Genomic DNA, 72,089 nt, shown 5'->3' with positions numbered 1-72,089 from the left:
CAAATTGAAAAGGATGAGGAAGAAAATCAAGATAAATTATTCATATTTTTTTCTTTCTCTTTCCCATTCCACCCCCGAAAAGCATCAGTTCTTCCAGAGTATGTAACAGGCATTGTGATTGCTGTTTTGATTCTTGTTTCCATTCAGAGTTGCTTACAAAGTGCATACATCTCTACATCTGGAAAGGTGTCAGCATTTCAGTGTGTTATGATCGGCTTAGTTCAGCACACTGGCGTTGTGGATAACGCTGTTGCCCCACAACAAGAAAGTCGTTGTTGTGTGTTGGCCCTGTAATGGACTGGCGACCTGTCCAGGGTGACCCCGCCCTCACCCAGTGTGAGCTGGGATTGGCTCCAGCACCCCCCACCGGCCTGGAAACTGATAAGCCGTAGAGGATGAATGAATGATCAGCTCATTCGTTACTCCTCAGCATTACTTTTTTTCTTGCAGATGGAAGAGCTGGAAAATGTGGCTCTGTTTGTTTGTTTGAAACACTGGCATGGTCGATCTGTTATCTGTCATGTTTACTGGAATAATCAGAACTTAAGTGCTGAAGATGGAAAACACAACACCAATATCACTGCACTGTCAAAATACAGCCAGTGGGAGACAAAGCATCAAATAAAAAATAATGAATTGAATCTCAACAGAGAAAAAATCAATATCCTAGTGCTCAATCTCACCTGTAATTTCACGTCCATTCTTTTCTTCAGTGAAATCCTGGACCGTCAAAACTGTAACATGCCGTCAAAGTGATACATCTTGCATTTGGATAATCTCTCCATCTTGTGAATGTGCTGGTAAACTAATGAAATGTATTATTACATACTGTGAGAAGTACCAATATTCACATGTGTGATGACAGACCGACAGGAGCTGCCACATCAACTGTTCTCTTGCACACAATTTATGTCAAAATCTATGTCGTTTTTGAAGATGCATACAATTCACATCACATCAAAAATGCAGCCTATTTTTCAAGCTGAATTTCTTGATGTTATGTAGATCTAACACAATCAAAGTGTATTTAAAATATCCCATTAAAGAAACCCAACTGCGCTAACCATTGCACTACAGTACCATGCCACCACTGTGCTACTGCATATATTTGGTGTATAGAGCTTTTCTGACAGAAACTGAGGCTACATGCTGTGCTACCAAATCCCTCTGTATTCCCCATTTTTATCTATATGTTAATGATCACCATCCCACCACGCTCCCCATTCAGCTAAATCAAGAAATAACTGAAATAATAATAAACAGCAATTTTTAACTGACAAGCAATCTTCTAGGGATCAAAAATTAACCTCTCCATTGCCTTGAAAGACTGGTTGTGAATGTTTGTAGCTTGCAACACGACTGAATCTTCTGGAATATCTAATCACCCAGTACCCAAAGGCCGACGCTGACTCCAGTGCAAGAAGTTCAATCCAATACATTAACCTTGCGAAGCAATCGTTAGTTTCTCTCCACACGCAGCCAACCAGTATAATTCTGGCTGGGATTGTCCTTTTTATGGGACAAAAATATGCTGAAACAGACAATGAGATGTGAACTGCTGATCACTGATCACTGATAGTTGAAATCAAATATGCTTACACACTCTAAAGGACCGCTACACTATCCCTAAGTGTTGAGACTGAAATAGACAATAACTGTAGCTCCTCGAACTCTACACCTAACATTTTCCACTCTCAGCTCTCAGCTGCCCCCTGATTGGACAATAAAATAACAATAAAAATTCTGACTTCTGGAGTGACACAAAATTGTTTTCTGATTGCTGCTCCTATTGCTGCTCTCATGCCTTGTTTTGCATTTTTTTTTTACTTATTTGAGTTATTTCTCTTCTCCTGAAAATTGGAAAGGAGGTGGCGGTTCAGTAATGCAGATGAATTCTACTTAGCCTTGAAAGAAAGCTTATAAGACATAAAAAAAAGCTCTTTGCATTGCCAGAAGCTCCTACTATTCAGCGTTGATAGAAGAAAACAAGAACAATCCGCTGACAGAAAGCCATAGCTGAGTGGAACCATTGATTTCTTTAGCTCTTAGCAGCGATGATTTTACAGGCTTTTTTTACTAATATAATCATAACAATCAGAGCCAAAATTCAACAGCTTTTACCTACAACTGGCAGTAGTCCACTACTGTATCAAATGCAGAAGCTTCTCAATCAACTCTAACACCTACTTTGCATTAGGAGTCTTTTTTACATTTAAATCTCTCCGATCTCGTTTCTCTAGTCTCGTCATTTAAACCATCGACCTATCAGGCTATTTAAAGATGGTTTCGACTAATTAGCACATATATTCTCAATGTGATCAATGGGAGTTTATCTCTTGGCAGAATGTAAGATTGCTGTTATTAAACCTCTCCTCAAAAGACCCAATCTTGATCCAGATGTTTTAGCTAATTATAGACCCATCTAACCTCCCTTTCATTTCCAAGATTCTTGAAGAAGCAGTTGCAAGCCAATTATGTGAACATCTGCATAGAATGGCTTGTTTGAAGACTTTCAGTCAGGTTCAGTTCATCATGGCACAGAAACAGCGCTGATAAAAGTTACCAACAACATTCTAATAGCTTCAGACAACAGATTGGCCTCCATACATGTCCTGATAGATCTTAGTGCTTATTTTGACACCTCTGACCATAATATTCTGTTTCAAAGGCTGAAACATGAAATTGGGGTCAAAGACTGCTGGGGGTTTCACTCAGCACCTCTCTCTCTCCCCATGCAGTTACATTACAACATTACTAGTCTCTAACTTGGTTTCTTCTTCGTAGTCTGTGTTTTGTCCCTCCTGTCCCCGTCCTAAAGGTGCTGAATCATCTCTGATCCACGTTCCCGCTCAGTACGCTGCGAGAGTTACCTTTAGTTATCATTACACACTACTACCTACTTCCCATTGCAACCTCGTCCTCTGTCCTTCTGCTTATATTTACAAGTGCACACATAGAACAATCCCCCCACATCTCTTCCTCTCTCAACTTAAATGTATTTTTTCCTTGCCACTGTCACAGTGGTTGCTCTTGGAGGGATATGTTGGGTCACTTGCACAACAGACTTTGGTCTAGAATTACTCTATGTGCAAAGTGCTTTGATGTAACTTTGTTGTGATTTGGCACTGAATAAATAAATTGGATTGGATTTGATTTGGGTGTTTTAACAGGGAAGTCAGTGATTTTTTTTTTTCCCTTATCCACATTCCCAAAAAATAACAAACTGAAAATAATCACATTTGTTCATGTGGGCACCGCGCTTGTGGCGTTTTTGTTGCCATCATTCTAAAATCCTTTCTAATGCAAAGATTATGGATCTGTTCTCCCACACAACCACTTCTTATTTAGTACAGTTGTTTTTGTTCTCCTCGATTCCTCCAAAATGAAATCAATCACAAGCACAGAATACCGCTCTCATTGAAATATATTTCTAGCTGAGTAACAGGATTTTATAATTATAGAATTGCCTCTGTGTTCAATACTTGGCATCCAGTGCTGCATCAGGGGCAAACAGAAATGTGTGTGTGTGTGTGTGTGTGTGTGTGTGTGTGTGTGTGTGTGTGTGTGTGTGTGAGATGTCTATATTTGTAGATGATCCCATCCAAGCCAATTGATTCAGCAAACTTAAACTCACTAACATAAGGAGGGAAAACATTTTTTATCCTGATGTGGCATAGAATTACACACGTGCACTGTGTTCGTTCTAACAGGGCACTTTAGTGAAGGTATTCACCAGCAGCCATTAAACAGAATGAGCGTGTTCTGCCTTTTCACTAACTAATGCTTCTTTTCACACATATGCTGTTAATGGAAGAGGAGCTATTTCGGACATCTTGAGCCATATAATTTAGTGCTAATGTGGCCAATGTGCCGTTTCTTGGCTCTGACAGACAGTCCAGTCACTTTGATTCAACTTCTTCCACCGCCTGTCTTTCCTATCCTCACAGGCAGATTAACATGTAATTATACAACATTTGTGCACAGCTAGGGCACGCTGTGGCATCCACCTGGCATACACAGCCCATGGTGTGGCTTTCTCAGCGCCTCTCTTCCTCCACACATGCCACTCACAGGAAGTGGAGGTCATAATAAATGATGACCTCATCCTCCCAGTACTCCATGGCCTTTTATACTGTATACTGTACACGAATGACGATAACATCACTGACGTCTGTTTCCCAAAGCAGGGCCAGAGAGGGTTTGGCTGGCTTTATGCAATTTTCCATCTGTGCTATTTTTTGGCCCACTTTTTTTTTTTTTTTTTTTTTTTAAATTTGGCCAGAAGCTTTCACTGAATGCCATCAGCGTCTGTGATAAAATGGGCCTATAAGAATATTGCTGGGGCATGCCATCATCTGGACGTGTGTGCCCGCCATGATTACTGTCCTAAATTTCCCTTTACGCCTCTTATCATTGCCCATGATCACCAAACATTCCATAATGTTCTGGATCTGTATTGTAGTAATTCTAACCCGTTATTTCTCTCACATATATACACACACACACACACACACACACACACACACACGTGCACAAACACACACGTGTACACAGCAGAGCTGTAAAAAGTCAATTTGACACCAATTTGAAGTATTATTGTATTTTGAGCCTCTCTTTCTTTGCTGTTGATGAGCCTGACATTTCGTTATGATGACTGTCAACTAATCAAAATATACTTCTGCTTTTGTGATTCAAACCAAGCTCAAACTCAAGCTCACCAAATTGTGAAAGGTCTTGTACCATTCCCTGTGTTGCATTGCAAATTAGGTGAAACTAAAATAGCTACCCTAGCGGTCATTAATGCGTTCTTATTATTTATAGTAATCTTAAACATTATTAGTGTTGCTTGGTACATAGCAACTCTGTAAGTGATAGAGTAGAAAACGAATTCCAATCCAATGCACTAAAAATTAAAACTGAGCTGAAAGCAGGCAAGTAGTTCTGCATTTATAAATATAGGATAACATATGGACTATTAAATTTGTAAGCACCCTTTATTTACATTCAGCAACACATTCACATCGTAACATAATTCTTTCACTCACCTTATAAATGTAACATTAAAATAGTACAAAAACAATTATTAAAGGAGCTTATAGTTTAAGAAATTCTCACTAAAAACTCATCTTCATCGTGTGCACACACACAAACATGCCTCACAGACACAGACTTCAGCTGTCTGATGGCTGGCAAATACCAGAGTACATGTGGGTGCACTCATGCTGAAGGTGTGTGTTTGTGTGGGTGAATTCAGCAGATGGTGAGGTGATGTGAGAAACAATCTGGACAGCCTTTTCTACTCCCCATGTGTGCCTGTGCTTGTTGTGTTCTAAACATTCCCTAATATGTGTCTTTAAAGTTAATGTAAAGTTGATTAAGTTTTTCGATATTCACTCAAAATTGACCTTTTGGTGTAATTACTGTATAAACTTTCTTGGAAACCACACATAATTTATTCTGTGCAGTACATTATATTATTATTTTTTGTATTACTATTATTATGAGACACATTATCTATTACTTTATTACAGATTGCCCTCATTTTGAAAATGATTTCTAACCTTATAAAGAATTTAACATATCTGCTCATTGGTGTGTGACCCCTATGCCTGTGTGAATATAGCTAGAAGAAGCTCTTTTCCCTATATGCACTTTTATATTGCTCATTTTTCTTCAGAAAGGTCCTATTTGCATCATCTTTCACGAATGGCAGGACATATATAAAACTAGAAAAATAAAAAGTCTAATTCAGAATCCTGGTGTTTTCATTCAGAGTCCCAAAATTTAAACAGTTTTTCCAGTCCACCAAGCTGTTTCAAAACAAACACACACATAAACTAACACAAAGGGTTGACACATTAGCTCCTTTGTAGAGGCAACTAAGCATGCTGTTACATCTATGCCTGTTCTATAAATGTTTAACATCAAAGAGCATGTGATTAATATGCATGACCAACACAGGAAAGCAGTCTAATTTTTCATGGAAACTGTTGAGAAAGTGAAGTGGAAAGATCATTGTGTGAGTGAGTGAGTGAGCGCACATATATGGTTAGAGGATATACCGAATGGGTACATCTGTCTTGTTGGAAATGGCCTATAAGCAATAGGCTTTTACTGCAGACTGAATCATTAGAACAGAGCAGATTAACCTCGTTGAAATTCATATTGGTATTAAGGTTCATAAGAAGCCCTTTTTTTTTTTTCTCCACCATTTATTGAGGATTCTTCTGCCAGTCTTAAGTGAGAAGCAGCTCTTTTCAATGAGCAGGGGGAGGAGATGAGTGGCATTGCTGTGAGATGAGGATTTCACATGGCTCTGATGGCAACCTGGTGACAGGCAGCACGACTTCAAACCCGTTTCCTGAGTAGAATTAAATAGAGAGAGCCCATTATTGGATAAGATGTGTGTGTGACAGTACAATGTGAGCATGTAGGAATGGGGGTGGATAATGATAAAAGAATAAGCAGTGTGAGATTTCTCAGCTCCTGATGGAAAATGAGGACACGACTTGATGTCTTAGATGCTTCTTTTTGTGAAGGCTCCGCTTTGACGTTTTTACTTAATGTTTTTTTTTTTTTTTTTTATCATCGTCACTCGCTTTGAGGTGCAGTGGAGGATTTTGACAGTAACCATGAAGCAGTGTGATGCAGCCTGTTGAGCTGCCTGTGTACTCAGGTCGAAGGTGCATTGTGCATGTCACCTTCTCATTCAATCAGAAAATTGGACCACAAGATATACAGCTGTGGTTGAAGGTTGCAGTTCAAAACAGACAAATAAAAATGAAATGAAATATGAGTTTGGAGTTTCAATTCAAATGTTGTGCTTTGCGATAAATTGATAAGATAGCTGACTGTGACGGTCATCGCTTCCAGTTTGTGAGACTCACCAACAATCAGCCAACCACTTCAACAATTCAGAGGGCTGTTTAGCTCTGTATGGAAGCATCAGATTTATGTTTCTCCATTAATATCTTCCCCACTCAAACACTCAAACTTGACACACAGTTCAGCAGCAAAAGAAGTTGTTTATTTAGAGGCTAATGATTTGAAGAGCTTCTGTTCTTAGGATAACCATGGACAAATTCTGATGATTGTTCAAGGAAGCTTTTTACTACATCTGCTGATGTCAAATGGCAAATTAGGATATTCATTCATCTTCTACCACTTATCCACTTCTGGGTCACTGGGGTGTTTGAGCCAATCCCGGCTCACACTGGGTGAGGGCGGGGTAAACCAGCAGAACCCACAACCTTTTGATTGTGGGGGGAACAGTGCTAACCACTATGGTGCCGTGCTGCCCACGCAGGTCATTATCTTATTTATTTTAGTCAGTTATGTTTGTGTCTCTTCATATTTCTCACAGCAGCTTTATAAATTTAATTGATGTGAAACTTTCTTTTGAGCAGACACATCAAACTACAAACTACAACTACAAACTACATATAAAAGAGACACCAATCCATATACCTTAAATAATATGAATAACTTAAACATTAAGGAAATTTTAATAAACGTAATTGTATGATAAATTATCCACATCTCAGTTTTTTTAATTCCGAACTTGAATTATGTCAGAACAGGGAGAAACATATTCCCAAGGTGTAGCCATTCATTTTAAGATCAGTGGGAAACCTTCTGTGCCTTCTGCCAATGTTTGTTTGGCTTTTGGCCTGGAAATACTGAACAGTCTTTCAAATGGTCTTTGCTTATCCTACTAACTGGAAAATACATTAAGCAAATGTGTTTTCTCCTTCCAGGTAAACAACCTTAAGGTGTTTTATGTTCGCTCATTGTAATTCTGAACTCTCAAAACAAGGTCATCAACTGTTACTGAAGATCAGCTGTCAGAGCCTCATCGTGTACTTTTCTTCTGATGGCTTATGACGAATGGTTTGTCAGCCTTTGTACGGTATTTTTAAATGGTGTTGCCTATGTGGATATGTAAATGTGTGAACGGTATTAATATAAGACCAAGCTCAGTTTCTTTGTTTCTGTAGCCATTTGTTCTGCAGTTCATCAAGCTACATCAAATTTTAGGGAATTATTAACAGGGAAAAACTCAAGTTACACAGACATGTATTCAGAGCTTTTACCGTGACACTTGATAGTGAACTCAGATTCCTCCCGTTTCTTTTGATCGTCCGAGATATTTCTACACTTTGATTGGAGTCCGCCTGTGCTACATTCAGCTGATTGAACAGGATTTGGAAAGGCCCTCGTCTGTCTGGTTCTCAGGCTGGACAATGCATATCCAAGAAAAAAAGACCATGAGGAGGAAGGAACTACCTGCAGAGCTCAGAGACAGGATTATGTTGAGGCGCAGATCTGGGAAAGGCTACAAAGAATTTCTGCCAAGGGCTCTGTACATTGACATATGACAATTTGCAGCTCCAAAGGATGAGTAAATCAGAAAGAAGAGCACCAATTCACTGTTTGACTAAAGAAAATGCGTTTGCTTTAAAACAATCCTGGCAGGTATCAGTGGAGAGGTTTTAATGAATATATGCAAATTGATCAACAATTTTTGTCTTCAACTTTGTGTTACTGCAGTGACAGTGTTAATCAGGTGATGAGCAGTGCCTGGTGAAATACTCTGTGGGAAAAGTTACTCTGAGGGCCAACCTGGTTGTTTAAATATATTTTACTAAAGCTGTCTTCCATAGAGAGCAGCACGCTGGCAGAGTGGTTAGCGCTGTTCCCTCACAATCAGAAGGTCGCAGATTCGGTTCCCGGCCTGGGGCCTTTCTGTCTGTCTGTGTTGGCCCTGTGATGGACTGGTGACCTGTCCAGGCTGTACCCTGCCGTCGCCCAGTGTGAGCTGGGATTGGCTCCAGCACCCCCGCAACCCAGAAATGGATAAGCGGTTGAAAATGAATGAATTAATGGTTGATGAGTGAATGAATGATGAATGAATGGTGCATTGCTGAGATTCCTTTGAGGCTCTGCTAGCATGATGTTGTGTTTTAGTAAACTCCCTGACTGTGGTTGAATTCTTGCCTTTTAACTCTTAAGAGTTCTGCTGGTTCCAGACTTATTCCACCTTACAACTACTGAGGCCACTGTGCTCTTATAAAAACTCTTCATGGCTTGATTTTTTTTTTTATCCTTTCTGTTTTATATGAATACATCTCATTAACTTCATACTATCGGCTTCATTTAGGAAGGAATTGCTCAGTTGGCCCAATACAAATTACAAACAAAAGAAATAGTTTCTGTTTTTCTTACTCATTAAATTCAGTTTTGTATACTTATTCACAAATTTTATGTAAACAAACAATAACTTTAGTTCACAACACAATATATTGCAAATGTTTGATTGCCCTGGTGCCTTTTCTGAGTTTTTATTCACATTCACCTGAGGGTGTTTCTGAAATATTCTGCAGTAATTCCTTAAAAGTTGCGTGAACCTTTTTGGGCAACTTTAAAACACCAATTACCCACCATGACAATTCCAAAGTATCAAAGAAAAACAAAACACCACATAATAGTGATGTTTCACCCACAACATCCGACACGAATCTACTGTTCCTTCTTCATTTGTTAGTGAAGCTCAATACAAAGTAACTTCAATCAAAGTAGAGCTTCCCTGTCAAAAATGTATCTTATCTTTTGCAGTTCATTCTTCAAAGCACACATCAATCATAGCGTGCACACTTCATGAGTGAGTGAGTCATTTGTGAAAGCACATAGTCGCTTCTTTCTCGCTGCACAGGAACACCCTGCACCAGAGGAGAGTTACTCTTTCTTCCAACCTACAGATGCTACATTCCCGCTTCACATTAGCAGTGCACATGGCACAGCATGTGGCCATTGCTGGAGATAAAAGATTGGAGAAAAAAAATCCATTAGAAAATGGAGGAATTGCGATAGAATGAAGAAGCTGGAAGAGAAGGAGGAAAACGGATGATGTTGAATGGAAATAAATAAAAGGCAAAAAATATGGCATGTGTGACGAGAAAGTGGGAGAAAGAAGGCAAGACATTTATTTATTCGCTATTGTACTCTTAATGCTCTGTTGCTATGATGTGAATGCAACATAAAGGAAATACGGAAAATACAAGAACTCTTAGTCCAATTGAGCACTACAGTAGTATGCTCTATAGGTTCAAAGTGACGGCACAATAAGGAGTTACAAACCCACAAAAAAGACGTCTGCACAACCACACAAACTCAAAGACTCATAAACAAACAAAGTCATAGACAGATCTGTGTCCCTCCTTAGTCAGGAGCTGTTTTTTTTTTTTTTTTTGTCTTTGGTTGCAAGCCAAAATCATCCTCTCATTACAGCTTCCTCCATCACAACAAATCCAACTCCACATTCTCTGGCTGAGTAAGATAATAAAGCTGTCTTTTTTTCCGCTTTTATACATTTTTTTTTTTTTTTAGAAAATGACATTTCACCATTGTAGCTAAGAACCAGTTTCATTTTCTATCCAGAGAACAACGAGATACAGTACATTGCATAAGCTGTTCATCTGGTGCTTGTCAGAGGGTCGGTGATTTCTTCGACAAGCGAACCAGCAGCAAGACACATACGTAAGAACACACAATGGCACAGACGTACACACTGGGCCTGGCTGACAGTATCTGTGCTCGAATCTGAATCTTAATTACTCTGGTTGCAGCGTCCCATTAACATATATTCCTCCTAATTAACTAGGGACACACACTTACAGAGGGAGAGAGGCAGAGCCAGAGAAATTATCGAAGTTTTCTTGAAGTTTCTTAAGATGAGGAAATAAATTAACTAAGCAGAGTAACACAGGCAAAGCTTTAATCTGTCAACCCTGCTGACAGAGAAGCAGCTCTTATAACAATTTAACGGTGTCTTTTGGTTTGCCAGCTACAGTCAGCATAAATGAAGTCTTAACAGGAGAGTGCTCTTTGTTTGGACCAGCCTTTCTCCCTTTATGCAAATATGTTTTCAGATGGAAATAAATTGAAATGAATGGGAAATGCAAGATCAGTTGAGTATAATGCAGGGAAGAGATTGATATTTTGTTGCTATTGGAGGTATTCGAGGCACCTGTAGGAAACTATTTGTCTCTAACTAAGACACTGCTGGCAGACTAATCCACTGGATCTGTCACTGATTTTGTGTCTCTGTGTTGGAGTCCTTGGCTGCTGCAGTGGAAGGTACAACACTAATTGATCAGTCATGTTGTGACAGAGTCTTGCGAGGGTTAGTCTTGAAGTGTTGAACACGAGTCACACAAGTTCCTTACAAAAAGTAGAAAACAAACGTATATTTACGGTGTCTCTCTTGCATCGGATGTAATGACTCATAAAGTCATGTTTTGATTTTGTATTCTTCGTAGGTGAGTCACCCTTTTTGATAATGCTGGTGTAACATCTTGGCTGAATATACACAGCTTCCATTTGTCAGTTTAATCTAAGACAGTGGATGAATGGGGGGGGTGATGACCAAAATGAGTGTTGTGGGTGAAGGATGAAGCATTTTGCATTAGACTCTTAATGTCTTTATTGCGTTGCCAGCTCTGCCCACATTCTGTGTCATGACTCACGGGGTCCTATCTGGAGCCACTAGAGCCCTATTTCTACTTCACCGTGGCTCAGTTTCAAATCTGTCTGATGTGAAAATGGCAATGCAAAAATGAAAAGATCCTTGTTGCTATGGGATGCAAATTCTTTTTATTAAGCTGGGTAACACATTGCTTTGCATGCATTTCAAACACACACATTCTAAGCTTGGAGATGACACAATATCTGCCGACAGCCTCCACTGAAACTGAGGACTGTTTAAGGGCCTTGCCCAAGGGCACTGCAGTTTTTCATTTGTGGATTCTCATCCACGCTGGCACTATTTCCTCAGAGGTGGAATTCCATTAGATATTTTGAAAGGTGCAGTAATGTGATGCTGCTTCATATCAGCAGTCCAGAGTAATAACTATCTACCTCATTAACAGCTTCCACTTCTCCCAGGAATGTCAGTAGCAGGAGTTGAACAATGGGCATTTTGGTCATGCCTGTCTAACTTCTTCCACCACCACCAGCACTTGACCCCTCATGGCATCTCGTGGGCCCACAACAATCAGACGTTAAGGTGGAGTAGCTGCATGCATGTGTATCACAACTTGATTGTTTTTCTTTGTCACAATGTATTTTAATGAGGCCTCACTTGTGCTTGAGTTGGTTGTCATTCAGCTACAATATTCCTTCTTAGATTAGCAAGCGTTAAAGTAAGACTGTTGAAGATTCAGCAAGTTAATGAGGTCTTCCAATTAGAGGGGAAAAAATATCTTGATGCCATAGTGTCAGTAGTTTTTTTATTGTTTGTTTTTTGTTTTTTTTTTAGGTCAAAAGCAAAAGTCAAGCTTCAAGTTACTCACAGCTAAAACCACTTGGAGTTCAGGATTGGAGTACATAACTCGAGTGACTTGACCTCACCAACTCTCTTTTGAAGAGTTTTACGCATAAGCTGAAATGCTCAATAATAGAAACAAGGCTATTTTGAGTGGAAACTTTTGTAAATAATTGCTATTCCAAGGTGAGACTTTCCCAAGATTCAGTATCAAGGGCTGACTTGAGTTATTCAAAACCACAACGCCACTTCGACTCATTGGGCCACTCATTATTTAACCTTTAAAAAGTCATGCAGTGCTGTATTATACAGAGAGCAAAAGATGCCATGGGTGACACACTTTGATCATTTTTTTGACTTTTGAAACTTTTAGAATGCTGACACTGTAAATGACAAAACCCACAACCCACAACAGTGTGTCCAAAGTAGATACAATATGATAAGGCTCCACTTTACACAAATCAAATCACTGTAAGGATCAGGAAATGGTGATTACATGGGCGATGGAATCAAATCAAATCAGATTTATTTGTATAGCGCCAAATCATAACAAAGTTACATCAAGGCACTTTACATATAGAGCAGGTCTAGACCAAACTCTTTATAAATTTATTTAAAGAGACCCAACAGATCCCCCGATGAGGCAGAAACCTCGAGCAGAACCAGGCTCAGGGGGGGCGGCCATCTGCCTCGACCGGTTGGGTTGAGAGAGAGAGAGAGAGAGAGAGAGAGAGAGAGAGAGAGAGAGAGAGAGAGAGAGAGAGAGAGAGAGAGAGGAGAGAGAGAGGAGAGAGAGAGAGAGAGAGAGAGAGAGAGGAGAGAGAGAGAGAGAGAGAGAGAGAGAGAGAGAGAGAGAGAGAGAGAGAGAGAGAGAGAGAGAGAGAGAGTGAAATGTGAAACATATATCTTCATGAGTCTGCATATAGCTCCAATTGTCCATAAAAAGTAGTATATTTATGGCTCTTTAAATCAAGTCCAAATAAACACTCGGTTTTAGAACTGTATACAATATTTATTGACAATGTATTCATAGTAAAGACGGACATTGACTTTTACAGGGCTTATCCATAAGAAGGGTACAGCTCAGGGTTTCTGGGAATGTTCTCGTGAGTGGCACAAACAGGAACTTTTCAAGGTGGAGAGTGTTGAGAGGGTAAGAAGGATTGATGCTGCTTGGAAGTGAAGTCCAGCGCAGCAGGAGGCTAAGGCTTCTTCTGTGAGTGTGTGCAAACATACACTGTCACCAAAATGTGTCATTTAGGTTCTTAGGATGTCAGTCTGTCGTTGCTCTCCAGAGAAGACTGTTGTCTGAAAACCTTGCATTTCCAAAAACCTCAACATCCCAGGATTTAAAGAAAAAAAAAGAAAAAAAAGAAGCAATTTTCAAACCATTTACAACCATGTATTGTTAAACTTTTTATAAGGGATTATGAAAGGATTTCCTTAGCATAAATGTCATTCAGTTTTCACAATCCCCAGTGGACAATGTAATCAGTCTGTTTAGTATAAATGTGAAAACCGCCAAAACTGGATTTACAAGGTTTTGCCAAAGAAATGTTTGCTTGCTTTTCTTTTTTTTTTTTTTTTTTTTTTACAGAGGAGTATAGACGTATAAAAATATATGAAAGAAAAAGCACGGTGAAATCCAATTAATTATTCAAAGTGTAGAACTTCTGAAGCAGACCTTTTTCCAGTTTGCAGTGTGCTTCTGAAAACATGACTGTCCAGTCAACATGCACCCACCACACATTCTCACACTGAACACACCACGTCACACCACATACAGTATTATTCTGAAGATTAGGAAATATATTTATATTGGGTAGTTTGAAATTCATTGAGTACCTTTAATAACTTGTAATGTACTTTTAGTTTAGTTTAATTCTGTCTACACTGAAGTGTGCCATACTGCGTACTGAATATGCTTTTATGTGACTTATATTGTTCAGTAAATGCAAACAAATTACAGAGAAAACAAATAAAAGAAGCTCACAATAAGGTACTTTCACATACGTACAATTCTTGGGTTTAAAGTTGTAGCTTTGTAGTTTTTTTTTTTTTGTTTGTAGTGTGAATTGTGCAGACCTGAGATGACCTGAAAAGCATCATTAGCCTCTTTATGTTGACCCTGTGTGTGTGTGTGTGTGTGTGTGTGTGTGTGTGTGTGTGTGTGTGTGTGTGTGTGTGTAAAAGGTTTTGTACATTAAGCTGTACCTGGCTGATCATTGGTGAGCGAATACATGATGCAAAAGAATATCAACTACATTCATGAATACATGTTTACATTTTGGCAAAACCAAAGAAATGTTCTTTGACCAACAGAAAACAAATAAAAATGGTCCAGTGACATCGTAAAATAGACTATTTACATTGTTTTACATCAGCTTTTGCATTCTCTTTACGTTACAGTATAAATTATATTGAAAATGTCCTTTTGTTTTTCATGTAGAAAGCTTATAAGTATTTATTTACAAGAATAATATGTTCAAATTGAAGATTAATAATATATTATCTGATATATACACACTTATTTATATAGGATTTTTTTTATGTGATCCAAAATTTGAGTTCTACTCAGCTATCGAAAAATGTACAATGCCAATTATTATTTTGTTTTTGCTTGTTATAGAATTTATCCAGATCCTTTTGTGCATGTGTTTTTCATACTAAGTTACAAAATCAGCCTTTTCTTTTCTCTTTTTTTTTTTGATAGCGAGCGAGATAAAGATGTCGAAAACAAGAAAGATGAGAAGACAATTGTAGACATAACCGCTGGACCTATCAAAATACCCAACAGGAAATGGAAGTTTGTACTTTCTGGGTGCAGTTTTCAGTATCTAGCACAACAAAGAGTGAAAATAACAAATTTCAGTGAGTAACATGTAAACACTTGTGAGGTTAAAGCCCAGACTTCAACCTGAACTGGGCTGTGTTATCAGTTCGTTTAAGTTCACATGTCAGTTGTTGGGCAGTGCTTGTGAAAATGAATCAGGGTCATTTTTAAAATATTTGCAACTATTACATAAATGTCTTTTTTTATAAAAGTGTAAATATATTTTCAACAGCATCAATATCAATATTTGCAATTACATTAAACATACTGTAATTACATATGCATGTATGCTTACTTAAGGTGAATCAAACCCAAACGCACAAATGAGATGATTCAAAACAGAATATCAAGGAGTTACTAATGTACAGAGCATGCAGTGAGACGTAATTGTAGGTGGCTACGTTTTAAGTGAAGAATTAGAAAACTAATGGTTCATGTTCACTAATGCCTCCACAATCCACAAAAAAGAAAAGATGGAGTGCAGGATTAATGATGCTATGGTCGCAGGTGTTCTTTTTCTAAGGAGACAGTTGCTCTCAATACTAGTTCTCCTATCTGTGTGATTTGTGTGTTATCCCCTTTTCCTGTCTATGTACATACCATCTTTGTGGCACAGTTTCACACATGAGCCTTTGTTGCTCAGAGCAACTCAAACTTCTTTTTTTAATATCATCTTCTCCAACTTGAATTTGGAGTGCCTCTTCATATTTAACTCATTTAGTCCTCAAACATAAACACCACAGTTCAAACATACAGACAGTGTGGCAGATCAGTGGGGTGAAGGATACGACACTCGTGTGTATTGCAGCCCTAGATGTACTTTTACATTTTAACCTTCTTATAACTGAGACATAAACTGTAGTCATAGTCATATTAATGACGTTTCTATTAAGACAGCCCCCATAAGCACCAGGTATTAGAAGAACTACGGTACAGCCTCTATGGCTTTTAAGAACTTGTGTGCAAAATCTTCAAAAAAAAAAAAAAAAAAAAAGAAATCTAGCTTGTGTACATCCAGTCAAAATCACAGCATTTTCAATAAATAGTCTGTAATTGTAATCTGTAAATTTGTTTTGGGTTACGGGTATATCCTCAACCCATTTAACAAGAGGTTTCAAACTGATGATAATAATTATAATAATCTGACTCAAGTTCAGATATTATATGTTGACATTAAAAACAAACCTGCATTGAAAAATGTGATTGAAATTGAGGTGTGGACAGCAGACCAGCAGAGTCGCTCTGTATTCACCAACTTATTAGAGCTGATAGCTTTCCTTTTCAGCAGTTGCGAACAATTTGTATTGGTGTTATAAATATAAATCCAAAAAAGTGAGAATAGAGGGCTGAAAAAGGAATTTTGTTGGTCATAATTTTGCAGAGAATTAATGCTATACATGTGATTTTCAGCATCTACAGTTGCTTAAAGACTAAACTACCTTATTCAGACGACACGTTTCCCAATGTCATACATTCCATCTACTTGTGCTTTGGGATACAAACCAATAACATTAACAATAATATATAGGAGCTAAAGCCAATTTGACCATAGACAAATATTTGCTATTTCCTTTCTTAAATGTTCTCATCATTTCGTGTTTTTGTCTTCTTTCACTTTGACCCAGAGGCCAGAGAAGAGTAATCCAGATTAGCTGTATTATTTTCTTCCATTTTTGCATTATATTTTTAACCTTCAACAGATTTCTCGAGTGTAATCTGAATGGAAACCTGGAAGTGTTGGAATGATTTTAGCTGATATACATAGCACCACCTTGTTAAGATGGTGTATAATCTGGAAAAAAAAAAAAAAAGATTAGAAGAATATGATAATAGTTCTTTCAATATATTAAAGTAGAAAAAGGTTCATCTGAAATGTATATCACATGACACGGTATTGTAAATTGTGAACTTCAGGCCCTTATAGTATTTGTATAAATTAATTCAATAAAAGATTTTGTTTGCTTGACATGATTCATCATACAAAATCATGTTGATTTAATATCATTTCAGCACTTTTAAGCAGTGTCGGTGAAAGTAAGTGGTCATTTAAAACTAATTTGCCAACTTGTTGATTTGTGTGTAACTGATATGATATTTTGGCAATGAATTATATGTATTGCAAATCTAACACAATAAAAGCAATAAAAAAAATATTCAAACATTAAAAAAAAATGGCAAGATACACAATTCACAAAAAATGGAAAATGTTCAACAATTACTCAGGAACAGGCACCTTATATGTTTATAATCTCCCTTCTACAAGGTTCTCATGTGTTAGCCAGCAAATATGGTTTTGCAAGATAAAATGGATCCAGATCCTGAATATAGGAATGAGTCCAGTGTTGCAAGATCACATAAAAATTAAACATACCAGATACAAACAAGAAATGAGCAACATATTTTGCTGTTTGTTGTTGCACTGATGTTCTTTTTTCGGTTTAATTGACATAGTAAAGCCAGTAAACAATGTTGAAGAAGGAAAAGACAGTTGGGAAGATCATCCTCGACCATTTGTCAATGGAGTTTACGTCAGTCAAGTCTGGGATTGTGATTTTTAGCTGCGAAGCGCGCCTCCGTAGTCGGCTCTTCTTTTGAGTCATGTGGCGTTCCAGTGCGTTTCGGCCAAAGTTGTGTCTGGCCAGCCCGCCTTTGCGGTACTGTAAGGTTGAACTGTCGTATGTCAGCATTGTGTTTCGTGGGTCATTGAGACCCAGAGCCAGCTCTGAAACGCCCATGTCATTCTTGATGTCTAAGGTGCCCAAAAGGATGTTTTCATGTGGGTCCATCTGTTCAAGGAAAAGTCAGTGGGTCTCTGTTTGTCAGGTGTATTAATGTCATATCATCAAGTAAGTTTGTATGATATTAAGTATTACGTACCAAAACAACATCAGATTTCAGAATATATAATCTAAGCAGTTTTATATTCTCCTGTCCAGTACTGCACAGCAGACAGACAAAGTTAGCCACTAACTGAGAGAGATCAAAGTATTTCTCAGGGAAAAATTGTCAATAATTTCTTTTAAGGAAAAGTGAAGCAGTTTACGTTCTAAATGTACAGTAGCCATTTCACCCACCTTATTTTTTTGATCACCCAGTCCAATTGCTGTGTCATCGACAAAGATAGGCTCCCACATTGAGTCTGGGCCATCAAGATCCCTTTGCTTCATTCTTGCGTACAGAGTATCATCTCTGCCGACCACATTCCCCACCAGCCACTGCAGGCAAACAGAGTTGCCATGGTTACCTGAGCAACTGGAAAAACTGCTGAAGGATGCTGTGTTCATGTAATAATGAACATTTTAGGAGATCATACACTCTTTGTGTTCACAAGTGCAAATACAACACAGTTTCTCCTATAAATGGATTCAACAGTGTTGTTTTGCTGCCTTCACTGGATGGATGCTCACAGGGTTAGGTTACTGATGCGGCTTAATTTTTTTTTTTTTTTTTCCAACAGTTCTGATCAGTGTTTTGTTTTCATCTGGTACCAGCATGTCCATTTCTGGCCATTTTGCAAAAAGTGCCATTAGCTTTTGGTTTGTTTCAGCTTGTGGCACTACTAAGAAGGTGCATGCAAAATGGTTGCTACCAAAGTAAAAAGCCAAGGGCCCTTCCCGTGTTTCATCTGGCAAAACGTCGTATTTGGATTTCAAACAGGGATTGTACAAGCTTATTAAGATGGCTTTTCCTGCCACTGTGAAGGCAGAAAACATTAGGCTACCTCCTAATTTAAAGTGGTCACATCTCTTCTCTTTGCAAGTAATTATTCTTCACTGCTTCAACAGCTATGAATAATTTAATTAAGAATTCACTGGAAACTAAAGAAAATATGTGATTCTGTGAATCTAGAACAAACATGGACTTCATGTCAGCTTGGTGAACCCATGTAGAGTTGGGACTTTCCTCTTGTTATGCAGATTTTATACATGGAGAAATTTCTCAGGGGAAAAAAAAAGATATTCAGTAAAAAAATATATACAGTATATATTTAAAAAAGCAAAACTCCTCTTACCTTGTTTGGATCCATCCTCATCTTCTCATTGTTGGCTGTAGCTGTCTTCTCAGCTGCTTTTTTCTGACGCTGAGGGCCCCGTCCAAAGAAGATGTAGTTCACCAGTGCATACTCCAGCAGAGCCATGAAGACAAAGACGAAACAGCCCATGAGGTACATGTCTATGGCCTTGACATAAGGGATTTTGGGAAGTGTTTCTCTCAGATGGGTGTTAATGGTAGTCATGGTGAGCACCGTTGTAATACCTGAAATAGAGAGACCATACTCATCACATTGTATCAGAAATGTTAATAAATGAAGTTGCAATAACTGCAAACAAGTGAGGGACACTATTAAATCAATAGATCCAGTCATGTAAAGCCCTTTTTTACTGTACGATTCAGACTGAATGGTCAATCTTTATGTTTGCCAGACATCTTTGTGATCGACTTGATGCCGTGTGTTTGCTTATCTAAGCCTGTCTGGATCAATGACATCAAGGAGCTTACCACCCACCTCCTCCCCCCATGGCATCAAACCAAACGCGGGTGGACAAACTAAAAAACATGCACCTGAAGCTGTGGAGCAATTTGAAATTTAAATGTCAACCTTGACCCTGTCCATTAGTAGAGAACGCCTACTGAGAAAAGTTGTGGACAGTTTTCATAATCGAGCTGTGGGGCTAGCTGCTGTCAGATTGACTCGGCATATGAATGTGTTCTTTGTGGTTTAGTATAAGTGACACGCCAACTCTCAATATAAGTAATTTAATTTCATATTTTTGCATGTTCTTATGATATTATCTTTGTGTGGGATTTATAACTGGCATGAGAAGCCTGATTCTAAAGATGAAATGGGATTTTCTATAGATGATTAAATAGTTGTCCTATAGCGTTCCTGAGTCCTCCCACATGCACCTGCACATTCAACTTTGTAAACACACACACAGACTATTCAAGGCAAATTCTGTGCGGACCCTTAAATGGTTACTAAATTATAATACAGCTGACACAAAGCCATCAGGTGACCACGGCTCAAAATAGGATTCAGGCAATTCTCCCAAGCTGTTGCTGCAACAGCTTAACAATAACAACAAAGGATTTCTGCAGCACAGTGGACATGTGATGCAGCCATTGCAGGTCCACTTTAATGCTTAAAACCAGGTCAGAGTAAAATGGTTCCTGAATCTAGTTTAGATTGGGGGATGACTGAATGTTTCCCAACTCTGCTGATCTGCCTCCATTATGGAGCATTACCTTCCACCTTTCCATTAAATCCTGTGCATGCATTCCCTGTCGATCGCTAAATGCAGCTCAATCGTCAATCAGTGAAATTGCCCTGTCGACTAAAGCAAGGGATGGGTAGAGGGATGAATGATGCTGGGCAGATGGATTTGGGTGAAAGGAAGCCAGGGAGCATCAGATAAACATGGAGTAAGTTAGCTGGCAAACCTTACAGGCTACTCTGGGTTTACATAATCAAGAATGATGGATGGGGAGAATTGTGACTTTCAGAAAAGCACCGAAAAGCAGAGTGGAAACAAGCCAACCTGGTTTCCTATCATTATTCTGGCCTGAAGTAACGCTTGTTGTGCTGGAATGGCTGTCTGATCCTGTGAACACCACAGTGATTGTACAAGATACTGTACTTGTGGAGCAGCTCAGTGTATTTCCCTTCCTTTAGGGGCTGGAAAAGTGTCCTCCCTGGAGTTAATCCGGACACAAAGCACAATATTTAAAGAAATAAATAGTGAATTGAAGACATTCATAGAACTGCTTTAAATTCTGTCATGGGCTTTACAGTATTCATTTGTTTTGATGAGTACTATGAAGCCCGTGACAGGGCCCACCCCTGTGTTAAAGTGTCCAGCCTATTTATGTGTAATCGTATAGCAGGCCTCACCCAGAGCCACTCTGGCTGCAGACGCATCGTAGTTGATCCAAAAGGAGACCCAGGAGAGGATGGTGATGAGGATAGAAGGCATGTATGTCTGCAAGATGAAGTAGCCAATGTTTCTCTTCAGCTTAAAACTCAGGGACAGACGAGGGTAGGAACCTGCAGGGGGATGGGGAAGGAGAACAGAGAGCAGACAGCGTTATGTGTCCACAGAATTTGTCACGGATGCCCGGTCTCCAAGGCTTTTATGGTTTCTGATGTCATTTGAGAAATGCAGGGTATCCTTTGGGATTCCCTTAGGCCTATGCACAAGTTTAAACTTATCAAAAAATGCCAAAAAGGGTCATGTGTCACACATGGATTTCCTGTAGTAAGAAATTGTTAGTTTAGATGCTAGCTCTTAAGTGATGATAGAAGATGAGCTAAAAATTCTGGTTTCATCTGTTAAAATCATTTTGTGAGTATGAGACCATGTATACAAACCAGACTGGTGGTTAAATCCTCTTTATGGCAGGATCACAGCATCCTGTTGCTCATGCCATCATTAGCTATATTTTGTTCTAATATTATTTCTAGATTGACTGATTGGTCAATTATTTTTGGTCCATCTAAGGAAAGTAATATAATACTTAATAATAATATAATAGTATTATTAATAGTAATATATTCAACATAAAAAAATTAAATTCAATTAAGGCCTGCATATCATTTCTTTTGAGAGGCTGAAGCCTGTCAATGTTTGGCGCCATAGCTTAGTGAGGCCCAAAACAACAGACCAATTGTTATTGACCAATGAATCTACGAGCTGCTTGTGCCAATGCTAGGATTGCATGTTTGAAATATAGATTTCCATATAAGCCACAGTAAAAGGGTTGCCTATTATAGAGACACTCAGTAAAAGTCATATTTGTTGTCGCCACTCCTCTAAAGCATCAGCACCTGCCAGATTTATTCGTTCTCCTCTGTCAGTGTTGCAGAAAAATGGAAAAGGTTGATTTTATGTCTGTTTAGGGGCATCTTTTTCTGCTCTACTTTAATAAATGAAATTAAAAAATCGATGGTGGGGGGGTGGGGCATCCCGTTTTAAATGAAAGCACCAACAATTCAATAGGCGCAGCTTCTCCTGGATCTGCTTTTTCTTTTAGCTTGTGTTAGCATGAGCCACTGAGTGAATTTTTTCTTTATGAAGAGAGGAAACAACTTGGGTAGAAAATGTCAGCGAGGCAATAATGAATATTCATTATTCATGAGAGCAGCAATGACATTGCCTGCGCTTAGAGTGAAACATGACACTTGTGTAGGCTGAATGCCAAGGAACATTTGCTGACGGTTGCATTTCAGTGTGACCCCCGGATCGCCCTCTCCATATCTGAACAGACAGCACGTTAAGGGGAATCCCCCTCAGCCATGTTTTTGCATTAGGTGATTAAATCAGGAACACTGCAGGGACACACTCGTCTGCATGCATGTTCGTGGTACACAAACACACTTGGACAGGCATACAAATATTGTACATTTATCAGCAAATGTTATGTTTAATAGGATTGTGTGGAGTGTGCAAGCCTGCAGACAAAACAGGCTATCATTGGCGGAGTCATGGGTTCTCACTGCCATTAATATTTTGCTCTCATTCAGTACAGTAGCAATCCCAGATACTGTATTCAGCTCAACCACTGTCTTGCTTACAACTGCTTGCTTGTGTGAAAAATTCATGAATATGAAAATGCCAGAGAAATGAATATTTCACAGCATCAGGCAGCATTCTTTCTATTTATTCCTGTTAAATAAGTTATGGGGTCTTCTGTCTCCCAGGATGACGCTTCGTTCATACATTTACATTACATTTCTTAAAACTGTTTTCAGTTTTTGCACACACACTCATAGATCCTCTTATCTCTATAAATGCAAAGAATCAAATGAGCCAATAGGTACCAGCTACAAGGTTGTCTTCCTTGCGGCAATATAACGATAATTGAATGCAATCTCCCTAAGTGCCAGGAAATGATCAAAAGCCTTTTTAATGAAATCAAAAGCTAAGTAATTAAGAAAGTGTGTGCGTGTATTTCAGGAGTCAAGATAATATTTATTTTAACAATAAAAATATTAGACTGCATTATATTGTGCTGTTGTCGCTGTTTGTGAATTCCATCATGTAATGGAGTGTTTTGTGCATTTCCACCTGTTCAGGACATTACCTGTTGAAAAAACCACATTTTTGGAGATGAGCTTATGATCCACAATGGAGAACTGAGGAAGTTCGATCTTGTCCACTCCCGTCACAGCGTTGTCTCCTCCTCGCCAGTAGAACTCTATGTCATCTGTGGTGTAGCCATCTGAAACGGAGCACAGGATTTACTGAGGATTGCTGATGTATTGCAGGATGGATGTTTGTATTCGTGTGCCATCTTGGTCTCGCACAGTACATTGAATTAATCGATTTCCTTGATCAGGTTTGCGTCTATCACCGTTTAACATGTAGAACTACCACCTTGTGGCTGTTTGTGTTCACCAGCCAGTCAAGTTGCTGGAAGTTACTGAATAGTGGCCAGAAAGGTGTCATTGAACATTATGGTGTCAAACTATTATCTATTTTATTTAATTTTCTTATACATTTGCATAAAACTTTGTCTACGTCCAAACATTTTTTGTGAGTTGCAGCTCTTCACAATTTCTCTGGAACAGAATCATAATCCACATGAAAAGGAGGATTTGCAGATATTGCACTATATTTCTACTGGATGAATCCATTTTTATGGGCTGTTTGTTTGCTAATGCTGGCTTGGAGTAAAACAGACTTATTTATTCCACAGTTATAGGGTATACTGTATCAAGGAAAAGCCATGAGCTCAATTGCACTAGACTGATGAAAATAATGACAGTCAGTGGATCTGTCATCTAATTACTATGATACTGCCAAAAAGTAACAATGTCATAGTTGCTTAGATTATCGGTGGTTCAAATTTTAGTGTTTTTTGTTTTTTTTTTCAGTAGCAACATAAATGTTGTCAACAATTAATATTTTTGGCGCTTTATATCTAATACGACCCACCTGGATGCTCTGCTCTCTTCTTGACCCCTCACTTTTAAAAAGTCAACTCAGGACAAATGCTCATTAGTAAGCTCTCTTAAGTGAAGCTTTTTCATTTACAAGCACACATGTTATTGTCTTGGTACTACAGTATATTCCTGACAATTACTGAATCATAAAAAGGCTTGTTAAATCTGTGAGTTGTTGAATATAGTTCAACATACAAACTCCCATTGTAACTAGTGAAATTCTTTATATATGTGAATAAATATATATGAGCTAACTTTATAATGTTTTGTCTCATGAGGAGGTAAATTATTAATACCAAGAGCAGGAAGAATTGAATAAGCGGGCACGTCCTCCATTTACACCACTAAAACCCAATGAAACTCTGCAAAGGGACAAGAACTGAGTCCATTAATATTAATCTCAACCAAAGACCATGAAACTTGCATAATCCACTGCCTACTGTCCGCTCTGGTGCAGTTGCCATGTCTCCTGACTTCAGCGCATAAGAACATTGGTTTCAGAGAGAGAAGAAAGAAATGAAGAGACGAGTAGAGACCAGCGACAGCTCGGGCTCATGCACCTTTTTCGTAGAGTGGCACATCATTACAAACCTGCTACAAGTCCCAATTAAAAGATATATGCAGAATTAAGTCTCTAAATGGCCCTTGAAATAGCATTCAAGTTGTTTTTAGGCCTCATTGTATCACATCAAAAATCATGATGGTGATAAATCATGGTAGAAACAGTAGGGGAGCATCAGAAACCAGCATTTAGAGGTTGTTTTTTAGAACATGAATGGAATTATTGCTTCTCTATTTTTATGTTTTTAGGGCTACAAAATAGTGACTTTTATTGCCAAGTGCAACACAGTGAGGATGCTGTATTTTGTACAACAAGCTAGCAGCCTTAGATTAACTCGGCACGTTGACAGCTCAACACGATGGGTGTATTGAAGTGTGAACTTGCTCTTCTGTGAAAGAGGAGGCCAAAACTTGCAACACACTTTACTGCCTAGAGACAAACAACAGAATATTTTTAGCCTTGCATCATAAAACTGGAAAAAACGCTCAATCTCGCTCAACTTGCATGTGTAGTTGTTCCATTTTAGGTAACAGCAGGAGACAGATTAAATGACATTAAATGTGGATGTTTATCAGAATCTCAACATGCAACTGAATAATCATCTGTGATGGTTGCCGTACTTGTTTCACCTTGCATGTTCGCTGCAGTAGGGATTATTTGTATGCTTGTTTGTTCGGTTTGCCTGAGCGATTATTGTTGTATCATCTGATTGCCTGTATGGAAGTTGAATTCCCCCCCCACATCAGTCTACAAGGCCATTACTCTGTCGGATGGTGATGAGTCAGATTCAGGGAGGTTTAGCAGCTGGAAAGTGAATTAACATGTTTGATTTGCACGAGTATGGTGTGTGTGTGTGTGTGTGTGTGTGCGTGTGTGTGTGTGTGTGTGCGTGTGTGTGTGTGTGTGTGTGCGTGCGTGCGTGTGCGTACGTGCGTGCATGCGTGGGATGACAGGGAAAGGCAGGATGATGAATAAAACCATATTTGACAGAACAATTTAGAGGGAACTCCCACGCTGTTTCATTGATTAGTGCATCAAATATAGACAGTTATATCACACCTCTTTCCTCCTCTTCCTCTTCCCTCTTTGTTTCCTTTTTCTCCTCAGCTCTTCACACATTTGTTCATGTTTTTCTCTCTTCTTGGTTATTTCTCTGTCTTCCCTACTATCATGTGGCCATCAGTCTTTTTCAGTCTACCTTCCCTCTTCTTCTCCTTCCCCCATACCCCCATTCTCCTTAATTAATACTTATGCGACCTATTTAGTTGCTCTGAATTATTAAAGCAGACTCTTCAGCAGCTGCTTTCAACACCCTCAAACTCTGACATCTCTTGTTTCTCTGGCAAAAAATGGAGTTGAGTTTTCGCTTACTTTATACTTTATACAAAAAAAAAGCGTATTTCCAAAACATTCAAGTAGCTTGAATAGACATGCCATATACATGATCATCATTAGCACCTCATATCAGAGACATTGCTAAAATTTCCAAATTAATTCCAAAGCAAAGAAGTAGCCAAAGAAAGTAGATCCATGTTTTCTCCCAGCTTCAGTAAAAAAGGAACAGTTGCATTTTGAACAGACTTCAGGTGATTAAGTGGCTCTCCACTAAGTGTAAGAGGACAAAATTGTATTAGTTGAGATGGGATGAAATAAAGGCAGGTCATGTCAGGGGCAGATAGAAGTAACTTCATTTTAGATACATTTCCTAAGTGATAAAACTGAAACTAAATGACCTCTTTTTTTTCTTACGGATCCAAATCTGAGTCATTGTGTTTAGCCTCAGAGGATTCAGTTTATTGGTATCTCTGTGATTTTTCTGCTTGTTTCACTGACAAAGTCACATTTTGCCTTGTACACAGGATATATCAAGATATGAGAAAGAGTGTAATGAAAGCATTCATCCTCCCCCAAGATTGAATCCTTTGCTTTCCCTGTGAGCTTTTTCACACAGCAACAACAGTCACAGCACAAGAGAAGTTAATGTGTTTGTGCAAACCTGACACACATCAGAGTCAGTTAATTCACCCAGGCCTCATTCTTTTTATTGTCTAGCTGATCCAATCCACTTAACTCCATTGTTTCTGCATTATTGAGGCTGACGCTGCAGTTTTGACTGCCTTTGTTTTCATACTGAAGTCATTACGTCACAGTGTTTGGCACTGACGGATCATCTCGTTACCCATCCCCCATGAAATATTGTAAAAAACAGAAAACAGTGTGAGAGTACGAGAGGAAAAGACATGACCTGTGAAACATCAAAGACAGAAAAGTTCGTATGGAGTTTTTCTATTAAATATGAAATGATGGAACAAGAAAAAGGGAATTAGCTCTTTGATTCCTCAGTGGCATGAGGCTTCTCTCGTGGATTCCAAAGTCTGGGAGTGTTGGCAGACCAAAAATAAATGAAATTGTTCATGATAGCATCAGAGGAGATAACAATACAATACTAAAGCTATTTAACTAGGACTCTGGCATATCTCCCTGACCAAATCTGACAAACCCTTTTTTATCACGCTTATGAAATAATGTCTCAGTTGATTTGTTTAAATGGGCAAAGAAGGATTTTGGAGAGTGATAAAACACTGGCCTCAAAATTGCTCTGGGCAAAACATAATCAGCGATAACATTTTATTTATCTATTTTTCCCGGGTTTGTTTTTTTGCTTCTCTGGGCAGCACGGCTGAATAGTGGTTAGCACTGTTGCCCCACAACAAGAAGGGTTGGGGTTGGGTCCTGTGGGTTCCTGGCCTGGAGCCTTTCTGTGCAGAGTTTGCATGCTCTCCCCATTCTTGCATGGGTTTCCTAATCCAGTTTCTTCCCACCATCCAAAGACATCATGTTTAAGTTAATTGGTAGCTCTTAATTCCGTAGGTCCGTCCGTAGGTCTGAGTGTGAGAGTGAGCGGCTGCAGCACTCCCCACAACCCAGAAATGGATAAGCGGTAGATGATGAATGACTGAAAATTCTCTGAAAGCAACATATACCTGTATTAAAACATAGTTTCACATATTCAAAAAACGCACCATGGTTATTGCAGAATTCGCATAAAAAAACGTGAAAGTACGAAAAGCCTCTCATTCAACTCTCTTAACATCTGCAATGAGAGCAGGTGTTTAAAAACCCTATCGGGGAACAGTGGCTAAAAAAAGATTTCACAACTCCCTAAGTTATTTGCCATGAATAGTAATATTGAGAATTTTAACCAACCTCTGCATTAGCACAGGAAACATACAAAGAGTCGAGGGGATTGTGTGCAAATAATGACACTGAAAACTGAAAAACATTTTCATATACCCACACTGAGAAACGCAAATCAACAACAATCTGAACAGCAGTCTGTCTTGAACTTGCCCCTGTGAGCAGAGAAGGCTAATCAACTCTATGTTAGATTAATTTTTGATTCATTTTCAAAGCGACTTTAATGTTATTCCTAGTCTCCAATTAAAAATGTCTTCAGCCTTCTGCAGGGCGCAGCAGGCTGCAGCTGACTCCATGCCTAGGACAGGGACAGGAATATCTAAAGATTAGATAAATAAATAAGCCATCCAAGCCCAAGTGTAGGAACCATTCACACCCCAGAGGATGTATGTGGGTTCTAAAAAAGGACTCTGATGGGCAGAGTTGGCAAGAGTGAGAGACAGTGGAAGCAGCTCTGTCCATATGATGTGGCTCGCCGGTGCAGAAAATATAACTATTAGCTGGTAATGCTGTAATGAAATGATAGTCTCATTGTGAGTGCACAGCAACTGTTTGAAATAACAATTTGAGTGTGGCCCCCGTTCCCCTCGCAGTGTGTATAGAAATAAACACAAATGCCTGTCTGTGTGTATACTGTAGCATGCTGAAAGTTTGTCTTGGTTTGTGTTTATCTTACCATACTCTCACAATGTTTTTTTTTTTTTTTTTTCAAAGCAGTTTCACTTGATTTTTAAATTCTGCCATCTACTGAGGAGCCACCCACATTCACACATGTGCTAGAGCTAAAGCAGCTAATCAGGGCAAAAGTGCTTCGTGTAGTATTCAGTGTTTAACGACTCAGTGACCTCACTCTTGCTCTTGATTTATTGAAAAGGAGTGCAGCTGCTTTACATGTGAAGTCACTGTTTTACTAAGGTCAGCTTCCTGTACTGGCAGCACTACTATCCCACTTTGTATACTGTATACTGGACTGATTCATTGAAAGACCGTTACTGTTACAGAGACCCAGAGCACCAGGATTTAACCCCTGTAAATAAATCAAGGGCAACAGTATTTCACCCTTAGCGGGGTAAACTGGAGAGGCCGACCAGTTAAATTCCTGAATTCCACATGAATCACAGAGATTAAGTAACAACAAAACAAATGCAAGGTGACAACAAGTTAATAAACCCAATCCTTATCTACCAATACTGAACATGGGTTGGAGGGAGTGTGACTTTAATAAAGCTTTAATATCACCCTACATTACCTACCTTTAACCTTACCCCATAATTTACCACATAGTAAAAATAATCTGGATACTTAAGTGTCTTTTGTTGTTGTTTTTAATTGAATTGCTCTGGGTCGTAAAAGCATAGTAGCCTTAGTCTGATAACCACAGAAATGTTTTCTGTATTCTATCCAGTAATGAATTACTATCTAGGAAGAAGTAAATTCTTATCAACTATTCAATTTATTTTTGTTTACAGATATATGTAATGTAATCTGCGTTGTCTCAAACTTCAATTCATATCGTCACATAAGCACCCCAAGTTTCACCTTTCATCAGTGATTTCAGTGCAGTGTTTCATTGAATTTGTCAATTTTCTAGGTCAGGCCATTCAAACAGAACGCAAGCTCCACTGAATACACATACCTGAGACCTTTAGAGACTCATGCTAACATTACGGACTTTCTGATTCATTCTCTTTCATCAAGTATGCCCTCAAATGCCGTTTTTCCACAGGCTATTTATTTTCAATGATTAATTTCTGGTGTCAAAATAGTTTAAAATCACTGTTTTTCATGATGTCTCTCTTTGAAAACTAATTTTGCTTCTGTTCTACATGTATTATGGCGGTCATTTGTAGGTGATTTACAATTTTTCCAATCATCTTAAATTTCCTCCCCAGTTATTTTCTCTGCATTAATATTCAGCTACATTTTCTTTTGGCTTATCTTCAACCTTCTTGTTATGCTGCCAGTGCTAATCAACATGATTGCCATTACCCATGAGTAGAAAGCCAGTGACTTGGTTAAGGTCAGTAAAATAGGTCTCTTCAAAGCTCACAATCTTTTGTCTTTTCTCTTTGCATCTCTGCAAAGTCTCATTCATGTCAGGGCTCATAGGAGGCCTATAAGATATGAACTTTGTCCACAGATCAAGTCCTGATGTGATAGATGGTCCAGCTGTAATTTCCAGTGTGGCCTGAGACTGTCTGCAGTATTTCTTTCAGCATCTTCCATTCAACAAGGGGCACAACCATATATGTTGTGAAATAACAAAAAGGGCATAATACTCACATCGCTGATATTCCATTATAACTTGATAATTATAGCTTTCTTGTAGAAATGAGAACAAAAAGGTGGTGTCATCCTCCTTTCACAAAATAACCATGCTGATACAGCAACTACTGTACTGCGAGTTGTTATTGCATGATTAAAAGTTAATGATTAAATATGAGTAAGCATTTTTTTCTTTTGCCCCAAAATAATCACCAAAGGTCATCATAAAGGGATAAAAGCCAGATCCATAAAGTTCTTGGACATTAAATTCAACTTGTCAAAACTTATTAAATTACAGGCATCATTCAGTCGCTCAATAGTGGGGATATCAGGAGACACAGGAGCCATCAACTTATTGGAAACAAGCCAGCACAGGCACAAAGTGCTGAGTACGACTTTATGATACTTGCAGATGTGTGAAAGAAGAGAAGGGTGAGGCAAACGATGAAGAGACAGATAAAGAAGCACTGAGGACAGTGAGAAAAAACTGGCATAATCAGACTGGATACACTGTCGCTCAAACTAACAGACCCCCCATTCATGCCTCAGATGAAGTAAAGGGGGATGTGTGTGTTCTCTTTATGGGCACATCATGTTTTCAAGTGTTGCACATATGCATGCATATGTGTGGAAACACACAACCACAATTGGTTCTCTCCGGCCAAGCCATTTCAAATTTACTGGGGAAAAACGTCTGTCGCAAAATTAAAAGAGAAGGATGTGCTCAGGGTGCTGATGACTAGCAGTGTTATGAGGCACACTCATCTGCAAACAGCCAATGTCCCTTTCGGCCTCTTACTGGCCTGCTATAATCCCCTGAACTATGTTCAAACAAACAGTTTAAATGGACACTGCACAGTATGAGGTAACATTCCTTGCTGTTAGAAACTCTGTACCATCTAACCAGAGGCTTAGCAGACTCCCAATTAGGTTTGATTAAAACGTTTTTGCTGGTTGTTCCCCACAGTGGGAGAAACTATGGATGACATTGGAGTGGTGTTGAGTGTGGGCGTGTTAGTGTCGAGGTTATCCAGCAGAGTGTTACTTCAATACTTCTCTGTTCCCTCCCTGGTCTGTGCAGAGCTGATACTTCTGAGAGTGAGTCGTGGAAAATGAAGCATGGTAGTTTCTTTGCTTTTCTCCATTTAAATGAGAAGGTCATAATACTGCTTTTCCCGCAAAAAAGTTTTTTCTGAACTATTCTTCGGTCTGATGAGTAAACTGAAAAAGATGCATGAATAAACACATTGTAACATAAAATGGGGAAAAAAAAGGCACAGTCGCAACTTCAAAGGTGCATTAAAGATACCCTTAAAGACAGACGTGGAAAATGTAAGACAAAGAAGCATTTAGGCAAGATCAGTTAAGTAACTTTGGTCATTTACTTTCCTTTAAGCTGCAGGGCATTGAGCTCTCACAGCCTAAGTGTCTCTTACTTCTCAATCCATGACAGTTCTATTTTAGAGGCCTGAGAGACAGAACTGTACCAGATCATTAGTGACACCGGTCTGTATTGTTCCCAGTTCACTGGGAGGTTAACGACAAGCAGGCCGTTGGACGACTGCTTATCCAAACACACTTATTGTGTGTGACACAAAGTGTCCTTCAGTCTGTGTTGTGTAGTGGCAGTAATGGGCATACTGGGATAGGCGATGTTGTGTCTTTGAAGGACAGTGTAGGTTTGGTAAGGAGCTCTGCGAAGGGGAGCAGCAGGCCTGTGCTCTTGTCAAACCTGCTGAAGAACCAGTTTAATTGGCTCGCCGTCTGCCTGGTTCATTTCAAACATTTCAACAGCTTACATACAATAATGTTTCTCATCTTGTTCCACATCATCTTCACAGTGATGTGCCACAGCTTGATGTAGCTTCCCCCAGTCGGCGATCCCCCCCCCCAATTTTTTACCTTTTCAGTTTTTTGGGGCATTTCCACTGTCAAGATAACTGTGCCTGTGTTGTGCACAGTGTAGCATATTAAAGATGGTTAAAATGTGCGTTTTGATCCAGTATGATATAGCAACAAACTGTACTCAACAAATTCTGTCATTCCCATTATATCTGCAGTGCAGTTGAGTTTTATGTGTGCATAAAGCAAGCAAAACACATTCGGGTCCATTAGCTGACTACCTTACAATGACGCCTTCATACATTGGGAGCCACACTCTGACAGAATGATTGCAACTGGCTGCTGCCATACAAATGGCCTGATTCAGGCAACAGGCCATTTTGTTATGTGGTTATGGAGCTGTGTGTGTGTCTCGAGCTGCGTGAACAGAAAGTTTAAAATGTTCTTATGCTCGCATTTGAGGAAGTCACTGGAATGGGAGAGCAGGGAGTTCCTAGGATAAAATATCCATAGGATAGCAATAGCGTATAGAAATGATTAAAGCACGTATTGCCACTCCAAGCACAGTGATCTCTGATAAACCTCAGTTGAACATCCTTTATTGTGTGATCTTGATTTCACAAAAACTCTTCCTCCTTTGCTCCTTATGCTCTAGTTCCCTCTGCAGCCCCAGGACCAGCTGTAGAACTTCCAGCTGAGCTGCACATTTTTATGAAAGACCCTGTAGCGATCTCTGTATTTTACACACATCTGGATACTTTTGCATTCATCCCTTTGTGCTCCAACTCTCATGTGTGTCTGGCATTAAAATGGCAGTTTTCATTAGAGCCGTCAACTGTGTTGGACAACATGTCAGTAAATCTCTAATGACGTAACATTCTGTAAGAAAATCTGACCGTACTCCTTTGGGTTTTCCTAAAAATTCACCTACAATACAACAAATCTAACTACAGTGGAATTACTGTGGGCTTTTTTGGCATTTTGATGTTTGAAATCTCGCTTAGATTAATAAAATTATTGTTGATAAATGTGATAAATGTGCTGTCATACCTTTCCTCTTGGAATAAAATTGTTTACAATAGAATACATTCATTAGAATTGATGCATTATCTCAAGTAGATCAAACTCAGAGTGAGCGAATATTAACAGTGAAAAGGTTTCTGCTTTTACTAAGGGAAGTGTGTATGGGAAGGATTATGTTGAAAATATTAAAATTCTGAGTAAATCCTTGAACAGAGCTAAAGCACCAACAGTTGGGACCCAGTGCGGCCCAGTGACACACAGTTCCTTACAGCTGACTGAACAAAGCTGATGATATGCAACTGAAACTGAAATAATTGAAAAGCTACAAGCCACTAGAATTGAAAGCTGTTCAACACCTTTTTACCGAGAGTTAAGAGATGTATTATATTCAGCACAGGTAGGAAACTCTGTTGATAAATGAGAGATGGCATTCAATAATGAAAGGAAGGAAATACTCACAGCTCTCTATCTCTAATGTGCAGTTTTGCTCATCCAGTGGATATCTTCGTAGATCCATCATGCAAGCAGCAGTGGTTGTAATCCTGAAAAGATATGACATAGTGATTGTGATGAAAGGAAAGCTAATGTTTATTGTTTTCAGCACTCCAATGACTATAATCTCCTGTAGCTCTGTTTACATAGACAAAGTTAGTGCAAAACCAACTGATTCCAGCAGGCACCAGGCCTCAATGTAAGGTCAGAAAGATGCAACAGATATCTGACAGATATTAAAATCATATTGTAAAAGAAAATTGGGTCAAACTTAGCGATAGCAAATTGACGTAGTGGCATTTACTTAGACGAAGGGTTTGCTCATTACCACACTGTCGGTATTTTAACTGTCAAGATGGTGTTGGCATGTGACATTTAGATGACGTCGGGTTTTGGTTACTAAACACAACTTCAAACCAAGTTGTATTAATGTCAGGTGTGCAATACTTTTGGATACTTGACATCACAACCGATATGCACCTAGTGCTTTTGGCTGGGTGCATACTGCAGGTTGCAGATTTGAAGGTAAATGTTGTAAATGATCTTAGGATCCTGTATCCTGCCTCTAGTACAACTACTAATAATAGTACAACAACTAGAAAATACACATTTTGTTTTACAGAATATTGTTTATCAATTTCTAAGATATTTACAATCCTCAGAAATGCCCAGGAGATAAATACATGTCGACAGCATGTAGTCACATTGAAATCTAAAATGACCTCTTGATGTTTCTTTTCTTTGATGGCACCATGTTAACTGTGAGATTCCTGAGCCTTTTTTACGGGTGTAAAGGACTGTAAAGTTTCCACAAAGTTGTCCACCCCCCCTCTGTTCACTTGACTGACATTGCCTTGCTTTGGAAACATTGTTGTTGAGTGTGAAGAGATGAATGAATCAACAGGAATAAGAGAGATTGTGGGAGGTTCTTTTATGTTCGTCTCCACTTAGAATCAAAAGAGCTTTTCAATTTCTAAGCTCTTAAACCTTCAAGTTTGACTTGACGGGTGGAATTTATATGAGGTGCCTGCACAACTGCACACAGAAAATATAGGCCATTAGTTATTGTGATATCTTGATCTTTAAGATGATGCAAATATCTTCCTGCTGAATCTTAAGATATCAATGGATTTAATGACGATAGCATTGGAAAAATGTATTATGTATCATACATATTAATAAGCCACTGACTATTCATTTGTTAACACCGTGTAAATCAAGGGAGATGTTTTAATGTGTTTACCAAGGGACCAATGAAGGAGGCCTCTTACACGCTATTTATTTCATCCCGACAGTATTCATTAACCAAAGGTCTCAGAGTCATTGTTCAGCGAAGAAATTTCATCGAGGAAGAAGTACTTTAAATGACAAATATAAATCATGTTATCGTGTAACAGGCTGAAATGGGATCCAGCTATCATCTCCAACACCTGAGCTGCTACAAATCAACCTCACCTGACTCTGTGGAGCATGTTGAGAAAAGAAAGATCAATAGGTCTGTAGATTATTATCTTCATTTCACCTGGGATGACTACAAAGCTGATTGTATAGACAGATACAAGAGCTGTGAGGCTAATAGGACTGTGGAACATAAAGCTGGCTCTTGTGGCTCAACTGTTTTATTTTCTTTGTAGGAGAATCCGATGTAGACATAAAACCATGACATCATGCTGGTGTCGTATTCGTTTTTTCTATCTCAGTACGACGTTTTGTTTTGTTTTTTTTTTTCCTCGATCAGGTGTAGAAACTAAATGACTGGAGGCCCGGGTAAAGGTGGATTTTTTTCTAATTATTTCCTGACCATGTATTGTAATAACGTAACCGCAAATAAACAAGCACGCTTTTTTTTATAATAGCTCCAAAAAGTGGTGATCAAAAAGCTATAACCTGCTGTCTCACTGCTGTCGAATTCACATCAGGCCTTCCAGTTGCTATCAAAACAAATAGACTGGGCTGGATCATAAAGGACAATAACAGCAGCACACCCATGAGTCAGGAGATAAGGTTGTGTTGTCTATCAGACTTTGTGAAGGGTACATAAGGACGCGGCTGTGAGTAATAGGCTGCCATTCTTTTCTTGGCTCTCGTCTTGTGTGAGAACTTGACTCCCACTGAGGGAGTTGCCACAGAGAAGCACAGCATGGTGGGTAATCGTCTAGGCACACCTGACAACATAGATAAATTTGTGCCAGGGGAGAAGCTCATCTTGAGTCCAATCCTCTGTGTTACACAGTAGAGATTATCACCCTTGTGTGTCTCTGTGCCTCTATCACTTGCTGATTTCCTCTCCTCTACCGCTCTCCCACTCTTCCTCTCCTCGCTTTCTCTCGCTCACTCTTCCATTACTTGGGCCATCGACCACTGAATGCCCATCTTTTTCGCATCTTAATAATCAATGCATTTCTAAACCCCAGGCCATCCAAGATTTATGCACTAGCATATTGGACTACAAATCAAATACTGCATGTGACATGATTGGCAGAAGGCTTTTAAAATGATGATGCTGAAATACAAGATTACTTTTGCAGTGCTTTTGTGGGCAGTTTTTTTCATGTCTTGGTCTTTGAATCATCTGGATCAGCTTGCAAGCTTATAGTACTGCCACACCAGTCCAGACTGTTTGGTTAACTGTATTAACTTTGTGATTCAGAAGTCACCTGTACTTGTACTTTGGAGATTGTGAGTCAAATAATACAGTCGATGATGAAAAGAAATTATTACATTATTGATGGCTGAACGTTTAAATAATTATTCTTGTCTTTTAATTGTCAACAACATCTTTCAAGCTTCTTTTCCTTGACAGAAAATCAGCAGCATCAACTGGCTGGCTATTTAGATATCTTCTGTTTACATTCACTGAAAAGACTCTAACTTTAACCAAAGCTTGGTCATGCCTCTTTTTACATATCATCACATTTTATTAGAGAGCCTATTTTGCCATTTCCTTATGGTGTCTTGTGGCTGTGTCTGCATTAGGGGAAGAGCTGAAGTAAAATGAAGGCAAGGAAGATGAGAAAATGTAAAGACAGAGGATGTCAGTTGAGACAGAGGGGACTATCATAGCAGCACCTTTTATAGCAATGAAGTAGTTTTAACGGGAAGACTTAAACATTAAGATTTTATTTCATATTAATCACCTCAGGGGTTTCCACCTCCCCTCAGTTGGGAAGGAGAGGTTTTTGAGCCTAACTGGTTTCGATGGATTCTCCCTTTCTTTCTCTTTGTCAGCGTGTATTTCCCTCTGATTTACTGTTGGTGATGGGGCTCTGTGGTTTCCAAGTGTTTAACCAAGGAGTAAATTGCCAGTTACTTTTCTGGCAACTTTCTGATCTCTGTGTCAAGATGGAGTCATAGGCATAGTAATGAGAACAAGAGCCTCTGGCAGACTCTTTGAACAGATTGTGTGGGAAAAGGTGACAGTTATGCATGTTTGTGTACGTTGTTGTGTGTGAATGTGTGTTAGTTGTGTTGCTGTCGTTTTGTGTAAGCTCCTGCATGTGCTTGCAGCTGTCTGGCTCTTCATCTACCCTCACACACTTTCCCTCCTGTCCCATCCAGCCGAATTTCTCCCTCGGTCTAAGTGTGGCCCTACGTTGCTTGGTTACTGGCTGCAGACATTGCCAACCGCACCAACTGAGCCCCATATGTTGCATCACCTGCAGTGACCCTCCATATTTACCAGACGGTGCTTCAAGACTCTGTTCCTGGATGGATAGAACTTGTGAGGTCAAATTAGGGGCCAAGTAGCCACAAGGGATTCCAGCAGTCCTTAGAATCCAGGCCAGGCTAACTCTGAGCATGTTGATCACAAACTCAGATGAGCTCAGTCTAAAATAACTAGAAGCTTTATTCAACAATTTTTTTTAAACACACCCAATGCAGTTATGAGACCCTCCAAATTTCCCACTGACCTCTGCTACATCTATTGATGGGCTGTCTTTCTAACTTCTTTTTTTTTAATCTGCTATTGTCCTCGTAGTTTAACACCACAGGAGTCAGCAGATGTCAACTTTCTCAGTTAAAAAGACTTTAAGTCTTTCAGCCCAACTTTTTATTATTTCAGCATGTCTGTGACCATCAGCACCCCTCCCAGGAGACTAGTTTATCTGTCAGTGAAATTCCTTTTGTGGGGGTAAGGGTTGAGTTGGGGGGGGGGGCAGTGCTTCATCACAGTACATCTAGAGGGGAAACAAAGGACAGACGGGATGCATCAACATTAACAGGGGAAGGGAAAACAGGAAGTGTGGCTCATATACTGGAAGTGGAGATTGCTGTGCTGTTCCCAACAGATAACCGACTCCACCAAATAATGTGTGGATCATCAGAAAAGCAGGAGTCCTGTTAGAAGGAAATGGCCCAGCAGAGAATGCAAGAGGAATAGACAGTGGATATAGGCAGTGTAACCAACGTGAGCCACTTTACCCCCCCAACCCACCTCCCAAGAGCATGGGAGCATCAAAGCATCAAAGACGTAAAGTTCTCTGGAGCTCGAGCAAGAATAACCAATCAGAAGCTCAGATTGTTTTCTGAGTGACGCACCAAACAGACAAGGAGTCAACACTGGATTAAATGTTAAACTTCCACCATTGGCCTCTAATATTACTTTTATAACAAAATATGTGGATGTAAAACTGCACACAACAGTTACACACTACACACACATTCAGAGACAGTGGAGGAAGACTGAGCTGCCAGCTTCTCAGCATACTGAGAAAACAAGTTTGTCACTTCTCCTTCATGAAAGTTAAATTGCCCACCTGGGTGAGGTGTTAAGATTAATGCAGGTCGAAGCTGGAGTCGAAAAATACCCAAACCTATTGCAGTCTTTTCACCTGGGTGTGAATGCTGATTGCATTTTCCATGACTGAAGCCAGCGGGACTTGTGGATAAGTGACTTAATGCCTACTGTCCTGGGGAAGACTTGGCTTCCTGAAAATTTCTATCTTATAGGTTGCAAGCTCTAAAATACATTTAGCTGTTAACAAGGTTAAAAGACTCAACGACAAAATTAGGCTGAATTGTGTATAATTGGGGCATCAGTAAGTTGTTTCTGATGACAAGTTGTGTGTGTTTTTCTTTGGACTGTGTTTCAGTACTTTCCCAATAATTATCTCGCACCTAAACCTGCTCTATAATCAAACAAAACAAAAAAAATAATAAGTCGCCTTTTCTTGCGGACATATTTTATATTAACCAATCAATCAACATATAAGTTCAATTTAATCTTCGTCATCATTCATTCATGCATCTTCTGCTGCTTATCCGTTTCCGGGTTGCGGGGGATCTGCACCATCATATCTTATCTAAACAGGAAAGTACCGATTTGAATGTGCTTATTCTGAACAATAACATAAAATAAAATGGTTAATTTCCTCAAAGCTCTGACTGCCTGTCCTCCATTGCCCGAGGAGTTGTACATCCAGATCTACATTATCTGACATTTAACATAATGACAGAATTTGCAGAGCTCTCAGGGAGCTCCAAGGAATCAAATCACGAGGTATATATGTATTTTCAACCTGACACTGATCATTGAAATCAGAGATAACGTGTGCTTATCCTGGTCGTCTTTATTATTATTTTTATTTATTTTTTAAAAAGCTCTTTCTCTACATTATTAAGCTTGCCACCCTGAACTCATGCAAGCGCAGAGACAAACTAAACCACACCAAATAAGTGAAGAGCAAAGTCATGCCCTCCCTTTTGCTTTTGCACTGAGAAATCCAGTGACAATTTTCGCTGTTTGTATTCTAATCATTTTTCCCGAGGTCAAATTCTGTTATTTTCTGTTGTTTATTCACAGATACAAGAGAGCCCTTGAATTTTAAGATTTCATTTTGATGATCTGGTACAAGTTATGTGAGAAAAGAACACTAGTTGGGCTGTCAGCAGATTTGTGAAGAATGAACGCATACCACCCCACAAAAAGGCGTGTGCTGTATTTCTTCCACTGTAATGAATGACTGATGATGAATAGTAAATGCGTGTGTATGTCTGTGTGGGTATGCAACTGTTGTTTGTGTGTGTGTGTGTGTGTGTGCGCGCGCGCGCCCTCTATTATCAACATCTATGGATTCACTGCATCCAATTACTATTCCAATAAACATCCTCACAATCCATCTTGCTGTTTGTGTACTCCAATTGTGCATCAACCATTTCCACATTAAAGTAGGTTTGGTATATTTCTGCAACGAGTGAATTGTTATTGTAATGTACAGATTATTACACAGGAAGTGGCTGGAAGGGCTCATCTTGATTTTGAGCACACGTTTCAGAATATCCTCACAAATGAATACACCAAACAAAAGAAAAAAACTGAAACGTAAGAAACAAAAAATATGCCTCCCCCACGAATATCTCACCGCAGCACCTTTGGCAAGAACAACAGGGTGTCATGTGGCCACTTAGGTGCTTTTTCCTGCCAGTAGTTATGAATTTTTGGCTGCTATGTGTGCAAAGTCTCCTACTGTCCTTTTTTTAATGATGTACTGAGATTTTAGCGTTCTCAAAAGATTTTCGGTGACATTTAGGTGAGGACTTTTTGTTGACCTGATTGAAAAGGCCATGTTATACTTTCCAGCCATTCTTTAGTGGTGTAGGATGCAAACCCCCAGTTTTTGTCATTCTGAAAGACACTTTCACTTCACTCTTAGTTTTCTTATGTCAGGTAGCACATTTTTCCCTAAAATACCTGAGAAATCTTCAGATTTTCTTCGGTACCAGAGGCAGGTCTACAGCACGATCTTTTACTCTAGCTGAGGTCTTGTTTTGCTTACAGGCTTCATTTCTCTACCCATGGCCAAGTTGATGCATTACTTCAGTTTCATCTGTCCACAGAGCATCAACCCCTCCAGCCATTGACTTTTTTTTTAATGAAAGTTCGAGTAAACATTGCTCTTGCCTTTTTGTACCTTTCTTTCAATAGCGCAGCCCTCCTTGAACTCTGTCCATGGATCTCTGGTTTAGTGTGCAGTTTATTGTGCAGGCTGAAACCACCACTGCAGATTACCCAGCTTCAAGGGCAGCCTGAAGCTCTTTCGGTATCTTGTGAGGTGTTCTATCCTTGAAGAGTCTGAAATTTCTCAATAACATAACTAACTGTTGAAGCAGGGATTTAAAATCACTGGTGACTGTTGGTGAATCTTTCTGCTTTTTGAGAAGAGCATTTCTAATTCTTGTCACTAGATCTGCAGTGAAATGATAAACCGTTGGTTAATAAGGGTCAGGGAAATATTTTTGTTTTGTGATTTTTATTGAGGAGCAATTAAATTCATCAAAATTAAGCCATTAATTGTGTTTCATATCAAACTTTGACAGAACAGTCTGAATTATGTCATTTCAGGAGTAAATACTTAAAACCCGAATCAACTTTTACTTACTATAGGAGGAGACATTGACATAGTTTCTACATTACAGCTACTTTTTAGGATACTTGTCAGGAAATGAGGCGCTGTAACTATTTCTTAAGAATCACAGTTTCCCCATCTGCCGAGCAACTCTGTGCAGTGGAAACCTCACAGTGATGGCTCACCACCAGGAAAACACTGTTCCAGGTTGTTCCTAGAAAAAAATCCAACATGCAACTAATTGTAAATATACAAATGGTAATTTGTACATTTCCAGTTGTGTACAGGCTAAATAAACGAAATGTTTCATTTTGATGACTAATCTTTGGTTTAGTTGGGATTCATTTTGAACTTTGGGCAGAGTTATGCTGGCTGTTTTCCTCAGATTCCACTCTACAGTCAAAGCTAAACTGATCTCTACTCTGCTCAAATTTTAATCTAAAGTCAGTGATTGGCATTTAATTTCGCCCACTGAATATAATAATGTGCAATGATCCAGTTATAATACAGACTTGTTTTTTAATTAGAATGCTGGATATATGTATTTATACTGCTTTGTATTTTTATTTATGTATTTATCCTTGATTTCATGTATGAATCATCCTTCACAAAATCCTCATTAGCATTAATGTTTAATTTTCATTGGTCTTTGGTTTTCCTAAATGTTTCTGCTATGGCCCAACTGTCATCACAAAGACCATTAAAGTTTCATGTTGTCTAATGTAATTTATTGCCATAATATATTAAATAGAAGTGTAATTTTATTGGGCTTTCAGAGGACAGTAAAATGCTCTATCTGCATGTACTGCACAGATTTATGAGCACTCATTGACATCCGCAGCATCCCATGACCCAATTTAGGATTTGTAAAAATCTGGTCATCCTACTTACATGATATTGGATGTCAAGGCTGATGGATTTCTTTTCCCAGTTCCAATCTAATCCCACTTGATCCAAAGTAATATTTGTGCTGACTTTGTGTCATAACTTTTACCCTGCAGTGTAACTGTCCAGACTCATATTCCCAGCGATTATGACTTTTCGTTTGCATATTGGATTCAGATGTTAGGTTGATTCTGTAGGTTATCCATTTTAACTCAAATGGCCTGACACAAGGAAGATTTAGACTATTGAAGTTCTGGTTTAGTATAATCTGACTCCCACAATCTGTTGCTGCCTCCCTAGCTTGTGTTAATTTATGAAGTTCCAGCACAGCAAGGGTGCAGTAAGGGAGAATGATCACGCACCAGTCTTATTAAAATGAATGACTGAAGTTGATATAATGTTGGATGCCAAATTGATGTCCCAGATGACTGAAAATATTCAGGGTACAGTATGTCCAAGAATGTAAGTGATGTTCTTTCAACACTGTGGCAATAGATTAAAAAACAACATCATCGAACAACTTCAAAATCAATCAAGCTCTGTTTACTCTGCGTTGGGATCTGACGAGTAATACTTAGATTTTTCAATAAACCAAGTGTCTGGTAAATTACTTTAAAACCATGCATGATTCAGGAAGAATTGATAGGCAGTAAACCGACAATATTAAAACGGCCAGAAGGACTTGGTTTTTACCAGGACCTTTCTGATTTCACCTGAAGCCAATAAAATGTTTGAATGAATGTAAGGAACAGAAAAAACTGTTTAAAAAAAAAGAACTATAATTCAATTTTCACTTTTTAATGGTGTGTTATAATTCAACACTGTGTTCATGTGGAAAACGTGATGCCAGCTTAACCACTAACCCAAAGATCAGCACACCTCAGTTGATCAGAAAAGTCATCAAAGAATTATAAAGCTTTTGAAAGAGAAATTGAAGATGATAATACTGTATTGAATCTCTGTGACCCATTTTTTTTCTTGAGATGGCTCAAGGCCAGTGAACTTGTTGCATAAAATCTGATTGTTATTGGGAGAAAGAGATTGGCATTTTCATCAAAGAGAAAATGTTTTGTGGGCAAGTAACTGCTCATGGGATTTTATCTGCTTCCCTTTGAGTCCACGTGTTTGTACATCCCTCACCATATCCACCAACTAGTTACCCTTTGCCCTTGGAATCAGAGCTACTTGAACTTCAAGATAAATTTTGGCAGTGATATTTCTATGATCAACCTGAAGGCACCAAGTGATATAATATCTTTGTAACCTTGTGCAACAAAGCTGAACTAATTATAACATGCTGAGGACTGTAACAGGCCAGCGTATGAGTAATGAAGACAGACAACATTGATGAAGATGACCAAAGAGAGCAAAACTGGCAAGATTTCTTTCTAATCCTCTCCTCAACACCTCCCTCTCTCCTTCAGTGTCTCATTGTGTCTCACCCTTCCTATTTATTTTTACTGTCCCACAGCAGTGCCGATGTGCTGCCATGACGGCCATTAAGATGTTATGCTTTTCAATTACTTTTTTATAGAGTTTGTGCTTTGGAGACCTATTTGCAAAATGAACTGATGAGACATCAGTGTGGTGTCAGAGGTGCATCATCATCATCTTAACTTTGAGAGGTTGAGCCTTGGTGAAACGGGTCAATCATTTTATGGAATAGAACTGGGGGTTTTGTTTTTGGCAACTGAAAAACAGGTGGGATGTGTCATATTAACACATCACATACACAAATACCTCAGCTCTGGGAGATGTTTAAAATAACTAAATCAGCCTCCATGACAGATCTTTACAAAGATAAAGCTGAACCTGATCGTAAGTTAAACTCTTTGGATCTGCCAAGAAGAAATGTTCTTAAGCTGTCATTGTCTGAGAAATTATCCATAACACTGTGACAGAGGAAAATATAAGTTACAACTCTATAGGGATGTGTGAGTGCATACACTATAAAAAAGATCCCTACAAACTGAGCAATAACTTTGAGAATAAGGAGAAAAGATATCTGTCCGTCTTACCAACCACAGCCAGATGTTCTGTTAGCAGTTGCATCGAAGCACAAAAATCACACCAGCATGTAGACTAACTGATGTGGTATTTTACTTGAAGGTTTTTAAGCTGCAGCTTTCAAATCTTTTGACAAAACTGATTCCAACAGCTTGATTTACTTGGGAGGTTATAGTTTAGACACTTATTCAGAAAAAATAAAAAAATAAATAATAATAATAATAATAACAATTAACGTTAGACTTTATGACTGTACAACTGTAAAAATTCCGTTTTAAAAGTTTTTGATGCCGAGTCTTAGAAAAGATCTAAATGTAGCTGGTGCTGTGCATGGGTCGAGTAAATGAAAGCACAAGTAGGTCAACCCATCAGCTCCATAATATTCACTCAGGGGATATATTGAAGATCACATCAGTAGTTTTCTTCATCTGCCTCAAATGAAATAATTACTGATTACAGAGTCCAGTGCAGCAATTTTTGACTCTTTGGTAGAGGTCACATTTTTTAATTTTCTCCTATATTGTTTATTTGACTTTTCGAAAGAAAACAGATTGAGTGGGACTTGTTTTACAACATGAACTGGAAACAGTAACAATGTGTGTGCCATTGTTGCTCATTATCTGGTCCAGTATGTGGGACGTCTGTTATTTTATTTTTTTATCAGTTTGCATTTGTGTGTTTGTGTAGTCAAAAGTATTTTCTCGTGATTAGAATCTCACCTTAGACCGTACAGCACGGTACCGTCCGGGTGCAGTCGGATCATTCTGTTTTTCACTGTGACACCGTGGACAAACGATTTCTTGTCGTTAAGAAAGTAGGTGTCGGGCACCCAGAGCTGGTCGGCCACACGGTTATCTAAGGTCAGGTTGAGGGGGATCTCAGAGTAGGACAGCCGCTTGTCTCGCCAGGCCTGCTGGAAGTACATTGTCAAAGTGTAGTCCTGTAAGTGCACAGACAGGGAGCAAAGGAGGACAGCGAGGGGATGGGAGGGAGGGAAAGAGAAAGGGGAGACAGAAGGAAGTCGGGGGTGGGAGCAGCCGAGAGAGGAGAGACAGGGAAAGGGAGAGAAAAGATCGGAGGGACGGTTACTCCAAAAAAGTGACCATTTTACACAGCTGCTTCAATGCAAGCTTTCAAATTAGACCAGACTGGGCTTCAATATTAGATGAGGCTCACTTAAAAGCAAGTGGAACAGTAGAAATACCGTCCAAAATACTGTGAGTACAACGCAACAGGGAATCCCTTCTGTCCATAGAAATGGTGTGAAACAGTGTGTGTGTGACTGAGAAAGGAGGAACAACAGAGACAGCCGCTTCGGGTTTGGTGTGCGTGTCAGTCTGTGTGTTGTGTGTGTCAGTTTGGGTCTGTTATGATAAAGGGGTGAAGCATATGTGGGTGGCTTGCTCAGTTGATTTTAATGTGTCCAGTATGTGTTTTTGTGCGTATGGCCATTCATACAGAGATGAGAGAGAGAGAGAGAGAGACCTCATGTTCCAGACAAATGAAAATAACCTCTGAGCAACCTCAAAAGTCTGTTCCGATATGCTCTATTTGATTTGACAGTGGCTGTCTTTCTGCTATTAAGTACTGTTTGCAAAATGAGAGCACTGTGTTGCACTTGTATAACATATTCACCCATTTTCTGCTGTTTGTTCTTCTCCGAACTAGATGGAAGATGGAATGGTAGACCATCCTCTCACATCACATCAAGTTGTGTGCAGACAGCACAAACCCTGCGAAGGACTGTATATGTCTGCTTTATGTAGCAGAGTCCCAGATTGTAGTCTGGTGGACATAGAATGCATCCCTCCAAACAGAATAGCTTCTTTTCTATATTAATCTCCTTGGATCTTTGCATGCCTCCTATGCAATACACAATTTCATGGTGTCTGCTGATCAGCAGTTGGTGGCAGTAATGTGCCAGGAGATGCATTCAGGAAATCAGATTGGAAAAGCGTTCATAAGTCGAATATTTGTGAGACCTCAAGAAAAGACAGAATGTGAAAACATTACAGTTTGATGCATTGATAAGAAAATGCGATGTAATCTTAAAGTTCAAATTCCAACTTTTCAGATCATTATATTCTGAAAAACAAAAAAACAACCCAAAAAAAAAAAAAAAACTGAGAAAGTAAATATTTTATTAACAAACAGAAACTTGCAGTGAAACTCCCTGATGGTAAATCTAGGACACGATAAAACAGTCAAGGCAGCAGTCAGATGCTCATGTAGCTCACTGAACTAAGAAGCCTACCAATCATCCATGAAAAACTAAGTTAAATAAACTTGCTGTCTCAGGGAACTTTTTGTCATGACTGGCACATCCAGTTCCTGGCAAAGAGGCTGAACATGCATTTTTGAATATGCCCGTCGGCTACAGATCTGACATCCCACAGCACCTTGGGAACTGGAGGCTTGGATATTGACTGGATAGAGTCAAGGAAATGGGATTAGCTTTTCTCAGGGAAACCCATATTTGACTGATATCGGGTTTGTCATGTTGTTGTTTCCACCTATTTTGGCTTTGGTATGCTGACAGAGTTTAAGAAGGAACTTTTTCAAAGACATCAATAGTATAGTGGCAACTTTAGCATATATATTTGGAATACTGGCTAAATCAGATATATACACATCCAAATCCCTTTCTAGGATCAATTGTAGTGCAGTGCTTCATAAGATGTTAGAAAGCTAAAAGCTGAAAGAAGCAGCAGGTTTGTGCAGTACTGAATGAAATATCTCTGCTGGCCTACAAACTATTTTTCTCACTTTTTTAGAAATCAGCTGTTAAACAACTGAATTCTTATATCTGGGTGACTCTAGACACGCACCAATGGATTCTTGGCTGCACGTGCTGCAATCCCAACACTTCCATCCCTGCTCGGTGATTATGTAACGGCTAAGATTCGTTCCAGAAAGCTGTGTGCTGTAGCACGTGTGGCTGAGTAAATGCTTGTTGCCATGTTGTCCTCCTAACTCTCCTCAGTGTTCATCAATACGCGCGCATCAAACATATGAAACGGCAGGGCGGCCGCACTGCTTATATTTCCTGTGGGCATGAACACGCACACACAACCACTTCCTGTTTTATCAGAAATGTCGACACCAAAAGTGACGACAAAAGCTTGTCCCTTATTTGGCTGCCATCTCAACAAATACGTTGCATATCTAAACAATTCCCCTGTTTCTTTATGTGTGTATCAGTGCATTTTGTGTACGTGCTTTCATACTGTACATCCTGGTGTTTGTGTTGTGCTTCAGGGATCACAGCCTGAAAAAATGGATGGAAGAGAAACACAATGCAGCTGTGATAATCACCTGGCGCGGAGGGCTGTAAACGCTTTCTCAATGTCACACAATGGTTTGCAACATATTACAGCAGAGATTACATCGCAAGACTCATGATCATGTGTATTGCATCGCTTGGAGCCCCGGTTCTCTTAACAAGCAACATTTGTAAAAGCCATCAGACATTCTGGCATATTCACAACGCTTCCAACTGCAATTCTGGCTGTTTGGCTCTATCAGAGTTATGAGTAGCCATGGGAAGGTATGAAAAAATAACAGCCAGGTTATTTAACAGAGTGAATGTTCCCATTGTCAGCCCACAGTGGCTGTTGAAGAACTTGTGGTTTGTGTTGTGGGAAGGGCCCTGTGGAGGTACCACCGAGGCTAGTTTACTGTGAACATAAAGCTCCCTTCAAAGACATCTATAGCGTACATCTCTCTTTATCTCTTCATGCAGCAGGAGATTGTAAATCACCTGAATCACTGCATCAGCACTGTGCATGGAAGTGCATGGGGGGCTGTCAAGACAACAGTCATAATGAGCATCGGTACATAAACTATGCTGAAAGGAATAAAAGAGAGATGAAGAAAGGAGATGGAGGAGATGCAGAATTTACGAGTGTGGAGTAGGCAGCCAGGTTGGCAAAGAGAGGGCAATACAAAGTAATCATTGTATTCTCACATTCAAAGCTACAACAGAATGTGAGAATCTGTCCAGCTAACGTCCAGTTCACTTCCAACTGTGATAATGTGTCCTCGTTTTGAAGATTTCTTACAAAATATGTTTATTACAGATTTCCAAAAGAAAATGTATTCATCTCAGCCAACCTCTCCATGGTGAGTGTTGCTTAGGCCTCTTTTATTCTAAAATAACCCAAACTCAAATTTAAAATCTAAAACAATTATCTCAAACTGATCTGAGAAAAGTTTACAGTAGTTCAGATGAAAAAAGATGTTATATTCAGTAGAACGTATTGATAAATTCATATCAATATAAAAAAAACAGTACTAAGTAAAGCTAATGTTGCTGACACGTGCTGCTGAAGCTACATCAGCATCAAAAGCCTGCAGGGGTGTCTCCACTGCCGGGGAAGAACCTGGTGCTAAAAGATCATTTCTATATGGTGTGCTGACTCTGCTCACCTGGTCTGCTGGTGGTGTGTACTACTGTACTGAAAAAAATACTGTCATCACTGTAGCCATCTCTGTCAGTGAAAAGCCCCTGGAACAGCAGACAATTATTCCTGACCACATACTGAAATAAGTGTTGTGACCTGTTCATCATCATGAATCATCTTACCCCAAGCTATGAATTGGTGCCAAGCCTGAAGCACTTGTAAAGGCCAGAATCCCTCTTGATATGACCAATGATGAGTGATTATGTCTAAAGATTCTTACTCACTCAGATTACAGTATTTCTGAGAATAGGTAATGGTTTCTGAAGAACTCTGACTGCCCATTGAAAGGCTCCTTCAGTTCTCATGGTAACCTTTAGTCTTGAAGTTGGGTTGATTTTATAAATCACTTAAACTCTGTTGTAGAAATTAAACATTCATGTTCTTCAGAAAAAGTTGAATATTTCTCCTACACCAATGAGTTAGCAAGCAAATCTAACATATATTTGGAAGGAAATGTGGTTCAGGTTCAGCTCAGGTCCTCTCAGCTGCTGGCTTCTCCTTTTCAGGTTTAAATTGCATACCTTGATGAAGGCGGACTGATGAAATGTCTGTCTTCTTCATTTCAGAAATCACCTTGGAAATCGAAGCCTGAATTATGGTTGTGTTACTCAAAAAGTTACTTTGGATGAGGCAACGTGGCGAATCTCCCTTTTTTCAGTGACACCGTTTTGTTTATCTTAGTTAAAGCTTTATAAGTCGAACCGAATAAGCAATGCTGTATGAGGACAAGGACTGGGCTGGTGAAGGGCCATTTCAGCTTGTTGTAATTTTTTCGGATAGTCATCTGAGAATCACCTGATTTCTGTTACTTTATTCTGAAACCACCAAACGCTGTATTCCCGTTCGGATTTTGCTTTTCAAAAAGTTGCCTTTCAAATTTTCAATTAAGCTTGTGTTTGATGACTACAAAGGGACATTTTACGGCTAGAGTCACGGTGTGGATGGATTTCTTAGTCAGAGACAAAGCTTACAGATGTTTCTATATCCAGGCTACAGTATATGCTTGGTCAGTCAGCCTTCAGGCAGCCAAACTGTAGTGATTGTACAAATCTCATATTGGCATTTCATGCCATGGGTATTGCAGTTTGAGCCTGATATGATTTGACTGCCAGGCAAAATCGTGGATGCCAAAAGTATCGGTCTCCAATGTTCAGATGAATGTTTCATGGGAAGAAAACCTTTTGGTGCCATATTGTCTTGCCTTTTCAGAATTTTATATCGAAAAAACTCTACGTGATGTATTTTCCAAACAGACCAATGTGACATTGTGGAGAACAAAACATCAAGACAAGACTGCTCACTCTGACCTCATCAAACATTGTCACACCCCGACCACTCACTGTTCACCACCCTCCCCTCAGGCAGACTAAGGGCCATCAGCACACACAGATAGACTCCACAACACTTTCAACCCACGAGCAGGGGCCGCATGAAAAACAGCTTACTTCTAAATCACCCGCCCCCCCCCAAAAAAAACAAAAAAAAAAAACAGGAAGACTATTTGTATGACGCATTGGATGAAGTCATTATGTGTAGTGAAAAAGAAGCTGCTTAAAATTGACAGATTGATTGCATCACCCCTCACCTTTCCTTGGCTGTAAATTGAGGTCGCTAGCATTTTTGAGGTAATAGTTTTGATTTGATGTCGAGCAAAGAGTGAATATTGAGCAGACTGAGATACAGATTGAAATAAATGCCAATATTGCTCTATTGTGTAGGATGGTGTGTACGTAGGTTTTGCCATGTCAGGTTGGGAAATGATAAGGTGCCATTAATATCCTCAGATGTTTGTTTCTGCTGCCCCAAATTTATGTTTAATAATAAAAGGTTAAAAAATATAAAAGAATAAAACAGCAACAAAATATTAAGACTAAGAAACATCCCTCATCATGATTTAAAAAAAATGAACAGTTAAAGTCTAACCACTGCAACTCTTTTCCTTACGTGGTTGTAAAATGATTTGACAACAATGTCGTACTTTGCACTTGGATCGATGTTCCATGCAGCCACTACAGGACCATCCTTATGAATCATAAACATGTTAAAATAAGCATGTGAAAAAAATACAAACACTTGGTTTTTATTCTAGGTTTGGCTTCTGATCAACAAAAGGAGTATGAAATGGAGAAGATGACGACCAGGGAAACCCAGGGAATGACTGAGAGTGATGGATGGGGGAGGACAAGAATGGCTAAATAGTGAGTATACTATATATATCTTTCTTCCTATTACCCTGAAGCCAGTTTTCCATTTCCGTCAGTGGAATGCTGTGTTGGGTTTTCTGGGAGGGAGAGGGAGGATCTAGAGGGGGGTAAATGAAAGGCACTGGGAAAGCTCAGTGGAGCAGTGATGCAAATTGCTTTTATTCTCACAGCTCTTCTCTCCCAGTCTCCGATTTCAGCATCAACAATGACCTCTCTCTGCTATTTTCTCCCCCGTCCTTTTTTTTTTTTTATCCCTCTCCTCATCTGCGCCATCCATTCCCTTTTTCCTCTCTTTCATGTTTTTTTCCCATTTCATCTCCCATTTATAGACTTCTCCCTCTAGCTCTCACCATTCCTTCCTCATCTACCCATTTCATCCTCAGAGGAGTGCTTGTTGCATCTCTTTGCATGCTGTAGGGAAAAAACAAGGAAGCAGGACTACATTTCAGGAGAGTGTGGAGGGCTTAGATCATTACCACCAAACAGACACAGCCGAGGGAGCCGTCCACGAACATGACAGGTGTTGTGTCTGAGCTGCTACATTGGTTCTGAACAGTTCAGTAAGACTTTCAAATTTGAATATTTCCTCCTTAAAGCTTGCTGATGTAAATCTTGATATTGTTCATTTCCAAAAGTCTCAAATTTTGGTAGAAGGTCACCTGAATGACCAAATAAACTCTTTTCATCGTCAAACCATATGACTGTGATTTTGATGTTGAAGAATATTGTCTAAAAGAGATATACAGTAGGTTTATGCTGCTTTAAATTTCTTCTATATCGTTATGACCTTGGGGAAGTGCAGCTGGATTGGGAAGCAGCATGCTTCTGAAATCTTCCTCTGTCTCCTTCACTCCCTTCCTCCTCTCTGTCAAATATCTTTACTGTGGAGGAGATGTGATCCCTCAACATTTCAGTCACATGTCCATACTGCACTTTATCCTCCTCCGCTGACTTCAGGTGTTCCAGAAAGCCCTCAAACAACAAGTGGCTTTCAATTTCCTCTCTCACATGGTCCTCACGCTGTCAGCGGCGGGGCAGAATAGGGTGCAGTGTTTCCAGAGAGGACCTAATATTAAACATGCTGATCCCCACAGAGCTGAGTGACATACTGTATATTCCTCAGTCTCTGGAGATTTATATGCACTGAGTCCTCAGGATTCAGCTCAGTATCTGGAGCAGCTTGTGCACTGCGTGTAGTAAATCTGCAACAGGAAAGCATACAGGGGCTGCTGCAGGGGCTGCAATTGTCCCATTTTCTCCAGAATAAATAATGTCGCTATTTTTTGACACAACAGTCGGATTGACAGCTCAAACTGTAATATTGAAATAACTCCAACAAATTCAGATACTAGAAAAGGTAACAGATGTTTTAGGTCATTTTGATATAGTGTTGGTGCAAACTCTGTCCAGCAGAGAGCATCTGCTTCTTTTTTTTTTTTGAAAATCATATATATTTCAAATTTTTTTTATATGAATAGATTTTTTTCGTACATACCTCGTGTTTTGAGAATGACAGACAAATAGAATGGTTATTGAATTAACTAATAATTAGCTCTTATTTTATCAAAAATATTTTATTTATAATTTTAACATACCTGTCCATGTGCATTTGCAGATAAATGATGACATGTATTTACGAGATCAGAAAATTCTGGCCAGCCAGACAGTGGGTGGGTGCAGTTTTGTGTCTTGTTCTGGTCTCAGGTCATCACTCTGACCAACGCTCTTAGCCATAGTGCACTTTTAGTATTTTCTTTTTTCTTTTTTTCCCATCTTCTGTCTAATTTCAATAAAGGCCAGACTCTTGTTTGTTTACTTCTATTTCGTCCAACCTAACTTTCCATCACTGTGCTCCTTTCTCTCTTTCCAACTGTCCCTTTTCACTCTGTATCTTTTTCTCCCTTCATACTCTTTCATCATTTACTCTGGCCTGGACATAGTTTTCATGAGTGCTAGCTGTTGAAGGTGAATCAAATTTAGAGGTATATATATATATATGTGTGTGTGTGTGTGTGTGTGTGTGTGTGTGCTTTCCCAAAGCAGAGGTTCACAGATTTGCCAGTTGGCAGTCATGCAGCTTAACTGCCTACATACAATTTATTAGAGTCGATTGGAGCATCTGCAGGCCCTTTTGTGTCCCCGGAGAGGAGTTGAGTGGAGTGGCAATTCAGAGAGGGCGGTGGGTGGGAGTATGACGTGGAGGGGAAGTGAGGGGCAGAGCAGGACGCAGATTATTAGGGCGCTTTTGAATCCCACTGGAAGACTGGGGGGGGGCTGATGGAGGTTTCAATCTCAACTGTCATTCAAGCAAGATGGAAGGTTAGCTGGCCAGAGAGAAGAGAGGGAAAAATGAATTGTCTACGTGTGCTGCATGTGTCCCACTTACTGCTTCTCCAGCACACAGTTAATGTTTGTGTAGTTCTGTTTTATGTCAGTCTTGCCAAATTCCTCCTGCCTGGTGCTTCTAAAGCTTTGGGCAGCTGTCCTTTGACTACCACACATATGCGACACAGATACAAAAAACGTGATCTGCTCCTACATCACATGCATTATGGAGGTCTGGGGGGAAACCAATGTAGATGCTGATTGCTATTCAGACAGAGTACCAAGGAGCACAACCACATCTACACATTGTCAACAGGGAGATAATGCAATATGTAGACATCTTTGGATCGAGGGCACATATGCAGCCTCCGAACGCATAAAACTGGTTATCAACACATATCTGAACCACAAATTCAGTTTTTGCCTGTGCGTCTGTGTCTCTGGGAGCATTGCTGTTTCATCATCCATGTGCAGAATTGGTTGAGTCCTGATTTGACAGCCTGGACGCTGTATTTCTTTGAGCAAGGACACCTTTGAAGAAGCAATATTTCCTCACAGTTGGATTGACCTACAAGATACACAGGGGTGCTCTAGGAAGGTGTCAGAATGTGTGTTGGTGTGTGTGTCAATGTAAAAACAAGGATGATGCCAGAGACATGTTATTCAGGGAAGTAATTCAGTTCATCGTCACAATACCATCAATGAAGCCCAGACAAACAGCTGTGATGGGTGGAAGGTAAAATGGCTGGCTCTGTTAAGTTGTTCTTCGGTACAAGCAAAGCAATGTCTTGTTATTCTCTTAGTGCTTAATAGCACTTCCATTCAATGGGTTCTATTCAACTTTGCTTGAAGTGAAACTGCTGGAACATCCAAATGCAGTTTTTATAACTGCTTAAGACTCACAGGCACTGAGTGAAGTGGTAAAGTTCATACAATCAGTGCTGGAAACGGTCAAATCTACCAGAAAAACTGTGTTCTGGAAGTCTTACCATTTTACAAAGTTTTTTTTCATTGTGCATTTTACTCAGATGACAACAAAGATTCATATTTTTGTCCTACTTCTGAGTTTAATCCTTGTTGTTAATACACGGTAAATGGAAATTTGGTTTCTCACAAGCAACAGGAAGTTACCGTATAATAACTTGATGTGAGTGTGGAGAAGCCTTAGTACTCATACTACACCAAAATGAAAGTGCAGCCCACCCTAGCCCGAGCATACCTCACTGTCAATACTAATCTCCAGTGTTATTTGTTTTCCTAGCGATGTGTTCCTCTCCTCATCTCAACCTAACTGACCTCTTTAACTGGTGAGAGGGATCAAGATTATGGATATGGCAAAAGCAAAAAGCAAGAGCTAAAAAGGACAAAGTAAACATCTGTAATGCCAGTTGTATCCACAATCTCTAAAAAAAACTATCAATAAAGCACAAGAAAAAGCATAGATTTACAGTGCTTAAACTTTCATATTGATTAACCGGAGAGCAGTGTGGGTGCGTATCGAGGTTCACTATTCTATTTGACATAAATATATAATATACATCTCCATAGAAGAGGAGAGAGATCAAACATAAGAGCTAACTATTTCATTCTGCAACTTCCTGGCAAACTCTCCCACCACCTTCCAAAAAATAAAACGCTTATTATTGTAATATCACAGGCATATAGAACACACTTAGGAAATGCTAAGTGCATCAGTGTATAGGGTGCGACCGCACATCCAAATGCAAAAGGATGGGCATCCATTTCCAACATGCAATCTCCATCAGTTGGTGATGCATAGGATGGAGAAAGTTTAACTAGAAGAAATACACTTCAAATGCTTACATGCCCGGCTAATATTTCATGTAAATTTTTCTTTTCAATTCATCTTTTCCTTGAATTCTCTCCCACAGCTGAAAATTATTATCCTGGATGGTAAAATTAAAGCAGGAAACTCTTTCAGGGTTTGGCTTTAGCATAACTGCTGATGTAAAACCCAATTTAAGAGAACAACATACAATAGCAGTGTTTGTTCTTGACTTCATTTTCCCAAATGTGTGCCACTTCCTGGAATCAAAGAGGGAGGATAGACGAAGAAAGGAAGCTCTCAAGACACTAAGCAAAAAATTGAGGCATATATATACATATATATATATAGCACTATAAAAAACACAAACACACTGAAAACCTAACCTTCAAAATGAACACTGTAGAAATGCAGTTCAATGAAATGTGTGTCAAAAATGCAGACAAGTAAAGAAATTGAAGTAATTGCGAAAGTATCACTGGAAGCAAGCACAACTGCTACTTTACCCCTCAAAAAATATCCCATTATCAGTTCTCAGTGTCATGCTCAGCTGCTGTGAAAACCAATCCACACCCATTATCTCTCCTGTTTGGCCATTATCGGGTTCTTGTATTTTGACAAGCTGTGATAAAGCAGAATCCAGCCCTATGCTCCATTGACAGCTTGCAGTACGAGGTTCCCCGTGCTGTGAAATCTGTGTGTTAGTGCCAGACATGAGAAACAGTGACCAACAAGACCAATTATATCGCCGTGATGGCAAAACAGAACAGCACACCTATGTTGTCTGGAAATCTATTCATCTTGCAAGAAACGTGAACCGTTTTCTTTGCTTAGTCGACACTGCCTTATCAAAAGAGCTGTTTGGAAATGGCCGGCATTGTGGCCACTAGCATCAAGTAAATAGGAAACTGTATTGTCCATGTCTCCCTTTAACTGTCCGTTGGCATTGTCGCCTTTGAAACTATTTACATTTTCTTGTTTTTAGTTCAGTGTGTATGAATGACACAGTGATTTGATTTCAAATCACAATAAAGGAGGCAATAGATTATTATTAGCCTGAATGGACAGCCAGCATTAATCAGATAAATACTGAATCACTGTGATATACAGCGTTTGAACACACTTTCCTATTCATTTGAATGAGAAGGTGTGTTCAAACTTTCACACAAAGTTTCACATATACACATAAACTATATTTTCATTTCTCCTTTCATGGTTCAGAAAAATCATTCAGTATGTTATTCTGACTGGCTAAATAGCCATCAGTTCAACAGCTTTTTATTTTTATTTATTTATTTATTTATTTATTTTTTTTTCATTTTACTTGGAGGGAATCCCAAAACAGAACTGGAATAAAGATGCACATATAAAAATAAGTAGCTCTGTATCACAGTCAGTTTTTGTTTTAGGCATGCACAAATACTGACTGTGTACTCAGGCACCCAAAACACACACACGCGCACACACGCACACTGACACACACATCTTTTTGACCTCTGTTAGGTCACCATAGGTGGATGAGCTGAAATGAAGCAATCTCGCTCTACTCTCTTTATGGGATATCATACTGAGTGTGTCAGTCTGAACATGTTACCTTGATTAACAGTCCAAAAATAGGTGTGCAGTGTTATCCCCCTTGGCACAACGCTGAGCGGAGATGCTTACACACTCACGGCTGTTGTCGCTCTATCTTTTTAAAGGAGCCATTTGTATATTTTGCTTTTACTGCGACAGTGTCGGTGTTAGTATGAATAGTTGTTTACTTCAAAATATTGAGGAAACATTGAGAGTTCAGCATGAAATATAATTTGCTCACTCACCAAGAGCTGCCTCTATAGGTGGAAAGTAATGCCAATGTTAACTGTGGTTTCTATCACATTCAGTATTTTCTTCGACTGAAGTTGGCACTAACCAGAGCGTGCTGATTTCTTACAGCAACTCAGTTGCTTCCAAGCTCTTGTCAAGACGTAGCTTGTATTTTTGAGCTTTTTACTGAAGGTTACAGTAGCTTATAGATTGGAGTATGTCTACAAAGTCAACACAAGTTCAGTGAAGTGTAATTGTTTTTGAACAAAACTTTGATCAAGTGATTGTGAGCAGTGACACACAAACAAACAGAGCAATGGGGCAAGTGAGCTGAGAGATGCCCCCTGAAATGGCAGACGATTAACCCACTTTGATTTCTAACTCTGTCTAATCCCCCTGCAGCAGGGCCCCAGCTTTGTGTCATTACCAAACCGGCCAAGAGTGTGTGAGAGCGAGGGAGAGAGAATCAGAGGGAGCAATTGTAACAGAGGAGACTAACATCAGCTTGACAAAGGACAGGTGTGGAAATTATTGCCCTGCAATGAGCGAAAGGCACAGAGGCAATATGCCGTCAATTCCCCACGCTCGGCCTGCCAACAAGAAAACAAGATGCTGCTATTTAAGAGTTAGACCTACAGCTGCAGGGAACGGGCTGCTGCCTGATGGTGAACATCCACCCCATCATTCACTGTCACAGGCAACAGTGAATCAGATGCCTAACTAGTGAGCTTGCTTAACTTGGGGGAATTGATTACCCCCTGACATTTGGAGCCATGTTACTAATTGTACAATAAGAAGTGTCAGTAACATTAATAATGATCTAAACAGTTTTTCCTTGTTGCTTTAAGACAGTGTGTGTGTGTGTGTGTGTGTGTTTATGTACCTTGATGAATATGCTGATGATGTTTATGTGATTACCATTTTGGCTTACTGTGTGAACATGCTGAGATTTGCCTTAAAAAAAAAAAAAAAAAAAAAAAAAAAAATATATATATATATATATATATATATATATATATAGGCGGCAGATGGGAACGTCATCGATTGACTTTACTTGCTCATTAAATAAAGTACACAACAAAGTCAAATTATGGCTTGATATCAGAGGTATATGACAAATGAGATGTTCAATAAAGTTGTTAGAATTCACTCCAATTCAATGGCACTTAATTAAAAATAAGTCAGACTGTCATCAATAAATTCATTTAGGGACATAGATAGGTAAAGAACCAAATTAGGAGCACAATCCTGAGAGATCTAAATCAAAATAAAGCAAGAAACTGCTGGAACATGGGAAAAAAATGCAATCAGAAAGTATTAACAAACAAACAAAAAAACATTCAGCTGAGGAAACCTGTTTGAGAGACAGCAGTTAAGATATAAAGACGTGCCTGCAGAGACAAGAGAAATAAGTGTGGTCTAACATTTCAGACATCTTTGTACACACAGCTTATGAGATGTAACTACAAGAAACCTGTGACAATCCTGCCATGGCGAAAGCTACTCCATCGCCCCACGTCCTCTGGCTCTAGCTCCTATCACTATTCCTAATGTCTTTCAGGCTGCCCACTGAATGTGGCTCCTGCTCGACCTTTAACCCGCTCTCTTGCTCACCTAGTTGCAGCTGACTTGCCATGATCTCCAGTATATAGACAGGCTGGTGCTTTATTGTTCTAGCATTCATTCTGTTCTCCTTGTCTCTACCTATTTACATTTCCTTCTGTCTGTGTTTTCATTGACAGCCTGTCAACCTCAGTCATTTAGATTTGCTTACAATATTTGATTGACTTTGGTTCTGTTCTAACTGAAAAGTATTTCTCCAGTTTAATTTTCTGCTATCGAATGCTGGAATTCTGTGATAAGTTTTGCATTAGTGTCGCATTAAGTAAATATCTAAATGCTACAGTGCACTAGCAAGAGTGTGAACATTGATACACCTGAGCTGGTGATGATTATGTGAGAGAAACATACTAATGTTTGCTGTCTATCCTAAAGGATGGCTCCAGGAGGAATACTAGAGACTGAAGACTGACCATCCTAAATCTCTGTGGCACTCAACCTGTAAAATATGCAAATAAGGCACATTGTGTTAGAATTGTTGAAATCCTGGATAGGGTAACGATGAAAAGTTAAAACATTTATATCAAATTTGTAAAACCACAAGCTGATGCAAAAGCTTCAAAGCATCACAACTTTTGACGCAAAGCAAAACTTTTTGAAAAAGCTGAAACAAAATCGGGCATTTCGGGCCACAACAATCACACACACACACACAAAAAAGCCCACAAAATCCTGGAGGGACTGAGATTTGGTGCAGTAGAACAATGTATATGGGACCTACACCGACAGTATGTTATGTCTCCAGGATAAGAACCATAAACATTATTAACAACAGGCAGCTTTCACTGCTGCAGAAGCAGACATGCTATGTGTCACTACTTTGATGAAATGTGCTTGACCCACAGGCTTAAATATCATGCATGCTCCCTCTCTCAACATCAGTGGGGATTGATAAGGTGTTGTGAGCTACACACACACCAAAATGACAAGTCGTATGGCTGTGCTTTGGAAGAGTGATGATGCTGCTACCTGAACTTATCATGGCAGAGACAGGTTCTCACACATATCTAATGTGTAATGCACAGCTCTCGTCATTTGGCTTTCTCTTGTTTATCTTCACGTGAAGAGGATTATTCTCTCACTGTGATCGCTATCATCATCGCAGCAACTCCACTGCCACCTTCATCATTATTCACATTAGGCTAATTGGCTCTACTAATGAACAAACACCTACCCATATGTTATGTATTGTCACCGGTGACATAGAAAGCCTCTTTTCAGTATACAAACAACCCACTTAATGTTTGCTCTTTCATTGCATTTAAGTGGCACATGAGGGTAATCTAAAAGGATTACTAAAACTCTGTAGGGAGACATATGTATCTAAATCTACTTGCATGCATAATGCAAACTGTAGGTCGGGTTGTTTTAGAGCTCCTCTCACACAATACATCCACTCTTTACACCATCCCTTGTGAATTTCCTCTGCATGGGATTGCTGTATTTTATATACTGTATGTGTGTATAATATATACAGCCTCTGTGTTTGGTGCGTGTATGAATTTTCTCTTTTTGCCTGAATCTTTTGATGTGTATGGCAGGTTAGATATACCTCATTTGAAAATATCTGTGCTTTGGGCAATAAGGAGTTCAAGTAAGTGAATTAGATTAGGAGTATTTACAGCAGAGAAGGGCATCCTGGTCACTGAAATAACCCACCAATAATAATGTGTAACATTTGCGGTAGAATTGCTGGTGAGGCTACTTAAATCTCCACTCTTAATAAGCAATAGTTCAAATGATTACATAAATGTAAAAGGGGATGATTTCCGACTCTACTTTCCCAGACCTGCACAGAAAAATATTGAAATCTTGCAGCTAATTGTTTGGGGATTTATACAGTCCACCTGCACTGCTTGGTTCAGTCTCACCACTTTAAACCAGAAGCTGCCAGCTGCTTTCTAAGAAAAGGAAGAAAGAATTCTAATGAGCTCACTGGATACCAAACTGAAAAATGGACAAGGTTAGTGCCGTCCTGCTGAACATTTACCAGAGCCAGGGGATATATCAAGAGATCAAACCAGGGCCAGAAGAAAAGTTAACGGTGGAAGTCTGTTCATGAGGCCAAGGACGTGAGTCAGTATTAATCCTACTGTTGCTTTGTGTATGCCGTTATGCAACACATTCACTGGCCTGTACCAATTTCATCTGGAGATCATTTGTCAAAGTTTAGTTTTGGATCACTAATCAAAATCAGGTACTACTATAAGGGCTTTGTCAACACACGGTGAAAGTTATCAGGATTCATGCTGCATTAAGAAAAAAAATAAATCTGTGGGCTCATTTAGATTCATTGCTGTCCGCCGCTTCTTTGTGTGAGATTGCTGATTAACTCTTGGCGGAGTAATTGTACTGTTCAACTTTGTAATGACGGCAGCTCGGACTGGAGAGACATGCTTAAGTTGTTGCCTCATCTTCAGTTATAACAATTCTATTCCTAATGTCTATCGAGGACTTCATTATAATATTAATATAAAGTCATGTCGAAGTTGTCTACTGTTTTATTCTTCCTGCCTGCCTTTAATATTTCACGTGCAATTACTTACAATGTAGCTCTTTCAAACCACTGCAGCATAAGTCAACCGTTAACTTTATTTCTAATCTTTTTGAAGTCAATTTTCAGTGAAATTGTGTTTGAACAGGAGCCCTGAGATTAGTCCACCATGTCTCTTAAGTCAGACTGACGTGTCATCCATTCTTGAGAAATGGAAATAAATCAATACTTTATCGTTGGAGGCTGGCTTTCTTCATGCATCATACTCCGCCCTTGCTCTCTCCATTACAGCACCAAGTCAAATCCTCACTGACCCTGGTTGACTTCATCTCTGTTCTGTCCATTACGTAATTTGAACAGCTACTTTCCTGGAGGCTATGTTAACACACCAATATATGAGAAACTTTGAGAGACAACTAATAGGGCATGATTATTTGTGTGTGTGCGTGTTTGTATGGGAGAAACGAAGAGAGGGCATGCTCCTCCTCACCACATTTCCTCGGTTTTAACTTTAATATGTCCGCGTCTGTCCTATATGCTACCTGTCTTAAATTAGACTATAGGCTAGAAGGGGACACCTTCAATGTGCTGTCACTGCAAATGACTTTCAGAGACTAAAACTTCTGTAGTTACACCTCACGGTCAAATCAAGAATGTTGTTCATTCATTTTATGATTGTGTTCATTATGCAGATTCTCTTTGCGCAGCACAATATTGCAAGCAACTAGCTGTAGCTCTTACAGCCGTGTTACATTAATATCTGGAACTGTACTTGTCTTCTTAATACTGAAAAGAAAAAGTCAATTCCTTTTTGCTCATTAGCTTGGTATGAGTTTAAATATATCGTGCAGATCATTTTCAATTTGACAGCTCATATTACAATAAGATTTAAAAAAAGCTGGTGTCTTCATACCATATTCACACACTTTATTTGACCTAATAATTGACTGCTTTTCGTTTTTATGTGTTTCCCTCTACATGTGGAACGTTTTTCAGCCTGTGACTCTTCACACATTGACTCTCTACACTTTCATTAGTTACCATGCAACCATCATGGGACACGAGTCTGGAGATAATTTGAGTACTGACAGAGACTGCAGTGATCAGCCCATTTTGGGGATGGTGAAATGTAGAAAAAATGAGTGAGTGCGGTGGCAAGAGAAACTAGAGAGCAGCATCACTATATAAAAAAAACCTTCCCTAATTATCGTTGAGGATCATTTATGTCATTCATCTATTGATGAGTATCATTAATATTAAAATAATTAAGGCCATCATCTCCTCCTCACTGTCATGATGAACTGAACATTAAATGTCATGAAAATCATATCATATTAACTTATTTCTTATCAATTTATTGAATGATGTCAACTTACAGTTCTGCCCACATCAGCAATATAATATTAACGGCAGCTGTTCAGTAGATTTAGACACAACTACAGATGCAGACTTAATATCATTTTAAAGCTCCCAGGTCCGGATGAGCCATTATCCAATACCTCATACACATACAGTAAGTGCTTTCATAACCATTTCCCCTCCTATTATCATATGGCAAGCAATAATCTCCTTCCTTTCAGCCAACTTCCGTATCACATTTGTATAATGTATAGTATGGGCACAGTTTTTAGCACAATCATGATGCATTTACAGCAGACATCCCATTAGATCGAACTTCTGCTGAGAGCTTGGAATCAGGGGGCTCTGGATTCCTCAGTCCCTTTCCAGCAATCAATAAGCTCCTCTTGACCTTTATGCGCATCAATAATGGTATTTCTGCCTTTTGGATGATGATAAGAACTTCAGTTCATCCTCAGACAGGAGTATTTTTTCCCCCGTGAAAACTATTGGCTTAAGATTCAAGTGCTCAGGAGCTCAAACAAAAGCAAATATTGAGACTTAAACAGCAGTGGAGAAAGTGCACAAAAGATAGCTGCTGGGAGAAAGGAAAAGAAAACCTGTTTGTGAATTTTCCATTCTTGCTTTCGACTAGTAAAGGTTGGAATGTGTATCATGGCATTGGTATTCAGTGTGAGCCTCTCGCTGTATGTCCACCTCTGAGTCAGGCACAGTGAACCCTCAGCAGCACGAGGTGTATGACCTTCCCTCCAACACCAGCTCCACTGTCAGCTCTCCACGTGGTCACTTGTTAATGTCAGAGCTCTTATCCTATCTATGCCTTTCTGTCACACACACAGAGGTGAAAAATCTGACCCCTAGGTCTTATACAATCACAGCCTATCCCTTTTCACCCTCCAAGGAACTTTAGCTCCGACACCATGGAACAAGTAACCTTTCATGATCTTTGTTGGTTGTTGTTTCTTTATTCTACGCCTGCTTCCAGGCCTAAGTGGCATGTAATGTAGGTTTTGTTTTTCTTTTAACATGCTACATGGTGCATCAAACAACTGAACAGTCATTACATGCTAATATGTTATAGAGGCTAGTCTTTCACTGTAAAAAGGTGTGCTGGGGTTTTTTAGATTAAGGCCCTTCAACATGCTAGAATCCCTGCTGTGCATTTTTGGACATCCAAACTGCTTATGGGACCATTACATGACTTCGGGCCCTCTGGGCCACCCATGATTGAAGGCATGCTTACTTAGTTTGGTGACTCATCTAAAGTGAACTGGAGCCTTGTGCTGTTTGTAAACGGGTTTCTGCTCAGTGGCATTGGTAGCTATGTGATAAAATACATGGTTTTAGACAAACCTGTTTGCAGTTCATTATTTTCCTCTGAGGGGGGGGGGGGATAAATAAAGCAAAACATGGATACTATTTTATCACCCATTCATGGTCTAATTTTTATGTTCGGCCTTAAAAAGAGAGCACTAGTGAATGGTATTTTTGATATACACCAAAGTATGGATGTCCCATTCCACCCAAAATGGCCATTAGGGTATTGTTGAAAACATTCTTCACCGACATCTCTCCATTATCCTCAACCCTGTGCCTTATCTGTTCTCTAAAGAAAGTACACAGGATCGCTCGTTGCCTGCACCAAAATAAGAGGCAGACAGAGAGCCAGATGGGGGAGAGGAAATGGAAGAAAGGAAAGTGCTTCTACCCCAGCTGCTATCCTCAAAAGTAGTTACATTTATAGGAAGGGGAGCAGATCAAAGATGCTGAAACCATTACACACACATGTGGCCTCTTCTTTTCATGGGGCTCAAATGGATCAGGTGGTAATGACTCCCCTTTCAGATTAGAAGGTGTTTAGAGGGGCCAAATCTGAAAAAAGGAATGAGTTGATCAAAGAAGCTTTGTTGCTCTGGCTTTATGTGTTCAGGTGAGGAATGGAATTGTTTTTCTTTCGCCCGTTTGTGTGAGTGTGCGTAAATGTTAATCCTAGTCTTCGTTTAGTTTTGGTGGATATACTCACAACATTGTTTTTGTAAAGGTTGTAGCCCAAAAGAGATGACCGTGGTAAAGAAAATAAAAACCAAAGCACAATAAACTCTGGAGTGTCCTTCTGACTTAGTTCCATACTATTGTTACTGTACTTCATGTGCTTCACTGACGCTTGTGCCCTGTTGTATTTCACTCTATGCCCCACGGTGTCTTTTTAAAACTGCAAGTATCTCAAATATCTATAACTAAAAAGAAAGAAAGGAAAAAGCATTGCCTCTTCTTTTTTTTCCCAGAGAATAGCTGCATATAAATCGGATGAAGCAGCTCTTATGCATTAGGTGATTTGGATGTACAGTAGACAAATAACATCTTACATAACACTTGTATTTGATTCCTGGAAATACAGAGTTAAAATATACAACTTGCAGGAAACAGCAAACACAATGTGAGGCTACTTTCAAGCTCCTGCATTGGTTGTATGAGGAAAATTTGCCTTTCATTATGGATTCAAGGCCACTGTTTAGGAGACCTGCATTGTGTTTCTAAGTGCCTGTGTGTGTCTGTGTGTGGACGTGTGTGTCTGTGGCGTGCAGCCTTTCTGCGTAAATACATGCAAATAGACATGGCATCATCTGTTTTCTCATCGCCTCTGCTCATCAACATATTCTACAGGAGCAAAAAGATAACAACATGAGCAACAGCTACTGGCTGGTGCTACCAAAAATATTCCAGCGTGCAATCATCCCCTCACGTCACGACATGAGTCATATTATAGTAATAGTAGTACTGGCAGCACCACAAAGAGCTCCAATAGCAGGACACATCTTTATGGAATGTAGAAAAGAGCAAACAAAAAGGTGCCAAATCCAAATACATAGAGGTCAACCACAGGAGAGAGGAAATGTTACAGAAGAATGAAAAAAGATGGCAGTGGACATGTTGAATCCTCATTGGTATTACCATAATTATAAATCACCTCACCACACTTGTCAGCAGTATGGTAAATGCTCAGAGTGACCTTCCAGGATGATTAAATGCAGCCTTGTGCATCTGTGTAAACTGATGTGCTGTTCTAGCATCTCATCACTAGGAGGTGCACTTGTATGATGCAAAACTTAATCCCAACTTCTCCTATCCACCGCTCTCAACTTCATCCACCGCCACTATTTTTAGTAAACTTCCCTCACACCGGCTTTGAAAGCCAAATGTGAAACATTTCTCGTGAAATGACATATATTTAAAATGTGAAAAATAAAAATAAATCCTTTCGGTTGAGAGTTTGGCAGATGAGGTATTTAAGAGATGCCTAGATTTAACTTCATCTAAAAAGCAAACAAATCATCTTATGGGGGGCTCCATATGTTTCACATATGTAAAACAAATGTAAAACCCCACCTAGAGACATATGAGTCTGTAAAACAAACACACCAATCCCTAAAAGCTAAAAGTCAGTGCGAGGAAATGGCATTAGTAGGGGGTTTCCCCGATGGTTTGGGAGGGTGTTTCCCCTGGTGGGGGTCATTAATACAGAATGGAGGGGGGGGGGGGGGGGGGGGGTTATAATGACCTACTTACCATATTGACTTCTGATACCATGTCTATACTGGCTATGTCTATATTCATTCCCACTCCCACCGGAGCACCTGAGACAGATAAAAAAAAAAACAAATGAACAGTCATCAGGCAGATACAGTAAATACAGCTTGTATGATTCACTGAAAATGTCTGAGTGCGTGATGGGAACACAGATTAACACTTTATTTAGCTGTTGTCAGCCGGATAATAGTTGACAGTAGTTCATTTCAGGGGGGATTAGACGCGCCGGGCTGCGGCCAAAGTGCCGGTAATTCCCCATAAAAGTTATTGACGTGAAATCAGCGGCGTCCGTCGCAGTGGACTCCCTCAATGGGAATCTGACAGCAGCCGCCTTACAGCTGTAGTCCTTTTTCATTCAAATAAATCAGATTCCATTTGTATTTTTTTATCATCGTGTATGCGCGTCTGCGCCCCCCCCCCCCCCCCAAACTTCATATTCTCGGTTGATTTGCCACATTTTGCCTCGACTGTAAGTCCCATCTGTCCCAGACCTGCAGAAACCCCGAACAGTCTCTCTGACTTTCCGAAAACACCCCAAACTGAGTTCTCCGTCACTATGGCCACAATTTTACATTTTTACAGAGCGCACTATTACACAGGCTGACAAAGGCACCAAGTCGGAACAGAGGTTTGTTTGTTTTTGTTTTGTTTTTTTGTTTTTTGTGACAACGCTACTTAATTTACCTCCGAAATCTGGCCTCAATCGTATGTCATAACCTTTCAACAGCCTGTCCACCGTTTCTTTAACCAGAGACATATTGCTAGGGTCATTGGCACGGGCACTATGGAGGAGAAACAGCAAAAAAGAGAAGGAAAGAACAGGGAGTAGAGCAGATTTAAATAGGAGATATGAAGCGTACAAATGCGCTCCATGCCGTCTGTAACAGTCACACTTGGTAAAAAATGAGTGGAACATCCCCCGACCCCTTTGCCTTACCTTAGGGCGCACACCATGATCACCAGGAGGGGCAACAACCAGCCGCAAAAACACCTCAGTCTTCTTATTCTCCACACCGCCATACTTCTATTATGTGTGTGGGGGTTTTATTATTATTTTTTTTATTTTTGGTGAAGACAGACGATGTCCAACTTATTCTTGCCAGTGCAGTAATTCCAATGCCGGGCGCATGCGTACTCCCGACCACAACATGAAGAAGCAGCGCTGCCGCCGCTGATGGTGGTGTCGGAGGTAGTAACCAGCCGAGGGGGGGTTTAGTTACACACGTTATACCCGGTGTTACTGCTTGAGGGGTGGCGATCGTAAGGTCGGTGGTTCGATTCCAGAGGGGGGAGTGGGAAAATGAGGGTGGGGTCGTCTCCCTCCGTTCGCTCTTCACACCTCCGTCGGCCGGCTCATGCAGCTGTCCCCGAGCAAGGCGCTTCACCCGGCCGATCCGGCTGAGCAGCCCGGGGGGTGGAGGTCTGCACTTTGACTTTCGATTCAAACTTCCACTTTATCACACGTGCTTTTCATTTAAAGGCTTCATTTTATGTTCTCTGGTTGTGATTTGATTTATTTGGGGGGGGGGGGGGGACTCCCTATCAGCTGATCAGTGGGTGTCTCTGTCCATGGTGCTTCATTTAGTGAATCCACTGACCTCCTCTCTCTTTCTCACACAGTAAAAAAGGAGGGGGGGGGATTCCGTGCTCATAGCTCATCATTGCACCAACATTTGCTCACTCATCGATCTCCACTCACTCGGGCCTCTGACGTAAAAAAAAAAAGGAAGAAAGAAAGCGTGGCTCCGTGCTGTGATGGTGTGAGCGGCCCGGGGCCCGGGGCCGGGCAGTATGCACCGAAGCCCACACTCGGCGCTGCACGCCTGTGGCTCCACGCACTGGTGAGCAGGATGTGCGCTACCGTGTAAACTCGGTGGAGAATCGCCATGGATGTGGTGGGATCAGACGCGGATTGCTGGAGCAGTGAGCCCTGTGTGGGAGTCCTATGGCAGCTCCAGTGTCTGAGAGACGAAGGGGACAGAGAATGATCCTGCCAGGACTGTGCACCGTTAAAAGCACGGATAAAACACTTACACACAATGTTAAATTCACACTGAAATCTAAAATCCGTTGTGTAATTGAAAGCGTGGCATCCTGCAGCCCATTTGACCTGATGGGGGCGCTGTTATGAAAATTAAGAGGAAAATTTGGTTGGAAGCGTGAATTTTCAAAAAAACAAATATTGTTGCTTCAGCTCCCTGCAGCATACCTGAAGCAGGTATGGGATCAGCTCTTGTCTCTAACTTTCACCTGGAGAAGCTGGCCGCGGTTTATTTGTGTCATGAAAAGTCTTAGTGGAGCTACCATTGACTTTTCTTTACTTTCACGAGGTTTAACTGTGTGCACTTTTCTTCTTTTTACTAAACTTTGCAGTTTTCCAGCTATTGGTGCTGTAATCCACCACTCATTAAAAATTAACAACTTGTTCATTAGAAAAGAGATCAGCAAGCCAAACTCTTAGCAATCTATCGCCACTTAGTCATGTTTGACATTTTAAAAGTGGAGTCGCTTCTAAATCACTATGTGCAAAGTAGAAATCGTTTTTATGAAGCAATTATTTTTGAATGCCATAGCATTCCCTCTCATGGTGAAAGTCTACAAATTGTGTCAATCTATGCAACTGAGCCAAATCTGGTTATAATGGGATAAACAATTGACAGATCGAATACATTGAACTGCACATTAAAGCCTCTTAACTGTCACAGAAAAACAATACATGATATCCCAAATCTCGGATAAATGCTGAGAAGTCCCCGAACAGAGTTCACTCTCACCAAATGGTGTCATAACTGTTATTTTTACACCAATGAAGGACTGTAATATTTAAAGCCATTGCAGTTCTTAATATATCATAGATTTTATTGCATTTCGCTCGTTCAGTCACAGAAATTGAGCAATGTAAAAAATTCCTATAAAATCGAACCAACAACCGACAATAACTATTTCCTCAGAATTCTTTACATTTTAGCTTTGTAACCATGTTTTTACCGTCAGGCATAAACGAGCAAAACATGAAGTGAAAGATGGCCACTAGTTGTTTTCCTCAGAAGCCGCTTTTCTTATTCCTTCGTACGTTTTTTGGCACAATATCTGGTACTGCCGCAATCAGACTAATTAAACACAGTTTGAATTGGATAATAATCAATGTTTCATTTCCAGCCCCATTGCAGAAATTGGTGATTTATCTGCAGGAGGTTAATATGACATTGGGGAGAAACAAAGATTGTTTTTGAGTTGCATTTTTTGGCGTTTAATTGACTTTATCATCCCCCACACACACGTCGATGAAGAATTTAAAGTAATTAAAATTAAGCCATATCTCATATCTTACCACCAAGACTCTTCTTTGCATTATCACTGACTTAACAGCATTATCTAGAACAGTAAGAGGTGTGTGGATGAAAAATTTAAAATCTGGTTTTAGTTTATTCAAATACCTCAGTGCAGAGATATGTAGTGTTTTCATTTAAAGACACACAAACAAAGGAGACAGTAAAGCAACATGAAATGTAAAGACAAACCTTCTGAGAAATATTTCGATTTTATCGTAGATTGAATGCCATGAGTGTGCTCACTTTGATTTGGGTTCAAAAGTCTGGGAACACCAAGGACTCGGGTGTGTTCCAGAGCAAGTGGAAGGCTGCTCCAGGACATGCAGGAGGAACAGCACCTCGCCATTTGGTCCACCTCCTCCTAATGGGAATGCCATAAGGTGTCTTTTTTTTTTTTATTAGAAATTATGTAATCAACCAAAACAGTGGCTGGCATCAGGGCCAAACTCAAAATCGCTGCAGTTTATATGCCAATGGGCTTAGCAACTGTAATGACAAGCAGGTCAATCCATCTAAATAATTCACAGGTCCAGTTGTAGCTCACACAAAGCACATAACTATTATTAGTCATACAATCCATTTCCTCTGAGTGTGGCTGACTATTTGAGTATCTGACTTCATCAAAGGACAAACAGATGGTGGAATCACAGATCCCTTCGCCCATCATCATATTGTGAGTTTTAGAAAAAGGACTTAGTTGCATTCTAACCCTACAATATCTGTTGGTACCACTGTGACACTGGAACTGAGGCAAACAGACGAATACTTTGACCTGCTATGTATGATGATTTACTATATCGGTTAGCATTCCCATAAAGACTCTGCTTCCCTCTTTTCTCTCTTTATCTGGTTTCTGCATCTTTGCACTAAGAGGAATATAGTCTACGATACATGTTGTGCCTGAATATGATGACATTACTGGCACTGACTGTTTAGGTATTGAGTGTTTAGTTGAATTTATTTTCACCCAAATTAAAATTGATGCTTTGGTAAAGATTTCAATTAAGTGGTGGGTTTTTTTTTTTTTTTTGTTTGTTTGGTTTTTTTTTTTAAGGAAGATTTCCTTTTTATCGTCATATTGGTCTAAAAAGAAAATTGGATTACAACATTTTGTTGATGGGTTCATCCATGTAGTCTGCCTATAACCACATCTCATATATGAATGTCTCCTCAATGAAGTCTTGTTTGAGCTGTTGTAAGGCCTTTCCAAACACTGCCAAACTACTAAAGCCAGTGCAATCAGCTCTTATTTATCTACATATTTCAGGCACATCCAGAGGGAAGGTGGGAAGCAGAGAGGCTGGATTACTATGCAGTGCTTAATAAACCGCTACAGCTCGTGGTCTTGCTGTGGAGTGTGCACCTGGTCTGCTCTCAGCAGGTGACACCTCCCATGGACATGCTATCTGATATTCATCCAGCTCCACAGAGATGGAGCAGCAATATGCCAGAGCACATGTCCAAAATACAATGGCATCATTTCACCCTCTTAATGTCATGACTGTGTTGGTGGATTGCCTATCTTTCCAAATATCCATCTATCTTTACTTTAAAAAAAATGAAAGCTGTAGCACCAAAATAGAAAAAAAAAAAATCATCATACAGTAATCTCCAGTCGTTAGCATACTCAATATTTATCACATAAGTAAATACAATTTGCCTACCACAAAATGAAAATGCAGTCGGCCCGTCCCTGTAATTAAAACACCTCTCTGTATATCTCTTTAATGTGTACTGCAATTACAGCATTGACATCACTGATTAGAGTTCCTTAACTCAGCATGGGCGCTCTAATAAAAGCCCATGGAAGGCACATTCAAATTACATTCCTCTAATTATTGATGAGGGGAGTATTTAGATCAGTGAGATACCAGATGATTCACCACACACACACACACAAAGATGACCAGCAAAATGTTTTTTAATTACAGCGGACAAGAGAATGATTGCTTTTTGTCTTACTGTCCTGTATCATTTTCTGGACATGAAATGTAGTTAGATTTACTCGTTCACTCATTCTGTCATTGAGCTTCAGTCGAAGGCCTTGGTGCAAGATAATAAAGCAACTACTACATCTGTTGAATACAGGCAGAACATCATATAAGAAAGTGCAACAGAAGTCTATAGTAAGTGGTAGTTAGAAAGGCTTGTGCTTTAAGGAGATGATTTTACTGTTGCAATCATGTAAAAACCAGTAACGTAGAATTGATCCTTTGATTCTTATTACAAAGTTTTGATGCGAAACTTGAAAAAAACTATTTTTAAAGTTATTTTCATGAGGATCATATTTTATAAACGCTTTAAATGTATATTGTACGTATGTGGAATCCTAATCTGCAAAGGACTTGGTAAATTTAATTTTGAAAGAAATGTAGTTGATTTCAGAGTAATCTAAGAATCAGGCACAACATTGCTGTAAAATAGTTTTGTTTTGTTTGTTTTTTTTGGTTCTTCTATATTTGCCTATTGAAATATAATTATTAAAAGTAAAAACTGAGACACTGATTGAAAATAAATTCAAGTTGCATTAAGTACACGAAGGGCTTTTAAATCACTGCTGAAATGGCAGAATATAGCCACATTGCTTAAAACAGATCTAAGGGCACACATTCAATCTATCTGAAAAACAGACAGATTCTGTACAAGTAAGCAGTTAAGCTACATTATCTAAATCCCTTTCTTTGGAAATAAGACAAAATAATACACAGCAATTCCTCACTGCAGGCAAAAGCAAAGGCTGGCTAAAGTACTGATGTCAGTCTGTAAGCAACGAGGAACATTTACAAGAGACAAGTTGAGTTTTTCATTCAAATGACGAGACAGGCTGTAAACAAATTCTGACTTTGATCATCCTGTCAGCTTGTGAAGGAGCTTGGCCCATTTGACCCATTTATTTATGGCTGCATAAGACTTTTCTGGACTTTATAAGCATTGAAAATAAAATCCAAAATGTCCTAAAAGTTTCATTTCAAATCACAGACAAAACAAAAAACTGTAGATTCTTTAAATTGGTTCTTTGGTAAATGTGCATTATTACATACCTGGGGTTGTGATATACATTGACATATAATGCATTTCTGCTGTAGAAAAATCTTTTTTTCTAGTCTTTACATTTAATATTTCTTCTTTTATCCAAAAGAAACAGAAACATTCATATTTATCCTTTTCCAAATAATCTAGGTTCCTGCATCAAGCCCTTTACTATACATGCATAAATTTGCTGCAATATAAACTACCTCAAAGATCCACAGCCCGCTGTGCTATCTACAGGCGCTGCCCTGGATCCGTCGGAGTTCACTGTGACTGCACGCAAAACAGCCCATCAACTTTCAAGTTTGAAAAGCTTTGGCCCTGGACGTGTTTGGCTCTATGCAAGTCCTGGCACCACGACGG

General features: G+C 39.5%; 1 protein-coding gene across 2 annotated transcripts; it reads right to left on the bottom strand.

The window, feature by feature from the left end:
• Positions 1 to 17,593: 17,593 nt before the first annotated feature.
• gabrb2b (gamma-aminobutyric acid type A receptor subunit beta2b) lies at positions 17,594 to 66,384 on the bottom strand. 2 transcript variants are annotated; one of them, XM_029518983.1, is made up of 10 exons: positions 66,302 to 66,384; positions 66,049 to 66,146; positions 65,344 to 65,411; positions 44,439 to 44,659; positions 33,449 to 33,531; positions 23,238 to 23,375; positions 21,049 to 21,201; positions 19,168 to 19,412; positions 18,230 to 18,370; positions 17,594 to 17,941 (listed from the first exon to the last, which is right to left on the bottom strand). In XM_029518983.1, exons 1-10 carry the CDS (start codon positions 66,382 to 66,384, stop codon positions 17,594 to 17,596), a joined length of 1,578 nt encoding a protein of 525 aa, XP_029374843.1. The 2 variants fall into 2 exon arrangements, with proteins under 2 accessions (XP_029374843.1, XP_029374844.1); XM_029518984.1 differs by lacking the exons at positions 18,230 to 18,370; positions 66,302 to 66,384 and having other exon boundaries at positions 66,049 to 66,133.
• Between the last annotated feature and the right edge of the window lie 5,705 nt (positions 66,385 to 72,089).

The sequence above is a fragment of the Echeneis naucrates genome, chromosome 14 (genome assembly GCF_900963305.1).
Source record: "Echeneis naucrates chromosome 14, fEcheNa1.1, whole genome shotgun sequence".
NCBI classification, from domain to species: Eukaryota; Metazoa; Chordata; class Actinopteri; order Carangiformes; family Echeneidae; genus Echeneis; species Echeneis naucrates.
This window is presented reverse-complemented; position numbering and strand designations above follow the sequence as displayed.

Excerpts from the sequence above, each read along its gene's own strand:
- gabrb2b (XM_029518983.1), bottom strand. The coding sequence starts at position 66,384 with ATGGCGGTGTGGAGAATAAGAAGACTGAGGTGTTTTTGCGGCTGGTTG. Across the intron at positions 23,376-33,448 it reads CACATTAGAGATAGAGAGCT|ATGGCTACACCACAGATGAC; the intron begins GTGAGTATTTCC and ends GCTCCGTTTCAG. Across the intron at positions 21,202-23,237 it reads AAATGTGGTTTTTTCAACAG|GTTCCTACCCTCGTCTGTCC; the intron begins GTAATGTCCTGA and ends ATCCCCCTGCAG.